Source organism: Salmo salar, chromosome ssa21 (genome assembly GCF_905237065.1).
Source record: "Salmo salar chromosome ssa21, Ssal_v3.1, whole genome shotgun sequence".
NCBI lineage: Eukaryota > Metazoa > Chordata > Actinopteri > Salmoniformes > Salmonidae > Salmo > Salmo salar.
This window is the reverse complement of record NC_059462.1, coordinates 12415811-12487899: the sequence shown is the minus strand read 5'-3', so window position 1 is coordinate 12487899 and position 72089 is coordinate 12415811. Positions and strand designations below refer to the sequence as shown.

Genomic DNA, 72089 nt, shown 5'->3' with positions numbered 1-72089 from the left:
GTGTCTGTCAGCATAGTGTCCAGAGCATGGAGGCGCTACCAGGAGACAGGCCAGTACATCAGGAGATGTGGAGGAGGCCGTAGGAGGGCAAAAACCCAGCAGCAGGACCGCTACCTCCGCCTTTGTGCAAGGAGGAGCAGGAGGAGCACTGCCAGAGCCCTGCAAAATGACCTCCAGCAGGCCACAAATGTGCATGTGTCTGCTCAAATGGTCAGAAACAGACTCCATGAGGGTGGTATGAGGGCCCGATGTCCACAGGTGGGGGTTGTGCTTACAGCCCAACACCGTGCAGGACGTTTGGCATTTGCCAGAGAACACCAAGATTGGCAAATTCGCCACTGGTGCCCTGTGCTCTTCACAGATGAAGCAAGTTCACACTGAGCACATGTGACAGACGTGACAGAGTCTGGAGACGCCGTGGAGAACGTTCTGCTGCCTGCAACATCCTCCAGCATGACCGGTTTGGCGGTGGGTCAGTCATGGTGTGGGGTGGCTTTTCTTTGGGGGGCTGCACAGCCCTCCATGTGCTCGCCAGAGGTAGCCTGACTACCGAGATGAGATCCTCAGACCCCTTGTGAGACCATATGCTGGTGCGGTTGGCCCTGGGTTCCTCCTAATGCAAGACAATGCTAGACCTCATGTGGCTGGAGTGTGTCAGCAGTTCCTGCAAGAGGAAGGCATTGATGCTATGGACTGGCCCGCCCGTTCCGCAGACCTGAATCCAATTGAGCACATCTGGGACATCATGTCTCGCTCCATCCACCAACGTCACGTTGCACCACAGACTGTCCAGGAGTTGGCGGATGCTTTAGTCCAGGTCTGGGAGGAGATCCCTCAGGAGACCATCCGCCACCTCATCAGGAGCATGCCCAGGTGTTGTAGGGAGGTCATACAGGCACGTGGAGGCCACACACACTACTGAGCCTCATTTTGACTTGTTTTAAGGACATTACATCAATGTCGGATCAGCCTGTAGTGTGGTTTTACACTTTAATTTTGAGTGTGACTCCAAATCCAGACCTCCATGGGTTGATAAATTGGATTTCCATTGATTATTTTTGTGTGATTTTGTTGTCAGCACATTCAACTATGTAAAGAAACAAGTATTTAATAAGATTATTTCTTTCATTCAGATCTAGGATGTGTTGTTTAAGTGTTACCTTTATTTTTTTGAGCAGTATATTAAGCAAAACAGATGGCACCATTTTTATTTTTTTATTTACAGATAGCCAGGGGCACACTCCAACACTCCAACACTGCCAGATCAGAGGCAGTAGGGATGACCAGGGATGTTCTCTTGATACAGTGGAAAGTATTCAGACCCCTTGCCTTTTTCCACATTTTGTTACGTTTCAGCCTTATTCTAAAATTGATTACATTATTTTTCCCCTCATCGATCTACACACGGGGCAGCAGGTAGCCTAGTGGTTAGAGCGTTGGGCCAGTAACCGAAAGGTTGCTGGATCAAATCCCCGAGCTGACAAGGTAAAAATCTGTCGTTCTGCCCATGAACAAGGCACTGTTCCCCGGTAGGCCATCATTGTAAATAAGAATTTGTTAACTGACTTAACTGACTTAGTTAAATAAAGGTTAGATTTTAAAAAATGAACACACAATACTCCATGATGACAAAGCAAAAACAGGTTTTCAGATTTTTTTGCAAATGTATAACCCCCCCAAATCACATTTACATAAGTATTCAGAACCTTTACTCAGTACTTTATTGAAGCAACTTTTGGAAGCGTTTCTCCCATTCTTCTCTGCAGATCCTCTCAAGCTCTGTCAGGTTGGATAGGGAGCGTCGCTGCACAGCTATTTTCAGGTCTCTCCAGAGATGTTCGATCAAGTTCAAGTCTGGGCTCTGGCTGGACCACTCAATGACATTCAGATACCTGTCCCGAAGCCACTTCTGCGTTGTCTTGGCGGTGTGTTAAGGATCATTGTCCTGTTTGAAGGTGAACCTTCGCCTCAGTCTGAGGTCCTGAGCGCTCTGGAACAGGTTTTCATCAAGGATCTCTCCGTACTTTGCTCCCAGTCCCTGCCACTGAAAAACATCCCCACAGCATGATGCTGCCACCACCATGCTTCACCATAGGGATGGTGCCAGGTAACACTTGGCACAGGCCAAAGAGTTGAATCTTGATTTCATCAGACCAAAGAATCTTGTTTCTCATGATCTGAGAGTTCTTTAGGTGCCTTTTGGCAAACCTCAAGCGGGCTGTCATGTGCCTTTTACTGAGGAGTGACTTCCGTCAGGTGGTGGGGTGCTGCAGAGATGGTTGTCCTTCTGGAACGTTCTCCTATCTCCACAGAGGAACTCTGGAGCTCTTTCACTTGACCATCTGTTTCTTGGTCACCTCCCTGACCAAGGCCCTTCTCCCCCGATTGCTCAGTTTGGTCGGGTGGCCAGCTCTAAGAAGAGTCTTGGTGTTTCCAAACTTCTTCCATTTAAGAATGATGGTGGCCACTGTGTTCTTGGCGACCTTCAATGCTGCAGAAATGTTTTGGTACCCTTCCCTTAATCTGTGCCTCGACACAATCCTATCTCGGAGCTCTGCGAACAATTCCTTTGACCTCACGGCTTGGTTTTTGCTCTGACATTGGCTGCTGTATTTGACATTCAGCAAAAAAAAGCTTGTGTCCCTCCTGGAATAGTCTGTAGGTATAAGAAATGCAAAAAAAATGTCCAGTGTAGGTTCCGTCCCTCTCTTCGCCCCAACCCGGGCTCGAACCAGGGACCCTTGCACACATCAACAACTGACACCCACGAAGCATCGTTACCCATCGCGCCACGAAAGCCTTTCCCCTTGCAACGCAAGGGGAAAGCCTACTTCAAGTCTCAGAGCGAGTGACGTCACTGATTGAAACGCTATTAGCGCGCACCACCGCTAACTAACTAGCCATTTCACATCGGTTACGCCAGCAAGCTATTCAAGTCTAGCTTTTCCTGCATGGCACTACAAGAGCTAAGGAGCATTTTTTAAAGAGAGGCCAGTAGAGCACAGGTACTTGCGTATTGCACAAGAGACAAAGGCTATAAGTTAAAAGTTTACTATGCATATGTCACGACTTCAGCCGAAGTCGGCTCCTTTCCTTGTTCGGGCGACGTTCGGCCATCGACGTCACCGGCTTTCTAGCCATTGCCGCTCCATTTTTCATATGTCCATTGGTCTTGTCTTGTTTCATACACACCTAGTTTTCATTTCCCCAATCAATCTACTTGTATTTAACCCTCTGTTTCCCATCATGTATCTGTGTGTCATTGTTTCATGTTATTGTGGTGTTTTGTTACGCGCCTTACTTTTGTTATGTTCCGTGTTTTGAGCGCGTTTGATTTATGTAGTGCTCTCGTTTTGGAACGAAAATAAAAGTGCGCCTGTTATCATTACTCTGCTCTCCTGCACCTGACTCCGCCTCGAGTACACCCCTTGACAGCATAACCCATCATTAATTAGATACATATCAGGCTAATACTCCCTTTAATTTATTTCCTGAAAATGGTAGGCTAGGACATCTATATATATATATATATATATAGCAATATATCAATCTAGAACAGGATTATCTATTTTGGATGCAATTTTAATGGAGTTGACGGAGAGAGAGTGCTCAAGCATGCACTGATTTAAAGCAACGATATTCGAGTGATGGGCTGTTTTAAAACTCTGCAGCTACAATTAAAAATAAAACATCTTTAAAATTAAAAATAAAGGTGATGCCAGGGGTTTTCAAACTGACCACCGAAAGCCATGTGGAGATGGGTAAATTAGACATTAATTATATTACTGTAGCATAGGCTATGCTGCAGCAAATGTAGGCCTACATGTCACAAGAATAAAAAATTCCACGACGAGATAAGTCTACATGCATTGTGAACTGCGCTGGCTGTCCCCACCCTGAGCGTTGATTCATCATACAGAGGCCGTAGAGAAACTAATTTCATTTCACGCCATGGTGTTCATATAAATAATTTACAGGTTTCTCGCAGTTATTTATCTCAAGAAAAGGGAGTGGTTTTGGGCGGTAAATCTAACCACGTTCCCGCCATTCAACCCTAATTGACACCGCCTCTAGCGTTGCAGTGGTCATAGACCCTGCAGACCCACAGAGAGTTGAGGTGGGTGATGGGTCATGGTTATGACTACTTTATAAATATTACTTTTTCTCTCTTGAACTAATACTCCCTCTTGAAATATTTGGGACACTATGAAGTCTATATCATGTTAATAAACAACACATATGGTGAGGTAGGAATACTACAGGCTATACAGTGGATTTCAGTAAATAAGTCACCATCCACAAGGTTATTTGGGCGATTGATGCAACCCAGAGCAATACACTTGTAGATGTAAATTTATGGATGAGCCTCTGAAAGGGCTTTTACTGACTGTCATAATGCCTCATTATCTCATATGTGGCACTTCCTCGGCCGGAATAAGACACTCTTTGATTGGATGTAGCCAGCTCTGGTGCCAATCTGGCCTCTGTCCCATATGCATACAATGATTGCTTAGTCTGGATTAGGCCAGGGGTTTTCAAACTTTTCTTGCCCAGAGACCCCCGCACAGGCAAACCAGTGACCCAGGACCACCATCATGTCAGCAAGAAAAAAAAAAAGAGTCACGTCTTGTCTTATCATTCGGTGAATGATACTGGCAAGTAGAAGTAATGAACGTTTTAAAATGAATACATTTGGTAGACAGTTTCATTATTTATACCTCCCCACTGTTCATTGGAAGAAGAAGTGTAAACTCTAACATAGTGTATTAGCTAGAAAAGAATCTTGGCGGCGTAGAGAATGTTCTTGTTGTAAAGCACATTTTCAGCAATTCTGCACACATTTCCATTGAACTGAGCTTTTTTGTTGTTGTTGCACTTTATAAGGTCATTTCTGGTCATTTAACACTGTTTGGCATGGCGCAAAGAGATAATTTGGCAGTTTTAAAGCTAATTTCCTGCAATTATACTAAACAAAAACATAAACGCAACATGTCAAGTGTTGGTCCCATGTTTCATGAGCTGAAATAAAAGATCCCAGAAATGTTTCATATGCACAAAAATTGTATTTCTCTCAAATTTTGTTCACACTTTTTTTTTTTACATCCCTGTTAGTGAGCATTTCTCCTTTGCCAAGATAATCCATCCACCTGACAGGTGTGGCATATCAAGAAGCTGACTAAAAAGCATGATCACTGCATTATCACAGGTGCACCTTGTTCTGGGGACAATAAAAGGCCACACTAAAATGTGCAGTTTTGTCACACAACACAGATGTCTCAACTTTTGAGGGAGTGTGCAATTGGCATGCTGACTACATGAATGTCCACCAGAGCTGTTGCCAGATAATTGAATGTTAATTTCTCTACCATAAGCCGCCTCCAATGTAGTTTTAGAGAATTTGGCAGTACATCCAACCGGCCTCACAACCGCAGACCATGTGTAACCACGCCACCCCAGGACCTCCAGATCCGGCTTCTTGAGCTGTGGGATCGTCTGAGACCAGCCACCCGGACAGCTGATGAAACTAACTGGCTAAATAAAGTTGGCTTGCTGGCTAGCTACTTCAAATCAAATCAATGTTTATTTGTCACGTGCGCCGAATACAACAGGTGTAGTAGACCTTACAGTGAAATGCTTACTTACAGGCTCTAACCAATAGTGCAAAAAAGGTATTAGGTGAACAATAGGTAAGTAAAGAAAAAAAACAACAGTAAAAAGACAGGCTATATACAGTAGAGAGGCCATAAAGGTAGCGAGGCTACATACAGACACCAGTTAGTCAGGCTAATTGAGGTAGTATGTACATGTAGATATGGTTAAAGTGACTATGCATATATGATGAACAGAGAGTAGCAGTAGCGTAAAAGAGGGGTTGGCGGGTGGTGGGTGGCAGGACACAACGCATATAGCCCGGTTAGCCAATGTGCGGAAGCACTGGCCATCTACTCCGATTTCAGAGCACTCTCCTCAGTTTGCCAGAGTGCAGAATAACTGATGAATTTACGAACGCTCAACACCCATTGAATATGGCCTGTGTCAGTAAATGTCTGCAAAAGAAAGTAATTAAATTGTTGCCAGCAGCACAGTGATAGTTAACAACGCTCTGGATAACATAAAAACAGCCTAACCAACTCTGCTCGGATGAGTGAAATGGTAAGTGAGGTGTTCTCTCATTTGTGTCTGGAAGTAGCTAGCAAGCTAGCCAACGTTAGTCAGTTTTCTTGGGTGCTTGACTGCCGTTGTGAGTTCAGAACTCTCTGATCAACCCTACTCCCCGGCCAGAGCGTCCAGTGTGGCTCAGAACGTTTGGAGATCGAAACGTTCTGAATTTACCAATGGACAATCTGACAATGCTCTGAATTTACAAACGCTCAGAGCGCACTCTTAGCGCACTCTGGCACTCCAGATTGAATTTACAAACACACCCTTAATATATGGTTCTGGTGTAGCCTATTTAGTGATTTAAAGTGCTGGGTTTAGCCACAGGCATGATATGGATGATAACTGATGCTTCTCTAACCCTTTAGGCAGTCCTTGAGGAAGAAAGGGGGATTTTAGAAGCAATCCTCTGCACACAAAAGCACTGGTGAGAACAGAGAGCTTTAAATGCAAATTACCATGGATCTATTCAAATATTAAATGCAATGTGTTATTAAGTTCACATGTTCTGTTTAGGTTAATTTCCACACATTTATAATGTGATATAAAGTACCTTTTTTTATTTACATTATTCCGTTTTAACCCTAGGGACCACAGTGGGGGTGACAAAAGACTTAAAAAACTCCACAGCTCATGTCGTGTTTATGGGAATGCGACAGATAACATTCCTGGCCTCACACAGTAATACTTGGCTACAGCTGCTTAGTAAATCATGATTCTATCTTTGACTGCTTTTTGTTGTACCACATATGTTGTAGTGAAAATTCTAGTTATGGCAAACGTTTTATATGGAAATTGCATGTAATGTGCCCAATTCTGTGATTCAGAGCAAAAGGTAGTTGGAACGTGTCATTGATGATATTGAGCCAGAGGGCAAACATGCATTTGACTTGCTAAACAGAATGTCAACAGCAGTTTCCATAGCACTGTCTTTTAATTGGCCATCTATAGATATGTGGAGAATAATTTCTTCTTCTCCGATGACAAAATCCAATTATTCACTGTGGTATCACAGCTTCTCAGTGTCATTGGCTTGTACTTACCGTTTGAATCAGTAAATATGAATCCATTTATTCAGATTTAGGCCACATGAGTTACTGTATATCAGTGGTGTAAAGTACTTAAGTAAAAACACTTGAAACTACAGCTTAAGTAGTTTTTTAGGGTATCTGTACTTTACTATTTATATTTTTGACAACCTTTACTTTTATTTCACTACATTCCTAAAAAACATAATGTCCTTTTGACTCCATATATACTGCTAAAAAAAATAAAGGGAACACTTAAACAACACATCCTAGATCTGAATGAAATAAATAATCTTATTAAATACTTTTTTCTTTACATAGTTGAATGTGCTGACAACAAAATCACACAAAAATAATCAATGGAAATCCAATTTATCAACCCATGGAGGTCTGGATTTGGAGTCACACTCAAAATTAAAGTGGAAAACCACACTACAGGCTGATCCAACTTTGATGTAATGTCCTTAAAAGAAGTCAAAATGAGGCTCAGTAGTGTGTGTGGCCTCCACGTGCCTGTATGACCTCCCTACAATGCCTGGGCATGCTCCTGATGAGGTGGCGGATGGTCTCCTGAGGGATCTCCTCCCAGACCTGGACTAAAGCATCCGCCAACTCCTGGACAATCTGTGGTGCAACGTGGCGTTGGTGGATGGAGCGAGACATGATGTCCCAGATGTGCTCAATTGGATTCAGGTCTGGGGAACTGGCGGGCCAGTCCATAGCATCAATGCCTTCCTCTTGCAGGAACTGCTGACACACTCCAGCCACATGAGGTCTAGCATTGTCTTGCATTAGGAGGGACCCAGGGCCAACCGCACCAGCATATGGTCTCACAAGGGGTCTGAGGATCTCATCTCGGTACCTAATGGCAGTCAGGCTACCTCAGGCTACCTCTCCCCAAAGAAATGCCACCCCACACCATGACTGACCCACCGCCAAACCGGTCATGCTGGAGGATGTTGCAGGCAGCAGAACGTTCTCCACGGCGTCTCCAGACTCTGTCACGTCTGTCACATGCTCAGTGTGAACCTGCTTTCATCTGTGAAGAGCACAGGGCACCAGTGGTGAATTTGCCAATCTTGGTGTTCTCTGGCAAATGCCAAACGTCCTGCACGGTGTTGGGCTGTAAGCACAACCCCCACCTGTGGACGTTGGGCCCTCATACCACCCTCATGGAGTCTATTTCTGATCGTTTGAGCAGACACATGCACATTTGTGGCCTGCTGGAGGTCATTTTGCAGGGCTCTAGCAGTGCTCCTCCTGCTCCTCCTTGCACAAAGGCGGAGGTAGCGGTCCTGCTGCTGGGTTGTTGCCCTCCTACGGCCTCCTCCACGTCTCCTGATGTACTGGCCTGTCTCCTGGTAGCGCCTCCATGCTCTGGACACTACTCTGACAGACACAGCAAACCTTCTTGCCACAGCTCGCATTGATGTGCCATCCTGGATGAGCTGCACTACCTGAGCCACTTGTGTGGGTTGTAGACTCCGTCTCATGCTACCACTAGAGTGAAAGCACCGCCAGCATTCAAAAGTGACCAAAACATCAGCCAGGAAATAAGCATAGGAACTGAGAAGTGGTCTATGGTCCCCACCTGCAGAACCACTCCTTTATTGGGGGTGTCTTGCTAATTGCCTATAATTTCCACCTGTTGTCTATTCCATTTGCACAACAGCATGTGAAATGTATTGTCAATCAGTGTTGCTTCCTAAGTGGACAGTTTGATTTCACAGAAGTGTGATTGACTTGGAGTTACATTGTGTTGTTTATTAAGTGTTCCCTTTATTTTTTGGAGCAGTGTATATTCCCTGACACCCAAAAGTACTCGTTACATTTCGACAATAGTCTAATTCACACTCTTACAGTGCATTCGGATAGTATTTAGACCCCTTGACTTTTTCCACATTTTGTTACGTTACAGCCTTATTTTAAAATGTATTAAATACATTTTTCCCCTCATCAATCTACACACTCATAACGACAAAAGTGAAATTGAGCTCAGGTGCATCCTGTTTCCATTGATCATCCTTGATGTTTCTACAACTTGATTGCAGTCCACCTGCGGTAAATTCAATTGATTGGACATGATTTGGAAAGGCACACATGTCTATATAATGTTCCACAGTTGACAGTGCATGTTAGAGCAAAAATTAAGCCATGAGGTCAAAGGAATTGGGTGCTGTAGAATTTTCAATTGAATTTTCCATAGGGGGACTCCAATGAAGTTGTAGAAACATCTCAAGGATGATCAATGGAAACAGGGTGCACCTGAGCTCAATTTCAAGAGATCAACCGGCGATCTTCCGGCGCTTCCAGCACAGAGATGGCCGCCTCGCTTCGAGTTCCTAGGAAACTATGCAGTATTTAGTTTTTTTATGTATTATTTCTTACATTGTTACCCCAGGAAATCTTAAGTTTTATTACATACAGCCGGGAGGAACTATTGGATATAAGAGCAACGTCAACTTACCAACATTATGACCAGGAATACGACTTTCCCGAAGCGGATCCTCTGTTTTACCCACCAGCCAGGACAATGGATCGGATCCCAGCCGGCAACCCAAAACAACGGCGCCACAGAAGGGGCAGATGGAGCGGTCTTCTGGTCAGGCTCTGTAGACGGGCACATAGCGCACCGCTCCCGAGTATACTACTCGCCAATGTCCAGTCTCTTGACAACAAGGTAGACGAAATCTGAGCAAGGGTTGCCTTCCAGAGAGACATCAGAGATTGTAACATTCTCTGTTTCATGGGAACATGGCTCACTCGGAATACGTTATCAGAGTCGGTACAGCCACCTGGTTTCTTCACGCATCGCGCCGACAGAAACAAACATCTCTCTGGTAAGAAGAAGGGCGGGGGTGTATGCCTTATAATTAACGAGACGTGGTGTGATCATAACAATATACAGGAACTGAAGTCCTTTTGTTCACCTGACCTAGAATTCCTTACAATCAAATGCCGACCACATTATCTACCAAGAGAATTCTCTTTGATTATAATCACAGTTGTGTATATCTCCCCCCCCAAGCAGACACATCAACGGCCCTGAAATAACTTCATTGGACTCTATGTAAACTGGAAATCACATATCCTGAGGCTGCATTTATTGTAGCTGGGGATTTTAACATGGCTAATCTGAAAACAAGGCTCCCTAAATTTTATCAGCATATCAAATGCGCGACCCGGGCTAGCAAAACCCTGGATCATTGTTATTCTAACTTCCGAGACGCATACAAAGCCCTCCACCACCCTCCTTTCGGAAAATCTGACCACGACTCAATTTTATTGCTCCCAGCCTATAGACAGAAACTAAAACAGGAAACGCCCAAGCTCAGGTCTGTTCAACGCTGGTCCGATCAATCGGATTCCACACTTCAAGATTGCTTCGATCACGTGGACTGGGATATGTTCTGCATAGCATCGGACAATAATATTGATGAATACGCTGATTCGGTGAGCGAGTTTATTAGCAAGTGCATCAGTGATTTTGTACCCACAGCGATATTAAAACCTTCCCCAACCAGAAACCGTGGATTGATGGCAGCATTCGTGCAAAACTGAAAACGCGAACCACTGCTTTTAATCAGGGCAAGGCGACCGGAAACATGACCGAATACAAACAGTGTAGCTATTCCCTCCGCAAGGCAATCAAACAAGCTAAGCGTCAGTATAGAGACAAAGTAGAGTCGCAATTCAACGGCTCAGACACGAGAGGTATGTGGCAGGGTCTACAGTCAATCATGGACTACAAAAAGAAAACCAGCCCCGTTGCGGACTACGATGTCTTGCTCCCAGACAAACTAAACAACTTCTTTGCTCACTTTGAGGACAATACAGTGCCACCGTCACGGCCCGCTATCAAAACCTGCGGGCTCTCCTTCACTGCAGCCAACTTGAGAAAAACATTTAAACGTGTTAACCCTCGCAAGGCTGCCGGCCCAGACAGCATCCCTAGCCGCGTCCTCAGAGCATGCGGAGACCAGCTGGCTGGTGTGTTTACGGACATATTCAATCAATCCTTATCCCAGTCTGCTGTTCCCACATGATTCAAGAGGGCCACCATTGTTCCTGTTCCCATGAAAGCTAAGGTAACTAAGCTAAATGACTATCGCCCGTAGCACTCACTTCCGTCATCATGAAGTGCTTTGAGAGACTAGTCAAGAACCATATCACCTCCACCCTACCTGACACCCTAGACCCACTCCAATTTGCTTACCGCCCCAATAGGTCCACAGACGACGCAATCGCAATCACACTGCACACTGCCCTAACCCATCTGGACAAGAGGAATACCTATGTAAGAATGCTGTTCATCGACTACAGCTCAGCATTTAACACCATAGTACCCTCCAAACTCGTCATTAAGCTCGAGACCCTGGGTCTCGACCCCGCCCTGTGCAACTGGGTCCTGGACTTCCTGACGGGCCGCCCCCAAGTGGTGAGGGTAGGAAACAACATCTCCACCCCGCTGATCCTCAACACTGGGGTCCCACAAGGGTGCGTTCTCAGCCCTCTCCTGTACTCCCTGTTCACCCATGACTGCGTGGCCTTGCACGCCTCCAACACCAAGTTTGCATACGACACTACAGTGGTAGGCTTGATTACCAACAACGGCGAGACGGCCTACAGGGAGGAGGTGTGGGCCCTCGGAGTGTGGTGTCAGGAAAATAACCTCACACTCAATGTCAACAAAACAAAGGAGATGATCGTGGACTTCAGGAAACAGCAGAGGCAGCAGCCCCCTATCCACATCGACGGGACAGTAGTGAAGGAGGAAAGTTTTAAGTTCCTCGGCGTACACATCACAGACAAACTGAAATGGTCCACCCACACAAACAGCGTGGTGAAGAAATCCGTCTTGTCACCAAAAACACTCACAAACTTTTACAGATGCACAATCAAGAGCATCCTGTCGAGTTGTATCACCGCCTGGTACGGCAACTGCTCCGCCCACAACCGCAAGGCTCTCCAGAGGGTAGTGAGGTCTGCACAACGCATCACCGGGGGCAAACTACCTGCCCTCCAGGACACCTACACCACCCGATGTCACAGGAAGGCCAAAAAGATCATCAAGGACAACAACCACCCGAGCCACTGCCTGTTCACCCCGCTATCATCCAGAAGGCGAGGTCAGAAAAACAGCTTTTATCTCAAGGCCATCAGACTGTTAAACAGCCATCACTAACATTGAGTGGCTGTGCCAACATACTGACTCAAATCTCTAGCCACTTTAATAATTAAAAATTGGATGTAATAAATGTATCACTAGCCACTTTAAACAATGTCACTTTATATAATGTTTACATACCCTACATTACTCATCTCATATGTATATTCTGTACTCTGTCATATATTTTTATGTACATATTCTTATTCATTCCTTTACACTTGTATAAGGTAGTTGTGAAATTGTTAGATACTTGTTAGATATTACTGCATGGTCGGAACTAGCAGCACAAGCATTTTGCTACACTCGCATTAACATCTGCTTACCATGTGTATGTGACAAATAAAATGTGATTTGATTTGAAGTGTTTTAGAAAAGGGTCTGAGTACCTATGTAAATAAGGTATTTGTTTTTTATTTATAATAATTTTGCCACAATTTCTAAAAAAAAGAGTTTTTCACTTTGTCATTATGGGGTATTGTGTATAGATTGATGAGAATTTTTATTTAATCTATTTTAGAATGAGGCTGTAACGTAACAAAATGGGGAAAAAAGGTAGGGGTCTGAATACTTTCAGAATGCACTGTATGGCAGTTATTTATTCAGACCCATAACCATTCAATCAATCTGCGTGAAGAGAAGTGAATTCTAGACTTATATTATTCAAGTAAGTCATTAGAATGATGAAGATAAGGACAACAAAACGTGTTTCATTTAACTGTTTAAAGCTGCAAGGAATGATTCAACAATAGAGAAAGTAGAGGTATGCCAATAACATTAGGGGAAATATTATGAAAGGTATATACTGTATATGTATCACCCTACTAATTATACATAATTTCAAAATTAAAATCAAATTCGCTAGTCTAAACTTGTAACTTTGTAGGCCGTATGTGCTGCACCAGAATCACATGTTCTCTTCTGCTTTATCATGGTTTGAGTGATGTGCGTAATTCCAGTCCATATAATACAGTATAATACAATACTTTACAGTAATACAGTTCACACTCAAAAAGGTTAGCCTACTGGAGCTGGTTTCATTTATTTACCCAAGAGAGCATATAGCTAGCTACATATATGGGTTTTTATGTTTTTATGTTGTGCATAATGTGCGGTAGTCTATACCATATATGTATTGGATAACAGCACAATCATTTGGGCTTTTTGGGGCATGAGCTCATTAAATGTCGTTTATAAAGGGCTCATAAAATGTATTTTATATATGGCTCAGGTAGCATCAGGTTTGAATTTTCATGCTGATCAAAGCTCTAATCAAATCCAGACATATTTATATGATGTATAATGCTTTTGAATGACACAGTTTTGGCGGGAAATACCGGGTTACACTCGAGAAAAGTGATTTATTCTTGGGATGGAACATTTGTAAAATACCGGGCAAAAAAATCAACCCTAGTGTCACTGACAAGGTAACTGTAGTTATCAGACAGCACTGAAATGGGTATTATTTTAATATTTGTAGACAGTGGCGATTTTAGCATGTAAATCTTGGTGGGACAAACTCCCCAGCAAAGCCACTCCACAAAACAACACTAAACAATGCATTAATTGCACTATAACGGTGACAAACGGTGCCCACAAACTGTTAGGGCCTACATAAAGCGGTCCCAACAGCAGAACTTTCTTTTCAGCGGAGTCTTGTGTGGCAGCAAAACAGTTCATTCAGCCTCATTTACTGCCTTTTAAAAAAACTGCGGATATGGCTGACTTGCTTAAACAAATGTGGTTTCTACTGACAATTGAGATGTACAAACTATTCCATAAGGAGACGACAAGCGGATTAGATGCAATCCGTAATTTCGATGAGACATTCATGAGCGAGCGACGACGGACGTAGTCAATATAACTATTTATTCAGCACTTTTGAAATGTACAGTGACCAAATTTAGAACATGGGCCATTCTTACACTATTCTCCTTGTACAGCAAGTCAGAACCGTAGAATAAATAAAGGGGGCATATAAGCAGACAATGAAATTTCTTACAATATTCAATGACATTTCTCAAAAACAGGCTATAGGCTACATGTGCACCACCATGTCAGAACAGTAGGCTAAGTTATAAGGGGGAAAGAGAACAAATTATTTGGGTGAGGCACATGGGCTACTAACAGCTTACTACGCAACATACACCTAGTATTACTTTCTTAGCTAGAGTATACTTAGCTCCCTGGCATATTACATAATTTATGCAGCAGCATACAATACATTTTTGGACTCACCTTGTTGTGCTGTGCTCACTTGAACAGGAAGGTAGCATGGCGGTCCTTCTTGTGGCCAAATTTTGTCATCAAACTTTGTCATCAAAGTATGGCATTCTCTGGATTTATGGTGCTTTTAAGACAACTGGGAACACGGGGGAAAAAATCTAAGTTGAATCATGACGGCAGTGATCTTCAAGTCGGAGGTCTATGAAGAGGCTAGAGTTCCCTAGTTGGAATTCCGAGTTGGATGACCGTTCAAAACGTATTTACCAGTCAGAGTTCCCAGTTGTCTTGAACTAACTGAAGTCTGAGATTTCCCAGTTCTGAGTTTCCAGTTGTTTTGAACAGGGCAGAAGTCATGCTGGTTTGACAATGTATTCTATATTTTCTGGCCCATGGTTTTGCATGTGAATGTTTATCCTTTTAAGCTTGGACAGGAGAATCTTAAACCCAGACTTGGACCACACACCCATTCCACTGAATAGCAGGCTAGTGATTACTTTGTAACGCTTGCAGTTAGCCACTGATTGCTTCCAAATCACTCATTGTTGAATTTGCGATTTCCAACTTATTGTGTAATGGTTGTCTTATGGCCAATGAGCACTGATACGTTTTATCTATAATTTCTCTTCATATGACAAGTATTGAAAAGGATTTGACCGGTCAATTGTCGACTTGATTCATGATGACTGCTTGTCTAGCTGGCTAGCTAAGATTTTGAAAGTATGATGTTGACATGATCATTCCAATCAAAACTACGGTAGATATAGTGTGATTTGACGTCATTTTATCTGTGACCAATGACCTTGAGCCTTCTTGGATGGGCACTTCTAATGTAACTCTATGGCAGCACCCAAGGGGCTTGAATTTTCGAGTTCTTCCCGTAGATTCTGCGTTGACGTAGTGTCCCCATGAGTGACAGAACACTGAGCCAATCACAGCGCAACTAGAGAACATTACCAACCCCTATGCTCTGTATTTTCCGCTGGCTGCCCCACCACCACAGAATGCACTGAGCTAGGCTGAAACACCTGCGTTTTGGAGCGGCCTTACACAAAATCAAAAAAGAGACCATGTTTGTATGCAGCTTTATTAACTCAAAGATTTTTTTTGTACATTGTTTGCAAACTCATATGTGACACGTATTAATGCCAAAATAACATGCAAAACAAAAAAATATATCTGCCCCACCTGCCCTGAATGACTGGTCGCCACTGCCTCTAGACAAAAATGTGACGTGTAAGTAATATACTAATCTTTACAGTAGCTAACATTAATTGACTTAACATGAATAACCTGTTGTTAAAATCACATTTAGGTTTTACTTCCATGGGCTGTGCTCTGGAATGTCCTGTGGGGAACCGATCGCTAGGCTTTCTCATCTGCTTCTTGTAGTACATATAAACAAGTTCGGTTCTTGTGTACAATGTATACCTAAAATTGAATAGCTTGTCTTAGTAAGTTGTTTTCATACATTATTTGCTGGCAAAAATACAATAACAGATGTAGCTACCCAGCTAACAACAAATGTTCCCACAACATTAGAGAACGTTCCTGTCACGCCCTGATCTGTTTCAACTGTCCTTGTGCTTGTCTCCATCCCCCTCCAGGTGTCGCCCATCTTCCCCATTATCCCTTGGGTACTTATACCTGTGTTTTCTATTTGTCTGTTGCCAGTTTGTCTTGTTTGTTCAAGTCAACCAGCATTTTCTATCAGCTCCTGCTTTTTCCCAGTATCTCTTTTTCTCATCCTCCTGGTTTTGACCCTTGCTTGTCCTGACTCTGAGCCTGCCTGCCGCCCTGTGCCCCTGCTCTGGATTACCGACCTCTGCCTGACCTGACCCTGGGCCTGCCTGCCATCCTGTACCTTGGCCCCACTACTCTGGATTATCGACTCCTGCCTGCCTTGACCTGTCATTTGCCTTCCCCTGTTGTTGCAATAAACATTGTTACTTGAACACAGTCTGCACTTGGGTCTTACCTGAGACCTGATAGTTCCCTTAAGAGTCTCCTTATGTCAGTATCTAACATTTTCATAGGAATGTTCCAGTGATGTACAAGGAATGTTTCTAAGAGACCATTCCCTTAATGTCAAACAGACCTTACCCGGGTGCTGGGTCTCCGCTAGGGATGTCCTGGACCCAGGCCTCATATTAATGTTCTAGACACATTTCATGGGAACGTTGCAAGAACATTCTATTTCTTTGGGACTGTCTGGAAAGGACCTGATGACTGACACACAGGAATGTTCTTGCAACGTTCCCATGAAACGTATTTAGAACATTATTATCTTATATTCTGAGAACATGGCAATCATGTTCTGTGTATGTTTGGTGGGATGTTGATGGAATATTCTCCTAACCCTCAAACTGGACACAGCTCAGGAATGTTCTTGCAACATTCCCATGAAACGGGTCTACAACATTAATGTTAATGTTCTGAGAACATTTTTTTATTTTATTTTATTTCACCTTTATTTAACCAGGTAGGCTAGTTGAGAACAAGTTCTCATTTACAACTGCAACCTGTCCAAGATAAAGCAAAGCAGTGCGACACAAACAACAACACAGAGATACACATGGAATAAACAAACATGCAGTCAATAATACAATAGAAAATGTCTATATACAGTGTATGCAAATGAGGTAGGATAAGGGAGGTAAGGCAATAAATAGGCCACAGTGGCTAAATAATTACAATATAGCAATTAAACACTGGAGTGATAGATGTGCAGAAGATGAGTGTGCAAGTAGAGATACAGGGCTACAAAGGAGCAAAAAAAATAAAAAAAAATAACAGTATGGGGGATGAGGTCGTTGGATGGGCTATTTACAGATGGGTTATGTACAGGTGCAGTGATCTGTGAGCTGCTCTGACAGCTGGTGCTTAAAGTTAGTGAGGGAGATATGAGTCTCCAGCTTCAGTGATTTTTGCAATTCGTTCCAGTCATTGGCAGCAGAGAACTGGAAGAAAAGGCGGCCAAAGGAGGAATTGGCTTTTGGGGTGACCAGTGAAATATACCTGCTGGTGCGCGTGCTACGGATGGGTGCTGCTATGGTGACCAGTGAGCTGAGATAAGGCTGGGCTTTACCTAGCAAAGACTTATAGATGACATGGAGCCAATGAGTTTGGCGACGAATATGAAGCGAGGGCCAGGCGACGAGAGCATACAGGTCGCAGTGGTGGGTAGTATATGGGGCTTTGGTGACAAAACGGATGGCACTGTGATAGACTGCATCCAATTTGCTGAGTAGAGTGTTGGCTATTTTGTAAATGATATCACCAAAGTCAAGGATCGGTAGGATAGTCAGTTTTACGAGGGTATGTTAGGCAGCATGAGTGAAGGATCCTTTGTTGCGAAAAAGGAAACCGATTCTAGATTTAATGTTGGATTGGAGATGCTTAATGTGAGTCTGGAAGGAGAGTTCTGTCTAACCAGACACCTAGGTATTTGTAGTTGTCCACATATTTTAAGTCAGAGCCGTCCAGAGTAGTGATGCTGGATGGGCGGGCAGGTGTGGGCAGCGATCGGTTGAAGAGCATGCATTTAGTTTTACTTGCATTTAAGAGCAGTTGGAGGCCACATAAGGAGAGTTGTATGGCATTGAAGCTCGTCTGGAGGTTAGTTTTCACAGTGTCCAAAGAAGGGCCAGAAGTATACAGAATGGTGTCGTCTGCGTAGAGGTGGATCAGAGAATCACCAGTAGCAAGAGCGACTTCATTGATGTATACAGAGAAAAGAGTTGGCCTGAGAATTGAACCCTGTGGCACCCCCATAGAGACTGCCAGAGGTCCGGACAACAGGCCCTCCGATCTTTCACACTGAACTCTGTCTGAGAAGTAGTTGGTGAACCAGGCGAGGCAGTCATTTGAGAAACCAAGGCTGTTGAGTCTGCCGATAAGAATGTGGTGATTGACAGAGTCAAAAGCCTTGGCCAGGTCGATGAATACAGCTGCACAGTGTTGTCATATATCAATGGCGGTTATGATATCGTTTTGAACCTTGAGCGTGGCTGAGTTGCACCCATGACCAGCTTGGAAACCAGATTGCATAGCGGAGAAGGTACGGTGGGATTCGAAATGGTTGGTGATCTGTTTGTTAACTTGTCTTTCAAAGACCTTAGAAAGGCAGGGTAGGATAGATATAGGTCTGTAGCAGTTTGGGTCTAGAGTGTCTCAGACGATATGAAAGAGGTTGAACAGGCTAGTAATAGGGGTTGCAACAATTTCGGTGGATCATTTAAGAAATTAGAGGGTCCAGAATGTCTAGCCCGGCTGATTTGTAGGGGTCCAGATTTTGCAGCTCTTTCAGAACATCAGCAATCTGGATTTGGGTGTAAGAGAAATGGGGGAGGCTTGGGCAAGTTACTGTGGGGGGGTGCAGGGCTGTTGACCGGGGTAGGGATAGCCAGGTGGAAAGCAAGGCCAGTCGTAGAGAAATGCTTATTGAAATGATCAATTATCATGGATTTATCGGTGGTGACAGTGTTTCCTAGCCTCAGTGCAGTGGGCGGCTGGGAGGAGGTGCTCTCATTCTCCATGGACTTTACAGTGTCCCAGAACTTTTTGGAGTTTGTGCTATAGGATGGACATTTCTGTTTGAAAAAGCTAGCCTTTGCTTTCCTAACTGCCTGTGTATATTGGTTCCGGACTTCCCTGAAAAGTTGCAGGGTATGTTAGGCAGCATGAGTGAAGGATCCTTTTGTTGCGAAAAAGGAAGCCGTACGCCACAGGATTTTTTTGTGCTGGTCAAGGGCTGTCGGGTCTGGAGTGAACCAAGGGCTATATCTGTTCCTGGTTCTACATTTTTTGAATGGGGCAGGCTTATTTAAGATGGTGAGGAAAGCACTTTTAAAGAATAACCAGGCATCCTCTACTGTCGGAATGAGGTCAATATCCTTCCAGGATACCCGGGCCAGGTTGATTAGAAAGGCCTGCTCGCTGAAGTGATTTAGGGGGAGTTTGACAGTGATGAGGGGTGGTCGTTTGACCGCAGACCCATTACGGACGCAGGCAATGAGGCAATGATCGCTGAGATCCTGGTTGAAGACAGCAGAGGTGTATTTGGAGGGCATGTTGGTTAGGATGATATCTATGAGGGTGCCCATGTTTACGGATTTGGGGTTGTACCTGGTAGGTTCATTGATCATTTGTGTGAGATTGAGGGCATCAAGCTTAGATTTTAGGATGGCCGGGTGTGTCCCAGTTTAGGTCACCTAACAGCACGAGCTCTGAAGATAGATGGGGGCAATCAATTCACTTATGGTGTCCAGGGCACAGCTGGGGTCAGAAGGTGGTATATAGCAAGTGGCAACAGTGAGAGGCTTGTTCCTGGAAAGGTGGATTTTTAAAAGTAGAAGCTCAAATTGTTTGGGCACAAACCTGGATAGTAAGACAGAACTCTGCAGGCTATCTCTGCAGTAGATTGCAACTCTGCCCCCTTTGGCAGTTCTATCTTGTCGGAAAAAGTTATAGTTAGGGATGGAACTTTCAGAGTTTTTGGTGGTCTTCCTAAGCCAGTATTCAGACACGGCTAGGACATCTGGGTTGGCAGAGTGTGCTAAAGCAGTGAATAAAACAAACTTAGGGAGGAGGCTTCTAATGTTAACATGCATGAAACCAAGGCTTTTATGGTTACAGAAGTCAACAAATGAGAGCGCCTGGGGAATGAGAGTGGAGGTAGGCACTGCAGGGCCTGGGTTAACCTCTACATCACCAGAGGAACAGAGGAGGAGTAGGATAAGGGTACAGCTAAAGGGTATAAGAACTGGTCGTCTAGTATGTTCGGAACAGAGAGTAAAAGGAGCAGATTTCTGGGCACGGTAGAACAGATTCAAGGCATAATGTACAGACAAAGGTATGGTAGGATGTGAATACAGTGGAGGTAAACCTATGCATTGAGTGATGATGAGAGAGATATTGTCTCTATAAACATCATTTAAACCAGGTGAGGTCCCCGCATGTGTGGGAGGTGGAACTAAAGGGTCCATCAGCGGACCGGGGCTAGCAGAAGGGCCTTAGAGGGACATCGCAATGGAAGAAATCAGATGTAGCCCCTTCGTGCAGTTATGTCTGCAGATCAGTCGTGATGGATCAGCAGGGCTCCGTGTAGTAAAAGGGTCTAGGCCAATTAGCAAAATAGGTATAGTTGCCCCAAAAAATTGGCTGATGGACTTCTTCAGCTTACAGTCCGGTGTGCTCTAGAAAGCTAGCCGGCCACAGCTAGCAAGCTAGCAGATGGGCATTCAGGGGACGTCGCAACGGGGGAGCCAGTTGAAAAAACCCCTCGGGCGGATTATGTCGGTAGTGAAGGATCGGCGGGGCTCCGTATCGACAATAAAACAGGTCCAGGCCAATTGGCAAAATAGGTATTGTAGCCTATTCAGACCTCTTCAGCCAGCCGGGAGATGGGCCTAGCATAGGCTAGCTCCTGGCTAATTGGTGCTTGCTGCGGGACAGAGACGTTAGCCAGGAGAAGCCAATCGGAGAGTAGCTAGCTAGCTGCGATGATCCAGATGAAGAGGTTCAGAGCTTGCGGTAGGAATCCGGGGATATGGAGAATAAGAAGTCCGATACGCTCTGGGTTGAATCGCGTTGTACAGACTGGCAGGAGCTAAAAGTTAGCTGATGACCGCTAGCAGTGGCTAGCTGACTACTAACTAGTAGCTAGTTAGCTGGCTAGCTTCTGTTGGGGGTTCCGGTTCAGAAGTAAAGAAAATAGCAAATCCATACCACATTGGGTGAGGCGGGTTGCAGGAGAGTATGTTGAAGTTGGGTTTAAGAAAAATATCAAAAATATATCAGAAGAAAAAATATATAAAAAGATATATACACGGGACACAACAAGACGAAGAGAAAAGACTCCTGAACGCTACGCCATCTTGGATTATAGCAATCATGTTCTGTATATGTTTGGTGGGACATTGATGGAAGAAAAAAAATGGTATGTGGATGAAGGTCATGCTTAGGCAAATAAAGTATAAAGGGAAATAAATGCATTTAGCTATTTCATTAAATGTTTTTAGAAAAGGGGCGTTTTTTTGTACCGGTGTAACAGCCCCCCCCCCTTCATGTGGATGAAGGTCATGCTTAGGTGAATAAACTATAAAGGGAAATAAGTGTTATTCACTTATTTAATCAAATGTTGTTTTTAGAAAAGTGACGTTTTTTTTTAAGTACCGAGGTAACATCCCCCACCCCTCATGAGATAACTGGCCCCCGGTAGAAGATTACGCCATAGGGTTTCACACAAGTGTGTTAAAACCCTTTCAATCTGTTTTATTTACAAATTCTTTAGTAAGTAATACCTAAAAGCTACGTCTAGTTGTTTATAACCGATGCAATAAACTAAACAAGTCCATCCTTTCAACATGCAACATGACAGGATCCTGTTGGCGAGGTACATTTACTGGTGTCTCTTATCCAACTACCATGGTTTCTTCAACTTTACTCCCTTCTTCCCTCTTCTCAGGCCCTCAGGACAGCCCGCTAGACAGCCCTTACTCTTGCCACCTCTGTGTCCTTCAACCTAACAGGGCACTTCAGGAATGTGTGTGCATGTTCGCCAACACAATTGCAGCATTTCACCTCAACTGGCATACGATACTCCTTCCATCTACATACACTTGACACATGCCCAAATATTTTAGATTTATCACACTACATCGGATGGGCATGAAGACTCATACAAGGACTCATTACATAACCCAAATATATGTGCGAATGGAGAGACTCTTCTTCAAAGAACAAAAGAATGGATGGAGTGGGCTTCCGGGTCAGTTGGCATGTATCAACCACTGTATCTACGTCTTCAGTTACATCCTTTGCACCCAATTCTAGTGCCACTCCAGAGATAGCCCTATTGATAGGCACCCTGCTTCGCAGATCCACACATGACACATTCCAATCTGATATTTTTCAGGTGCAAAGCACACTCCTGCTCCTTGGACAAATAAAACAAAATACGTCCACTTCTTAACCTCACTGACACAAGCGTATCCAACGCATCTGCAATTTTTGTTTGCTGCTGTAATCCATTCCTTCTCACGCTCATCTCCGCCATCAGTTTCAAACAAAACATCCGCATCCGTCATCTTCTCTGCTACCCTGTCCCCTCCTCCTAGTCATGCTGTGTTGTCCATGCCAACCACGAACCATAGCCAAGTCTGAATTCACATTTATACACATTTATATTAATTAAATATTGATTACACATACAGTTTAGAGCTGTCAAGTGAGAGCCAACAAGCAAAGAAACGGAAAACTAGCTAACCCACCCAAGGGTCCGGCAATGTGGTGATAGGTAATTAGCCCAGATCCATTTCGGTCACTATACCCCTATGGCTCCACTTCTACAGTGAAGTGATATCTACTGGTAGGGTATGAAATGTAACTAATATTGTAGGCTATCAAACCATGAAACATTGTTGACACATTCTTACAGATTAAGGGGAAATGTAACTATTTTGTAGTGACTAATTCAAAGGTTTCTAGTTGAAAGCTGGGTTATTCAGATGGATAATATATTGAACTACACTACCGGTCAAAAGTTTTACTACCCATTCAAGGGTTTTTCCTTATTTTTGATATTTTCTAGAATAATAGTGAAGACATCAAAACTATGAAATATAACATATGGAATCATGTAGTAACCAAAAACGTGTTAAACAAATCAAAATATATGTTATATTTGAGGTTGTTCAAATAGCCACCCTTTGCCTATATGACAGCTTTGCACACTCTTGGCATTCTCTCAACCAGCTTCATGAGGTAATCACCTGGAATGCATTTTAATTAACTGGTGTGCCTTGCTAAGAGTTCATTTTGTTGAATTTCTTTCTTTCTGAACGCGTTTGAGCCAATCAGTTGTGTTGTGACGGGGGGGGTTGGTTGTACAGAAGATAGCCCTATTTGATAAAAGACCAAATCCATATTATGGCAAGAACATATCAAATAAGCAAAAAGAAACGACAGTCCATCATTACTTTAAGACATGAAGGTCAGTCAATACGGAAAATTTCAAGAACTTTGGATAAGTTCATTAGAGTTACCAGCCTCAGGTTACCTGCACCCCAACCACCACCATCCGATGGACCATACCCAGCTCAGTCCTCAGCTCAATACCCAGGACAAGCAGGGTACCGTCTGGGCTACCCTCCATCCTGGAGGCCCTATTCCATTCCTCTAGGAATGCCAACCTCCAACCCAGGTTCTGGAGCTATGTAGTACAAAGAAATACTGTTGATATGTGAAGTTTGCCAAAATAGTTTTACTTGGTCATTACTGACTTCATGTCTTAACTCACTTATTTCTAATGCAGTGGAATATGAGGAATTTGCGTATCGAGATGCATTCATCTGAAAAGTATGAGAACTTATACCTTTTACACATTAAACTCATTTCTACTTATACTTGCTGTTATCATTATCTTATATCTTTATCAGGTATATATTTTGTCACTGTATCAATTGTGGCTGTGTTAACATTTGTGTAAGTGTCAACAATGTATTGTATTATTTCTGTCTTACCATTTCATATTAATGTGAGCTGTTTTCTGTTTGTGTTTTCATTTTTTTTTGTATTTGTGTAATGGTAACATTTTAACATTTCATCTATCTTACAGTGAGGAAGTACGTGTTTTTGTAATTAAAAACCCAGTTGTGTATTGGACATCATTGTAAGTACTTCATATTTCATTTAGCGTCCTTCCTACCTTCATTACTCATTAATTATTACTGAATTATATAATATCGTAACACATTTTTACATGACAAACTTTATGAGGTTGAAATATTTTTTACCTATCATAGTAATAGATGGTTTTTCTTACAGCACATTTTTTTTGTCAGCTACTGTATTCTTGTCTGCTGCAAAAGGCCAAGATAATATTATCCATGCCCTTTTCATACTGTATATACAACAGTACAGTGTTAAACATCGGAGATTGATATTTGATCTTAATAATCTGTGTTTAGGAGTCGCTTTTCTTTGAACTTCGTGCTGCTGGCTATTTTTGTCAGTAATGATTGCACAAAATAATCTCTATCATGTTTTAACCGATGATAATACATCATGGAAATATATGTACAGTATAGATATTTTAAGACTTATTGTTTTATATTTCATATTTTAGAAAGTGGCCATGTCCTACATGACAGAAACAATATCAAGGTTTGTAATAGGGTTTTAATATATATATATATATTACATAATGCTACTACAAATACTCATGTAAGGTGCAGTGTAATTTTTGTTTTGTCACTCAATCTACTTTGAATTTCTTGCAGTTACTATGACACAAAAGGAGTGTTTCTGACCGATGGAATAACAACAATTGTGTGTATAATTGTCACTATCTTCTGCATTCAAACTAAGGTGCATGTAATAACCTTGCCTCTTGAGAACCTACAGCGTAGCTTGTGAGAGTGTCTTTGTTGTCAGTGTCAAATGCCTCCTTTGTCTAGGATTACAACGGGCGACTGTCTTTAAAATATTCATGACATTTTGGGTAAGATCTTGCGCAATTCCTCCTTATGAAACCAATGATCTAAATAGCATAAATGTATGCTTATTGTACTGTTACACATTCCATGTGTAACAGTACATTCAATGATGTGAATAACATGTAGCTATGTCTATGCTCACGTCAGGTGGATTTTCCTTGTGGGGGACTTTTCGGTAATCTTGCCATCGTAGTCTTAGTTACAGGGATAATCATCGCCATAGTACTATCCTTCACGTATGTAAGTGCCTCGGTGTTGTCAAATGTTGAACTACTGAAAAATAAAGCTGAAATAATAATATGCATGGATCTTTTCACATCAAATGCACTTCAATAGGAAGGCGTATCTCTATTTGTAAGTACACTATATATACAAAAGTAGGTGGACACCCCATAAAATTTGTGGATTCGGCTATTTCAGCCACACCCGTTGCTGACAGGTGTATAAAATCGAACACACAGCCATGCAATCTCCGTAGACAAACATTGACAGTAGAATGGCCTTACCGAAGAGCTCAGTGATTTTCAATGTGGCACCGTCATAGGATGCCACCATTCCAACAAGTTCATCAAATTTCTGCCCTGCTAGAGCAGCCCCGGTCAACTGTAAGGGCTGTTATTGTGAAGTGGAAACGTCTAGGAGCAACAACGGCTCAGCCGTGAAGTGGTAGGCCACACAAGCTCACAGAAAAGGACTTCCAAGTGCTGAAGCACGTAAACATCATCTGTCCTCGGTTGCAACACTCACTACCAAGTTCCAAACTGCCTCTGGAAGCAACGTCAGCACAAGAACTGTTTGTCGGGAGCTCCATGAAATGGGTTTCCATGGCCGAGCAGCCACACACAAGCCTAAGATCACCCTGTGCAATGCTAAGCGTCGGATGGAGTGGTGTAAAGCTCACCGCCATTGGACTATGGAACAGTGGAAACGCATTCCCTGGAGTGATGAATCACGCTACACCATCTGGCAGTCCGACTAACGAATCTGGGTTTGGTGGATGCCAGGAGAACGCTACCTGCCCGAATGCATGGTGCCAACTGTAAAATTTGGTGGAGAAGGAATAATGGTCTGGGACTGTTTTTCATGGTTCGGGCTAGGCCTCTTAGTTCCAGTGATGGGAAATCTTAATGCTACAGCATACAATGACATTCTAGACCATTCTGTGCTTCCAACTTTGTGGCAACAGTTTGGGGAAGGCCCTTTCCTGTTTTAGCATGACAATGCCCCTGTGCACAAATTGAAGTCCATACAGAAATGGTTTGTTGAGATCTGTGTGGAAAAACTTGACTGGCCTGCACAGAGCCCTGACCCCAACCCCATCGAACATCTTTGGTATGAATTGGAACGCCGACTGCGAGCCAGGCCTATCACCCAACATCAGTTCCCAACCTTGTAGCTTAATGGAATAAAGTCCCCGCAGCAATGTCCCAACATCTAGTGGAAAGCCTTCCCAGAAGAGTGGAGGCTGTTAAGCAGCAAAAGGGGGACAAACTCCATATTAATGCCCATGATTTTGTAATGAGATGTTTTATTTTTATTTAACTAGGCAAGCATCTGCTACAAGACCATGGTGCTTGCCTACGGAGCTGTGAGGGGAACGGCACCTCCGTACCTTCAGGCTCTGATCAGGCCCTACACCCAAACAAGGGCACTGCGTTCATCCACCTCTGGCCTGCTGGCCCCCTACCTCTGCGGAAGCACAGTTCCCGCTCAGCCCAGTCAAAACTGTTCGCTGCTCTGGCACCCCAATGGTGGAACAAGCTCCCTCACGACGCCAGGACAGCGGAGTCAATCACCACCTTCCGTAGACACCCGAAACCCCACCTCTTTAAGGAATACCTGGGATAGGATATAGTAATTCCTCTAAACCCCCCCCCCCCCAAAAAAAAAGATATAGATGTACTATTGTAAAGTGGTTGTTCCACTGGATATCATAAGGTGAATGCACCAATTTGTAAGTCGCTCTGGATACGAGCATCTGCTAAATGACGTAAATGTAATAAATTATTTTTTACAATGACGGCCCACACAGGCCAAACCTGGACGATGCTGGGCCAATTGTGCGCCGCCCTGTGGGACTCCCAATCACGGCTGGTTGTGATACAGCCTGGATTCAAACCAGGGTGTCTGTAGTGATGCCTCTAGCACTGAGATGCAGTGCCTTAGAACACTGCACCTCTCGGGAGCCCATGTTTGACAAGCAGGACTCCACATACTTCCCGTGTGGCTCAGGTGGCAGGGCATGGTGTTTGCAACGCCAGGGTTGTGGGTTCGATTCCCACGGGGGACCAGTACGGGGGAAAAAATGTATGAAATGTATGCATTCACTACTGTAAGTCGCTCTAGATAAGAGCATCTGCTAAATGACTAAAATGTAAAAAAATGTGTATGTAATAAATGTAGGCCTATACATACAGTACAGAAGGTCCTGTGTTTTCTTCCACTCGCAGGTCCCACGGCTTCACGTGCTATATGCTGCAATTGGAGCTGTCGTTTACACACTGGTTGAGTTCATTGAAAACCCTCAGTATTTCAGAGGGAATTGGAGAAATTGAGATTTCTCTTGAACCAACCTGTATGGAATTAACCATTTTTATTTTGACATTTTTAGCACCGAGCGACTCATAGGAAAACGTGAGCTTTCATTCATGCCAGAGGAGTGTTTTTGGAGCACTTTCACTTTATGTTGACATCATCCAGATCTTAATTTTCCTCTTGCAACTAGTTGGCGCTTCCACAGAACAAAGGCAGGAGGATGACATTTGACCTGGTGTGAATCATCCTTCTATTGTATTTATTCACCCAATCTGTCGCTGCTCCTAAACAAAAAAAATATTCCCAGAATGGATGTTATGAATACATGACTTGACCTATGTATTTCTTTCAAAAACTTTGTCCTTATGTTGCCTTTTTTCCTGACAGTACACATTTAAAACATAATTAAATGTTAAAATAGCTCAATAAACAGTGTGCTTGCATGCATCCATTGATACTATATTACAAATGACAAGTATATTCTAACATTGCTTCTCTTAGAAATTGTATGTGATACACTGTAGAAAGGGATGAATTTTCCTTGAGATATACATTTCTGATTATCAGAACCCCTCCTTAATCGAGACAAGTATATATCAGAAGGTTCCTGTAGTTCTGCAGTTCGGTCTGTGAAAAAGCAATTATTCCATGGGGACTTAATTACAACCCAATCACCAACCTAACTGATTTAGGAAGGAATAGAGGGGGGATGTAATGAAAAAAGCATGTTCTCATATACAGCTTATCAGTGTAGGGACTTTTCCAATTATGAGCCTACTGATGAGTTCTTGCCTTGAGTTGATTTCAGACACTATTCCTTTCAGGTGCCATTTCACCATGGTGCTTTTCCTGACAAAAAGCTCTTTATCATGTCCACCAATTATAAAAAAGTATAATGAACCCTGAAATATGTTTCAAACATGACATCAGCCGTCCCCACAGGTAATTAAAAGACTTCTACATTGTTTCTCAAGTAACCAGGCTTGTAGTGGTAAAAACGCCGGAATGAATCAGCGGAGAAAAGGAAGCTCCTTAGCACATTGTCTATAGCAAAGAATGTGTTGAATACGATAGGGGTTGTTTCTTCCATAAAAGAACACAAAGAAAGTGAAATGTGCTTTTGAAGTTCTTAATACTTTTTACTTAAAAAAAAAAAACTATTACAACTTAAATGTCAGCAGACCATGATTATTTATTAGTCATACCTCTGTAGTGTGACAAAGACTGGTATCAAAGTTGATCAACCCCACAGAAAAGGGTTAAGACATATAACACATGTTAAGTAATCCATAGGTGAGCCTAAGCCAACACATCCCTTAATCATATTCCACTTCTGTATTGTGTATTAAGACTCTTTCTCCCTTATATTATCAATCTATTTCTTCATGTGTCATTTTCTATTACTGAATACGGTTGACCGTAGTACCCTGGCTTGATTCTCTATTTGTTCATCGCAGTAGCACTTCAGTGTCGTGGCACTAATTTCTCAACTCTGTCTGGTGTATTGGAGATGAATATAGATTCCCATGTCCTGCATCTGTCTCCAGTGGTGATGGCCGTTCAGGGGGTCAAGCGTTTGGGGTCACGGGGGAACATGGAGACCTGGCGGACATTGTGAAGACCCAGGTAGAGCATGCAGACTCTTTCCAGCCCTGAGGGAGAGAACTCACCGTCACCGTACACTTACAATGTTTTTCATAATGACTATATTTACAATGAGTACATTTAGCATATATTTACATCGGATTTCATATTGAGAGGGTATGGGTTTAGAATAAGTATTTAATGTCTTACCAATGCCACCACCTCCGTGTGGGGGAGCTCCGTAACGGAAAGAGTCGATGTAGGACTTGATCTTCTCCAGATCTGCATCAACAATTTACATATCAGCACCAGCCACCAGTGTAACATAGTAAAAATATGCTTATTCTCTAGCAATCGCTTGAGAGGAGGGAAGGAAGCTTGATTTATTGAGTGACCAATATTGCCGCCTTGAATAACAAGGCAGAGTTGTCTAATTACCAATGTTGTGGTGAATGGCCCTCTCAGTGAGCAGCTGGGCATCGTGGATCCTCTGAGCGCCAGAGAGGATCTCCTCTCCTCTCATGAACATGTCGTAGGAGTTGGAGTATTTCTGAGGAGGAAACATCAGTCGTATAACAAGTTCAATGAATGCCACAATGGTGTCATGAGCATGTGTTGTGTGTGTGTGTGTGTGTGTTTAGTGACGCGCATACTTTGTCATTGGGGTCAGGCATGGTGTAGAAGGGCCTCACTGCCAGGGGGTACTTGTCCAGCACATAGAAGTCAGTGTCATACTAACAGAAAGGAAACAGAGATGAGTTAGTCCGCTTTACAGCCAGAAATGACCTGCAGGTGTACCTACAGGTAACTGCCAAAAATAAAGGAAACACCAACTTTAATGTCTTAATAGTGCATAGGGAAACCACGAGCCAGAACAGCTTCAATGCACCTTGGCATAGATTCTACAAGTATCTGAAACTCTATTGAAGGGATGTAACGCCATTCTTCCAAAATAAATTCCATAATTTGGTGTTTTGCTGGTGGTGGAAAATGCTGTCTCAGGCACTGCTCCAGAATCTCCCATAAGTGTTCAATTGGGTTGAGATCTGGTGACAGCCATGGCATATGGTTTACATCAGTTTCATGCTCATCAAACCATTCAGTGACCACTCGTGCCCTGTGATTTGTTATCCTATGGGGGCACAGCCATGGTAGCCAAAATAATGGCCTACCCTGCATTTTTACACATGATTAACTCAGAAACCACACCTGTGTGGAAGCACCTGCTTTCAATATACTTTGTATCCCTTGTTTACTCAAGTGTTTCCAATATTTGGGCAGTTACCTGTAGACACAGAGAGTAATATAACTACATTTGTTGTCACCCCAAGAAGTCAATGCAAATGATAACATACCTTTTCTTTCACCAGACGACCAAGCAACTTCTCATTTGGAGTGCTGTGAAAATTGTTAAACATTTGACTTTAGATCAATTAAAAGATAAACAAGAAAAACATCAGTTCCCGACTTACAAACAAAACTGTCTTTATTTGAACTTTACTTTAAGGTGTTATCAACAACAGGTGTAAACGTAACACTGCTGCAAACTCTTGACCTGCCACAGACCTGAGGTCCTCCTCGTCTCCCATGTCCACCCCGGCCTCCCGGAGCATGGCCACGCCCTCCGTGTACTCCAGCCTCAGAGTGGGCTCCAGGAACTTGAAGGGCTCACTGGAGTACTGCTTCCCCACCGTCTGGATCTCAGTCTGGAACCTGGACAACACACACACACAGATAAACAAACAAGCGAGCGCACATACACATCGCCGAGTCATTCAACGGACACCTGCTTCCTCAGCACTGATGCCGTGCCCTTTCAGCGGTGTACTTTCTATAGGGCGTCATCCATGTGTTCAGTTACAGCCCTGTAATAGGCCTTCTAAAGATTCAACCGTACTCATTCACTTTGCTTGCAAATATGGGTTAGAAGTGCATCACATCTTACTTGTCTCTGAGCCCTTTGAAGATCTGCACCATGGTGTCGGTGATGGACTCGATCACTTCATGGTAGTGGTAGTTGAACGCCAACTCAATATCCAGACCTACAAACTCTGTCAGATGACGATGGGTGTTGGAGTCTTCTGCTCTGAACACTGGAATGGAGAACATCTTCAGTTAGTATCAGCACCATTGTATTTCACTAAGAGGATTAGATCCATCACCCCAGAGGTAAACTAGACATCGGTGGCAACGTCTCAAATGGCACCCTATTCCCTTTATAGTGCACTATTTCGACCAGGGCATATTGGCCAGACATTTGAGACCGCAGTGGGGGAGAAGTCATTACTCCCCTGGTTATGTGTGGATCTGGCCAGGTGATGGCCCTGTTGAGCTACCTCACAGAGAAGAGACGGGACATTATGTAACCAAGCACAAGCCTGTGAGATAAATATTTCCTATAGCTCAACATGTGTGCAATCACAACACCATCTACATATGTATGAAATCATCTGTGTATATGTGGTAATCCGCCCAGGTTTATCCGTATTGCGTATGTCACTTCTCCTGAATACTGTTTGTTTGTTGACTACATAACTAGCTACTGATGTATTCAACACAACAGTTTCATTAATTCCCATTATTGGATAGTGTTCATTGGGGAGTGAAAAGGGGTTAGGTGAAGGGCTTAGAGATGTTGTCTTTTCAATATATATCTTCTTATATTTGACACTTTATTCAGATGGCTTGAAACAAAAGGGGAGACAGTCAAGCAGGAACACAGAAGTAAGGGAGGACGCGAGGATTGAACCCTTGTCTCCGGTGGGGAGTAAAGTATATGAGCTTGGCGGGAAGCATTACAGCTAGACCACAGGTTCTGTCCTAGATATTGCCTTACCTGGTCCCACACAGAACACCTTGTCAAAGTCAGCACAGATACACATCTGCTTGTAGAGCTGGGGAGACTGGGCCAGGTAGGCGCTGGTTTTGAAGTAGGACACAGTGAAGACGTTCGCACCACCCTCACTGGCAGCTAGAGAGGAGAAAGATACATTTTAGTCAAACTATCCCAGAAGAGAAGCAACACATGACCCAAAATAATATTTTTTAACTAACCTATGTGATAATTCCATTTCCTAACAATGTAAGCATTTCTCACTGTTAATCTACATCTGCTGTTTACGAAGCATGTGACAAATACAATTTGATTAGATTTTGATTCCAATTATTAACCATTAAAGAGATTCTACAGTGCTTTTAGCTAGTAGTTGTAAAAGTAGCGGTCATGGCCAAAAGTGGTCCCCGGAAATTGCGCATTAGTTCACAGCAGATATGTGCCCCACTTCATTGCTCTCTCACTCTCTAAAATGTTGTATATTTTTTTGTTTTTTAAACTCATTTACCGACTTCGATTCAATTATTTGAATTCCATTATGGGTTTTGTCTTTCTGTGAGCTCAATGTGCAGTTTCTGTAGAGATAAATCAGATCAAGCCTAAACTGTGCGATGTAGTAGTGAGTTGTAGTTTCCAACAGGCCAATATTCTACATAGTTTAGTGCAGAAAATGTGGTAACGACAATGACCACAATCCATTGCGCGTTTGCCTACACGTACGGTCTGTAATGAGCTATAATAAGAACAGTGTGGGAAGACACGGAGAAAACTTGCGATCGAGAGGGATAGAAAGCAGTTGCTTCGTGAGAAATCGCTACCTGAAAATACCTGATCTGAGTGATTGATAGTTGGTATTCAGCAGTCATAAAAGTATGCCTTGTTTACTTTTAAGAACTTCTGAAATTGTGATTTTTGTCAGACAGCATAGGTAGCAGCTCTATAGAGATGAGATGACTTGGAATTAAATAATAAAGTCATCAAATAAAATAAATGTGAATAAATGATGGTTAATAAGTGATAAGCAGTAATGGGCACTACCCTTAATTTTGGATTTTTTTAAACTTGTATTTAATGTAAAAAAGAAGAAGATTGAAAGCGAAATCCGTGGTTATTTTTGTCGAATCTAACTGTAACCGAACGAACCTCAAAAAGCACTAACATTGACACATCCAGCCCAAAGCTGGAGGTTTAAAAAAATAAAAATACTTAGTAGGCGCCACATTTCTGGAGCATGTCTCTAACTTACGTATGAGCCATATTTGACATTCACATCATAGTAGATCCTGTGATAGATGTTGTCCTTTACAGAAGAGTGGTCACAGAGTACATTTTGTACAGTGTACGTGTTATGGGTGTTGGCAGAGGAAAATATGTTTTTTTTGAGTAGTACACACTGTTGATACACAGCTGCTTGCACCTAAAAGGCGGCAATTTTAAATGTGTCAACGCCAGGCTGGGCTTATTTCATTGGCTCCTACAGTTGAGGAAGTGAAAGGAACACTTGTTACACCACAGCTCAGTACACTACACGAGGTAGTACATGTTGTGCTGTGGTGGAATGTACAGCAGTAAACAAGACTGTTATGTCTTACATTACTTTAAAGCTTATTTCTATAGCTAGAAAATATGACACATGCTCACTCGTTATGTGCTCACACTTGTGAAGTGCAGTTTAGCTCATCAATAAGAGCACGAATGACCAGACAAAATCGAGCCTGCACTGCTCCATAAGATAACTGGTAGACAGAATCCTACTGTGAATTATCTCAAGGGTATGTGAACTAGAGACCCTATCAGCAATAGAGGAATAAATGGCCTTTTGAGCTTGAATTTCTACATTGCTCACACTCTACTCCCCACCCTCCATTACCCAAACCCATCTGAACATGAAAGAGCATGTATCCTTGAGACAGTTTGCACTTTGCAACCAAAATAGTGGAAAAGTACCTCATCTTCCTACTACCTGTACTTAATACAAGTCAAGTAATAATCTAAAGGCCAATATTGTTCGACTTTATACTTTTAATTGACAAATCATGTCCAGTCTGAGACACAAGGGCACGTTGGTGGTACCTGATATGATTTTGGGGGTCTGGATCTCCACAAAGCCCTTGTTGGTCAGGGTGTCTCTAAAGAGCTGGCAAACTCCAGACTGCAGGCGGAAGATGGCATGGCTGGTTGTTGTCTACCAGAGGAGAAACAAGCAGAAACAACAAGAGTCAACAGAGGTATTACACAATGGCAAAGATGACTCAATAACACTGCTTTGTGTCACATCTTGCCTCATACAGTCTCGACACCTTTAATTTCATTAAAGGGAGTGGAAATAGTAAGGCTTGGCCTATTTCCAAATGGAACACTCAATTTTACCTTTTTATTGGACTTTTTGCCGTTGATTCAAGTTAGAGTAGGGTGCATTTCACACTAATGTAAGCCTTTAGAAAATAAACATGAGATATAAAGCTTTGTTCTCTTTTTAAAACCTAACATTGGCAAACAAGTTCATCTGAAATTCTCTATTCACATACAAATATATAGTCACATATAAAACCAGCTTTGAGCAATCTGGTTGTCTATACGGAGGTCAACTTAGTTGCATAGAAAATAACCCAATCATCAAAACAACTCGTGATGAGGCACGTCAATGAGCTGGGTATTACACAGGACATCTGGGAAAGAGCAGAGGAACGAACAGTTAAAACCCCCCCAACACTATGACCGTTGGGCTACAAACAGCATTGTGTATAGGTGTGTTCTTTCTTAGTTCTCAGTTGACTCATTTCTTAATATGACTTGTGTTATTAGTAAGCATTTATTCAACCAGTTCTATCTGGTTTCATGCATCTACATAAAGCCAGGGTCGGGCACTTTGATAAATACAAAAAGCTCAACCTCCTGATTAAAAAAAGGCTCACATTTCTATCTTCTAGACTTTCCCAAAGTCCTGAATGGGAGTTTTCTGTGTGACTATCCCATTGTCAGACAATGAATCTGCAGACAAAGACTCTGGTCCAGTCAGACTTTAGTTCAGGGCCCTGTTAGAAATGGTCAACTGATATATTAGTCCATGAAACTGACCCCCCCCCACAGAGCTCGTGGATTATATGTATAGTTGACAGAGGTCGGAAAATAACTACTGCTCTGATGAATAAAAACACTTCTGATGAACCCTAGAAAAAGACACTAGATAAATACCCAGCGAGCCAACCAACTGTTATGATAGCCTGAGTAGGAACTGACATATCAAAAGTATTTACATAACTCAAGGATTTCCTGTGTAAAACACCTCTCTACTGTGAGCAGATGGGCGGGCTGTGGTGTCCTCATAGATCACTTCTCTTTCGACATCCTCACACCAGGGTGGAGGGTATAAAAGAGAGTGAGAGCAAAATAGCTCAGTGCGTCACTCTGGTTGACATTCAAGCTCTCCAAACAAAGTGTCTAACGGGCCATGGCTTGTGGTTTTGGTCACAAGCCACCACCACTACTCAGATTGTGACTTACTGCTATTGTCAATCATTAGAGTGCAGCAATTTATTTTCAGCAAAATGTCTAGCTAGTATATCTATTTCTCAAAGGGAGTTAAAAATAAAAATCTGTGAACTAATCCTTCCATTTTCACAACAACTTGGAAAACCTGGTGTGTTAAGGAGCCGTTTTATTACTTTTGACCCTTGATTGTTGAGCCGGGTTTGGGGTCTGGTGTAAAAACCTGTTTATGGGTTTACTGTTCATTTAAGTGTGGTTGTGATAACAGGCCCAAGTCCATGCTCTCAAAGAGACATTGTGTAGAAACAGGTGTTGTGACAAAGGCGAGCGCTAGAGCTGTTTTCCTGCTGCTGCCACATTCAGTGTGGGCACCTCAGAACAGAGCACAACAATGAGACCTCTAGCAACACTTTCCTTTCCTCTCTGAATCCCTGCAGTTCTATACTGCACTCTACAAGCAGGCTAACTCGGTGCCTGCCTGCGAAAAGGGACATATGCCATGATTCTGTCACAAATGGCATCTCATCATTACAATATTTTTTTATACAAATATGTCTTCAAACTCAATAAACTCATTTATTTTTTTGTGTAATTCATTTGTCATCGAAGAAGGTAACACTGGCTTAAGAGTGATAGTGTAGAACTTACTCTGAGATCAATGACTCGGTTGTCCAGTCTGGTGTCCTGGTTGACTGTCGCTCTTCCATCCTGAGTAGACACACAACCATAATTTCACCACATTACAAAACATTGAAGTATTTAACACATCTGAAGAACATCGGAACAAGCTATTCAATTAGACAAGTGTGAAAACTGTACCTACAGTATGATATTCAAAACGCATAAAATGTTGTATATGTGTCCTGCAGTATATGTACACTGAGTGTACAAAACATTAGGAACACCTTCCTAATATTGAATTGGGCACCCTGGATTCACCTGTTCAGTCTATGTCATAGAAAGAGAAAGTGTTCTTAATGTTTTGTACACTCAGTGTATATCTATGTGTGTTTGTTTATAAGCAAAGCAGGTCTATAAGGTTTAAAAATAGAACAGGATAGCACACAATAAAAATAAATATTATAATAAAATGTAGTACAGCCGTAAATATACAAATAGTATGTAAACATTATTAAAGTGACCGGTGTTCAAAGACTATGTTCATGGAGCAGCAGTCTCTAAGGTGCAGGATAGAGTACCCGGATAGAGTACCCGGTGGTAGCCGGCTATTGACAGTGACTAAGGAGCAGAGTAGGGTACTGGGCAGAGGCCGTCATGTGGTGGCTGTTTAAAAGTCTGATGGCCTGGGGATGGAAGCTGTTTATCAGTCTCTCGGTCCCAGCTTTAAAGCACCTGTACTGTTGCCGCCTTCTAGATGGTAGTGGGGTAAACAGGCCATGGCTCGGGTGGCTGAGGTCCTTGATAATCTTCTTAACCTTCCTGTGACACCGGGTGCAGAAGTTGTTTTGTAGGGCAGGCAGTGTGCCTTATGATGGTGCGTTGGGCAGACCGCACCACCCTCTGGAGAGCCCTGCGGTTGCGGACGGTGCAATTGTTGTACCAGGCAGTGATACAGCCCGACAGGATGCTCTCAATGGTGCCTCTGTAGGAGTTGGTGAGGGTTTTAGGGAACAAGTCGAATTTGTTCACCCTCCTGAGGTTGAAGAGACGGTGTTTCGCCTTCACCACACTGTTGTGTGAAGGGACCATTTCTGGTCCACAGTGATGTGAACAACGAGGAACTTGAAGCTTGTGACCCTCTCTACTGTGTCCGAGTCGATGTGGATGGGGCATGCTCTCTCTGCTGTCTCCTGTAGTCCACGATCAGCTCCTTCGTTTTGTTGACGTTAAGGGAGAGATTATTTTCCTGGCACCACTCCACCAAGGCACTCACCTCCTCCCTGTAGGCTGTCTCATCGTTGTTGGTAATCACCCCTACCACTGTTGTGTAGTCAGCAAGCTTGATGATTGAGCTGGAGACGTGTGTGGCCACGCAGTCATGGGTGAACAAGGAGTACAGGAGGGGGCTGAGCACACACCCTTGTGGGGCTCCCGTGTTGAGGATCAGCGTGGTTGTGGTGTTTGTTACCGTACGTCACGGTATTTGGCTGGCAGCCACATGCATGGCCATCATATTTCTAATGTTTATCATAGAAAGAATGTAGCTAGCTACATTTCTAATGTTTTGCTTAAAGTTAATCTTTCATTTTACCAGAAAAAAGTAGGTTGGCTACACTGACAAAAGTATCAGAGAAAAGTAGCTACACATCAGCCAGAGTGCTGTCTGCTGATCAATTGCCCATTTGTGAATTCTCATCCGAGTGGAGAAGTGCAACTGAAGCCCAAAATGAGTCTGATGCCGAGCAGAAATTACAGGAAGCATTTTAGATCTGCGTTTTATATTTTGTTTTTCTTATGTAAAAAAAACACAGAATTCTGCATTAACACGACCTCTAAGTTGAAGAAAGTTGAAACAAGTGTCTGAATAAATAAGGTGACGGCATTATATAGTGTTCACTTTCTGCCGTGTTTGAGAAGTCCAAGCCCATTGGACGAGTTATCTGTACAGCTGCCACTGCTTGATTTCCTTGAGTTTTTTTCTCCTCTCTTTTCTCGGCCTGTCTGCTCCTCCCCCCTCTTCTCCGAGCAGAGCCGGCAGGCCCGTTGCCCTAGCGACTCCAGACTCCACACAGACAAAGCGTGTACACAGTACTGTTTTTACTTCAGACAAGCACGTGTCAAATCTTTGTTCATTAGCACAATGTCTCTCGTTCACATTCACTTGTATATGTCCAAACTCACCAAAAATGACATTCGCTATATGTGTAACTTTATAAGCTGGATTGCCTGTCTTAACATTTTGTTTATTTTAGTTTGCGCTCGTTAGCATATTAAGCTAGCAGCCGCCATGGAAATTCGCTATTACTTGTGCTAATTTGTTAGCAGTCTGGAAATAGACACCCAATGGGCTGTTGATGCGTTTTTGGCACCCCCTTATGTACTAAGCCGGTAATACCGTAAATCCTGGGATGTGAGGAGGACGGTATGACGATATGAAAATCTGGATACCGCCCAACCCTACTAAACACCTTCACCCGTTTCAAGGAAAACAACACAAAGCCGCCGACGTGGGCCCCTGCCGCTCTCGAGGACTGTGTGCACCCAATCTACGTGGCCCATGTGAATAAGACATTTAACCCTTGCAAGGCTGCCAGCCCAGACGGCATCCCATGCCGCGTCTTCAGAGCATGCGCAGACCAGCTGGCTGGAGTGTTTACGGATATATTCAATCTCTCACTATCCCAGTCTGTTTTCCCCACTTGCTTCAAGATGTCCGACACCGTCCCTGTACCCAAGAAATGAGAAGGAAACTGAACTAAATTACTTTTGCCCCGTAGCACTCACTTCTGTAATCATGAAGTGCTTTGAGAGGCTATTTAGGGACTTTATTACCTAGATCTTACCAAACACCCTAGATCCACTACAATTTGCAAACCACCCCAACAGATACACAGACAATGCAATCACCATTGAACTGCATTGAATACGACCAATTCCAATCATATAAAAGATTAAAAGAGCACAGAAGCTCCTAAATATTAGAACACGATGCCCAAGGTTGTCAGGCTTCCTGGAACTCACGTGGGGTTAAAACGGCCTGTGAACACGGTTCACACATCCTGCTCAGACAGGGAGACACAGAGCCAGCCCTCCCCAACGGCAGGTGCTGTAACGGACAGACAGGCAGACAGGCCCAGCCCAGTCTCCACCCCAACGGCAGGTGCTGTAACTTAGTGACAGACAGACAACACCTGGGCCGTATCTGCAGCTGGGTTTGGCTAATTGCATAAACACTGACACCCTTCAGCTGTCTCTGAACTGAACCACGCTAGAGAGAGACGACCCTTTAGACAGACACCGACTGAGAACATGGCAGTATAGAACCAACACAACTCCAAAAGAACAGCGACAGGCCTTGAGTGTGGGGACCAAGTCATGTATTTTTCATCCAGTGTCTGTGTTGAACTGGAACAGTATTAGAAGAAAGGATCATCTCTGAATGCAATGAGTGACATTTGATCAGCTACAAAGGGCTGCCTGCGGGAGGCCCAGGAGCCCTGGCCCTCATCCTCACCTCATCCCCCTCTCCTTCCGGCCTCACACAATCCTCCAGCTGCAGGGGCAGACGAGGCTCGGCCTGGCTGATCACAAAAATCTGAGACAGGAAAAAAAAGGTTATTTATTTTTAAGAAGGGAGATGTTGGTTGAAATAGATTTACAGTGAGGGAAAAAAGTATTTGATCCCCTGCTGATTTTGTACATTTGCCCACTGACAAAGAAATGATCAGTCTATAATTTTAATGGTAGGTTTATTTGAACAGTGAGAGACAGAATAACAAAAAAATCCAGAAAAACGCATGACAAAAATGTTATAAAATGATTTGCATTTTAATGAGGGAAATAAGTATTTGACCCCTCTGCAAAACATAACTTAGTACTTGGTGGCAAAACCCTTGTTGGCAATCACAGAGGTCAGACGTTTCTTGTAGTTGGCCACCAGGTTTGCACACATCTCAGGAGGGATTTTGTCCCACTCCTCTTTGCAGATCTTCATTAAGTCATTAAGGTTTCGAGGCTGACGTTTGGCAACTCGAACCTTCAGCTCCTCCACAGGCTGTCTATGGGATTAAGGTCAGGAGACTGGCATGCTGGAATACCCATCCACGACCCATTTTCAATGCCCTGGCTGAGGGAAGGAGGTTCTCACCCAATATTTGACAGTACATGGCCCCGTCCATCGTCCCTTTGAAGCGGTGAAGTGGTCCTATCCCCTTAGCAGAAAAACACCCCCAAAGCATAATGTTTCCACCTCCATGTTTGACGGTGGGGATGGTATTCTTGTGGTCATAGGCAGCATTCCTCCTCCTCCAAACACGGCGAGTTGAGTTGAGTTGATGCCAAAGAGCTCCATTTTGGTCTCATCTGTCCACAACACTTTCACCCGGTTGTCCTCTTAATCATTCAGATGTTCATTGGCAAACTTCAGACGGGCATGTATATGTGCTTTCTTGAGCAGGGGGACCATGCAGGCACTGCAGGATTTCAGTCCTTCATGGTGTAGTGTGTTAACAATTGTTTTCTTGGTGACTATGGTCCCAGCTGCCTTGAGATCATTGACAAGATCCTCCCGTGTAGTTCTGGGCTGATTCCTCACCGTTCTCATGATCATTGCAACTCCACGAGGTGAAATCTTGCATGGAGCCCCAGGCCGAGGGAGATTGACAGTTCTTTTGTGTTTCTTCTATTTGCGAATAATCGCACCAACTGTTGTCACCTTCTCACCAAGCTGCTTGGCGATCGTCTTGTTGCCCATTCCAGCCTTGTGTAGGTCTACAACATTTTTGACATGCGTATTTTCTGGATTTTTTGTTGTTGTTATTCTGTCTCTCACTGTTCAAATAAACCTACCATTAAAATGATAGACTGATCCTTTCTTTGTCAGTGGGCAAACGTACAAAATCAGCAGGGGATCAAATACTTTTTTCCCTCACTGTACAGTTAGAGTACCTCTAAATTCACGGTACTTTCCAAGTTGAACTGCTGAGTGGAAAGGAAAGTACCACAATTCCAAAATCAGAAAGCAAATAAAGTCTCATACAGTTATCTTTTAACCAGTAGTTTCTCTGATTAATAATGAGAGTCAATGGCTGTCCCTTCGTCACAGTAAGTCTGTTGGTCTGTGGTGTGGTCAGGAAGAGCATCAGATAGCCCTACCCTCTCAATGTGCAGCTCCACATCCTGCTGAGAGCAGCTCTCGATCTTCTGCTCCACTTTCCTCACCATCGCCTCCACGTCCACGATGCTCTCCTTGTTGATGCTACAGACGGGGGGATGAGAAGCACAACGCTTTGAAATCTACACAGTTCAACTGAAGTCAAACGAGTAGGAGGCTAGCTGAGAACTGAAAGTTTCCATTCAAAACCCTGATTGAAGTTCAAACAGTCACAGAAGTGTTTCAAGAGCTGAGCAAATTGTGTGTGTGTGGGGCCGGGAGGGGGGTAAACTTGGATATAAACAAAAAAAATTAAACAAATCACAACACTGACACTACTCTTCCTGAGGTAAAATGTCACAGGATCACGTTGTTTGGATGGTTTCAATATGACCATCTTGACAGATATATTTCCTATTTTCTTTTGATTGAATCAGTCTATTGGGACAACGTGTAAAAAAACAAACATGTGACACCGATATGAACTACAGTAAAACGCCAGTGGCCACACAACAATAAGACAGAGGTTAATCAACTATCTGAAAGATATGTTGAGAGAACACCAGAACAGGCCACCGCTGTCCTTTCTCACTGTTCTAGATCCAACAGAGCCTTATAGAAATATGATGAACTGTCAATAGCAATTGTGACATAGCATGGGGCCAGATGGAACAAGCCCAGTGTAATCCTTCACCTCTTCTCATTAAAAAGCAGTAACGAGAGACAGGACAGTGGTGAATGGTGATCCCAGTCAGTCCTCTGCAGCTGCCTCAGTCACAGACATCCACTACGAGGATCAGCTAGACAAATAAAGCCCACATTAATAACCTCCTCCCTCAAACACCCTGCCAGCCTGCCTGGGGACAATAAACACTGCCCATCAACTAATGAGTCATACAAGTAAGGCTTTTGATTGCCCGGACTAGTGTCTTGTCCACGGGCTGTACTTGTACATCAAGCTGCCTTACAATAGAGAAAAAGGAGATCCTATGGACCGCTCTGGCTCACACAAGGCTACTTACTATACTCTTAGCGAACAATGGACTATGTATTATAAAGATATGTGAAACCTTTCAATGCATTGTTTAATGTGCTCTAGTAAGAGAAAGAAAGTAAAATGAGATACATAGAGGAAATTGTTGACGGGGACGCAGAGGATACCCTAACCCTAATTTAACTCTGTATGGGGAAGTTGAAATACTATATGTGACAGGTGTTGCAAGCTCTTCTCTATATGTCACCACTAACCTTAATCAACCTTGGTGAATATGAAAGGACTCCTGTAATGCAAAGCTTACTAAGCCTCCATAGAATTCAAGGAACATAGAACATCAAGAGGCTTGATTTGAACAACTTGTTAGGGCCAATAGTTTTGCAGGTCAAATGATGTTGGGCAGAGTGCAATATGCATTGTGTGGATTGTTAAGATTGGGGGCAGGATGTTTAGACCTCTGCGGATTTAGTGCAGAAGCAGCGGGCCTCAACCCTGACTATACATTTGTCTTGAGTGTGCTTTGATAGAAGCTGGTTTATGACTGATGCTTAGTCATGGATAAATGGGTTATATCCCAAATGGCACCCTATTCCCTATATAGTGCACTACTTTTGATCAGAGCAGTCAAAAGTAGTACGTTATGCAGGGAACAGAGTGCTATTTGGGAAGGAGCCATCCATGGAGTAAGTGGTTGCATGCAATAAGTGCAATACAATCAACTGCCACATCAAACCACATGACATTACACAAGCAAAGGAAAAAGGAACCAAATCATTTCTACCAAACACACGATCTGATAGACAAGATCAAGCCAGAGCATTATTGTCCTTAAAGAAGTAAAAACCAGGGTCGTATTCACTAGGAACCAAGCGGAAGCAAATGGGCCAAAAACAGGGGCCTTGCTGAATTTGTCCAATAAGAAATGCTTGTTTTTGTTCTCGGTTGCAAAGAGTTTTGCTTCGGCCTGCACTAATGAATATGAGTCAGCTCTGAAGCAACCTTCAGATTGTATCCTTACACACAAAAGGTCGAGAGGAAACAGTGGTCAAACCACTCTGACACAACTTACAAGGTTGGTCAGAAGTTTCCATCAATGAGGTGGACCAGTGTGACTTGGGCCTTGGCCTAAATAACTTGTGTGGCCTTTATTTGTGATCAGTTTCCTTCCCTACCAATCTATGCCTGACATAGTCCTAGTTCAGCAGGAAACCAACAAGTGGCTGAGACCTGGTAAGAGCTTTTCTGGGGTCTTGCGAACATGTGACATTAAGTGGAATTCATTTTTATTACCTTTATTTAACTAGGCAAGTCAGTTAAGAACAAATTCTTATTTTCAATGACGGCCTAGGAACAGTGTGTTAACTGCCTTGTTCAGGGGCAGAACGGCAGATATTTACCTTGTCAGCTCGGGTATTCGATCTTGCAACCTTTCGGTTACTAGTCCAATGCTCTAACCACTAGGCTACCTGCTGCCCCAAATACGCATGGAAGGTGCGTCCCAATCGCTACATGTAAACAACTGGAGACACCGCCATTTTTGGAGGCAAAGCAGCGCTATTGTAGCTAGAATAAGAGTGTAGGAGTGAATGTTAAATTGTTAATAATTTTTGCTGGCTAAATGTGGGTCTAACTTTAAACAACTCACTTATTTACCGTTAATTAGCCACCACAAATCTCTTTGCTAGCCAATGCGACACTGTCTCCAAACCGCAAGGTGTCTCCAGTAATGTTAACGTTTTGACGTTTGTCTCCACTTTCCAAGTGTATTGGACTGATTTACTGATCACAAAACAAGTGGCGTTTGACCTATCTCGTCCTCCCGTTAACACTGCATTCACAGTTTGAAACGAGTGTTAAAGAGTCATTCATTACTGTCAGGTGCAGTCAAGTCAACTGAAAGAGATGAGAACATATCTCACATGCTTGGTATGGAAAAGTACAGTATCCTCTTATTGTTATGCTTTTCATAAAAAGCTCCAGTAATGGACTAACTTGACTCTGACCCCAGAATGACTAATGATGCTCAGGCTCTTAACTACGTCTTCAACTTTGATGTACTGTATATATTGTATCTACTCTGTTATCTGGGCAGGAACGGCTCCATCAAACACTTCTGTACTGTATCCCATCTGAAAGTGGACCCTTTTGTCGGGAGCTGAAAAATGAACAATTCTTTCAAAATGTGTGAAAATGAATCGGGAGCCCATTAGGATCCAGCTTTTCCCACCATTGTTTGTCGGGGGCCACCAGGAAATGCAGTCTTGTACTCACTTGGCGGCAAACTTCACCATCTGCTTGCTGGCACGCTCCCCCACGGCGACTAGGGCCTGCACGTTAAACTGCTGCTGACGCAGGACCAAGAAGCACTGCTTCCCTATAATGACCACAACAATACAAAAGACATCAGCTGGGTACCTCTAATTGGGCCTAGCAACTCCTAATGCACGTGTCAAAACAGGAGCCGTGGTTCTATACAATGCCAGGTCACTATCTCAGGTCAACATGGCAGAGGTCATACCTGCTTTAGATACCACTCTCACCCATAAAAAAAACTAAAATTTTCAATGCATTTCCAGGTAACTGTCAGAGAGCAGTGAACGGATGACCCTTTGAAGAAAGGTGTATGGGGGGATGTTGAGAGCCAATTCCCAACCACACACCTTGAGACCAAGGTAAATGAAGTTTGTCAACTATCATGGCAACATCAGAGACCACCCAAATGCTTTGATGTGGTTTCCTCAGTTCATTGACTGGGGGGGGGGGCAGATTACAACAAAAAAATTCACTTCATCCCAGTGTAAATCAGGATGTTATTCTGCTCTCAAGGACATCCTTCACTGTAGAGCTGAATGAATGAACGGAGGGGTTTTCCTGGAAGGAAGCCGCCGCGAGATCACCACAATACGATGGTTTATTGATTAGCATATTGTTAGCACAGATGTGTACGTGCTCGATGTTTCGATTCATTCTGGATGGGATCCGACTAAGGCAAGGCTCACTGAGTTCATTGTATTAAAGCCTCAAACTCAGACAAGTTCGGAAAATGACTATATGTAATCCAAGTTTGCGGTGCCATTCAATTAACTGAGCTTTGGTCTGAGCTTTCAAACTTTTCAAAAAGGAACTTGCATGTGCCTGTGTAATACCCACAGAGGAATTTGTACTGAACAAAAATATAACCATAACATGTAAAGTGTTGATCCCAAGTCTCATGAGCTGAAATAAAAGATCCCAGAAGTGTTCCATATGCACAAAAAGCTTATTTCTCTAAAATGTTGAGCACAAATTTGTTTACATCCCTGTTAGTGAGCTTTTCTCCTTTGCCAAGATCATCCATCCACCTGACAGGTGTGACATATCAAGAAGCTGATTAAACAGCGTGATTATTCATTACACAGGTGCACCTTATGCCGGGGACAATAAAAGGCCACTCTAAAATGTGCAGTTTTGACACACACCACACCACAGATGTCTCAAGTTTTAAAGGGGGGTAATTGGCATGCTGACTGAAGGAATGTCCACTAGAGCTGTTGCCAGAGAATTGAACGTTCATTTCTCTACCATAAGCCACCTCCAACGTCATTTTAGAGAATTTGGCAGTACGTCCAACCGGCCTCACAACAGCAGACCACGAGTAACCACACCAGCCCAGGACCTCCACATCCGGCTTCTTCACCTGCGGTTTGTCTGAGACCAACCATCCAGACAGTTGATGAAACTGTGGGTTTAAACAACTGAAGAATGTCTGCACAAACTGTCAGAAACTGTCTCAGTGAAGCTCTACTGCGTGCTCGTCGTCCTCACCAGGGTCTTGACCTGACAGCAGTTCGGCGTCGTAACCGACTTCAGTGGGAAAATGTTCACCTTCGATGGCCACTGGCATGCTGGAAAAGTGTGCTCAAGGACAGTTGGTGATCTGTTTGGTAAACCCTAAGGTTCAGTTACAGAGCCATTTAGATTAGAAGCAGTGGTATAAAGTACTTAAGTAAAAATACTTTAAAGTACTACTTAAGTCGGTTTTTTTTTGTATCTGTACTTTACTTATATTATTGACAACTTTTACTTCACTACATTCTTAAAGAAAATATAGTACTTTTTACTCCATACATTTTCCCTGACAACCAAAAACACTTGTCACATTTTGAATGCATAGCAGGACAGGAAATGGTCAAATTCACACACTTATCAAGATAACACTTGGTCATCCCTACTGCCTCTGGGCTGGTGGACTCAAACACACAAATGCATTTTTTGTAAATAATGTCTGAGTGTTGGAGTGTGCCCCTGGCTATCCGTACATTTTAAAAACAAGAAAATGATGCCGTCTGCTTTGCTTAATATAAGGAATTTTAAATGATATATACTTTTACTTAAGTATATTTTAGCAATTACATTTACTTTTGATACTTTAGTATATTTAAAACCAAATACTTTTAGACTTTTACTCAAGTAGTATTTTACTGGCTGACTTTTACTTGAGTAGCTTTCTATTAAGGTATCCATACTTTTAATTAAGTATGAGAATTGGGTACTTTTTCCACCACTGATAAGAAACCTGGCTGTGGCCTGAGGAAGTGTTATGAAGCTGGACAAAGATGGAGAATCTCACCTTTAGCTCTGCTGGTGTGAATCCTGGCACGCACCCAGATCAGCTGGTCAGCCTTCTCAGGTGTCAGCTTCTGGACACGCACCAAAACCCTGTCTGGCTCACAGGGCGGAAAAGAGCACCTTTCAATACAACTTAAAAGACCATATTACCCCCCCCCCCCACACACACACACACACACACACACACACACACACTCATATTACGAGGAGAACAAAAGTCAAATATGAAACACTGCATAGAAGTCGCCCCATTCTCTGTGCTTTATGACAAATGGACTCGGCTTTGCCGTGTCACTCTGAGGCATGCTTAACGTTATTATGATCAGCTAGTTGAGACAGAGCGGCCTCATGCGCCCCGACGGCTGTGAGCCGCACATTTGGCTGAACCTGATTCCACCCACATGAAAGGCAGGCTGGCTGTCTCTATCATTCCTCATCCCCGAGGACAGGCATGCAGGTGAGAAGCAAACTTTGTTCTCTGCCATTGGAGCTGAAAGAGCAGGCAGACAGGTGGACGACCCAGTTTCTTTCACGTTTATCTGAGAGCAATGGCAGGCTATTAGTCACCACAATCATCTTTGATATCTAGGCCGTCTCTACTACTGCCACTACTGACGCCATGTCCCTGAGTCACTCAGATGTAATCACATTACTTAACAAGTAGTAGTAAACATGGTTGTTGAAATGGAGATATCCTCTGTATATAATATGTTTGTTTTTAAGAACAAAGAAGAGGAGGATGTTGCTGACTGTACTGACCCAGTTTCTGCTGGGACTGGACCATCTGGGGGACACCGTACCGATCCTTGGCAAAGTCCTGCACAAATAAGAAATAATCTGCTAAGCATTTAAATACAATAGCATTATAGGAAACATCAGAGGTGCATAAAATGTCATATTCCTTTAACATTCCACCATATAGAAAAGGTGTAAATCAATAAGTAATATCTGAAAACTGAAAAAGTGAATTGATCCTCCAGGATATTTACATCTTCATCTGTGCTTTGTGAGTCAGCAGCCTGAAAACAATAGAGGCAAAACAGTTAGTTAATGCAACGGGACATCCTGATAAATCCTGATAAAGGGCCTTGTATTGGAAACAGCTAGTGGACTGATATTATGACAAATATAACTGATAAACAATGGAACCTCCCTCCCTTGCCCGATTTTGCCCTCCGCACGTCACGTCAACAGCTGTGAGGGGCAGCGAGGCAGATAAAACCCACTGACCAGCTTGGCCTGCTTCTCAGCTTTCTTCGCCGCTTTCTCCGCTTCCTTCTGCTGTTTCTTCAGGCCTTTCTTCGACTGGGCCTGGTCCGCCTCCTCCGCGGCTCTGCAACAGGAAGTCCAGAACAACGCAAAACATTTAAGTCAACTTCCTAGGTCTATTTTTCCAGCTTCCTGTAGGAAGTTTTTCACCGGTTAATTCAAGCCATCACCACCTCTGGCTTGCTGTCCCAATGACAGGCTTTTAAGTTTGTCTACATTTAATCCTATTGTTTTCACATGCTTTCAAACACAGCAGTTAGCATGTGAACTCTGCGATGGAGCGGGAGAAAGGCGTTTACACTGTCACACAGTGAGATTAGACGGATAAACACAAAGCAGGTATGAGCTGGGGAGTAGAACAATGCTTTTACTATTCCTCTCTAATCCCCTCAAAGGAGAAAAGTCCTCAAAATGAATAGTAAATACGGATAACCTTGTTATGATAGCATTCATCTGGATAACTAGTGGTGCCTTTATTTGCAAACAATGTGTAATGCTGACAATTCAATAACTCAAGGGGAGCTGGACAGAATACAGTCAGTCTACTGTGAAGACAAACAAGGATGTGGACATTAATTGCTAACGACATAGCCTGGAGAGCAACATGGCTCATCAACCTAACAATGGACACATCTATTAGGGAACTAATAGGTTGCTTCAAATTCTAGGTCAATGGGATTAATAAGGACTACAAGGGTGTCAAGCCTGCAGTTGAAGTTGGAAGTTGACATACACCTTAGCCAAATAAATTTAAACTAAGTTTTCCACAATTCCTGACATTTAATCCTAGTAAAAATGCTCTGTCTTAGGTCAGTTAGGATCACCACTTTATTTTAAGAATGTGAAATGACAGAATAATAGCAGAGAGAATGATTTATTTCAGCTTTTATTTCTTTCATCACATTCTCAGTGGGTCAGAAGTTGACATACTAATTGAGTGTATTTGGTAGCATTGCCTTTAAATTGTTTAACTTGGGTCAAATGTTTCAGGTAGCCTTCCACAAGCTTCCCACAATAAGTTAGGTGAACTTTTGGCCCATTCCTCCTGACAGAGCTGGTGGAACCGAGTCAGATTTGTAGGCCTCCTTGCTCGCACACGCTTTTTCAGTTGTGCTCACACATTTTCTATAGGATTGAGGCCAGGGCTTTGTGATGGCCACTCCAATACCTTGACTTTGTTGTCCTTAAGCCATTTTGCCACAACTTTGGAAGTATGCTATGGGTCATTGTCCATTTGGAAGAACCATTTGCAACCAAGCTTTAACTTCCTTACTGATGTCTTGAGATGTTTCTTTAATATATCCACATAATTTTCCTCCCTCATGATGCCATCTATTTTGTGAAGTGCACCAGTCCCTCCTGCAGCAAAGCACCCCCACAACATGATGCTGCCACCCCCGTGCTTCACGGTTGGGATGGTGTTCTTTGGCTCGCAAGCCTCCCCCTTTTCCTCCAAACATAAAGATGGTCATTATGGCCAAACAGTTCTATTTTTGTTTCATCAGACCAGAGGACATTTCTCCAAAATGTATGATCTTTGTCCCCATGTGCAGTTGCAAACCGTAGTCTGTCTTTTTTATGGCAGTTTTGGAGCAGTGGCTTCTTCCTTGCTGAGCGGCCTTTCAGGTTATGTTGATATAGGACTTGTTTTACTGTGGCTATAGATACTTTTGTACCGGTTTCCTCCAGCATCTTCACAAGGTCCTTTGCTGTTGTTCTGGGATTGATTTGCACTTTTCGCACCAAAGTACGTTCATCTCTAGGAGACAGAACACAATAATAATATTACTAACCAGTTAGGTGTCGCAAGACAGGAGGTGTTCTTCTAATACACAACCTGTGATAGTCAAGGTTTCATTGTACTCAGACAGTAAATGATCTACAGGAAATAACCCTGATCAAGGGAGAACGGTGAAATAAATAGCAATATAAACAACATTCATACCAGCATTAGATGACGTTGTGCACATGATTTTAAAAGAACGACCTGAAGCACCTACCGGTGTTTTTACACCATTTCCCGGTCCACTTGTTTTCTTTCGCAAAGGAAATCTTAATAGCTTTTTCACTTTAAAATATACACTACCGGTCAAAGGTTTTAGAACACCTACTCATTCAAGGGTTTTTCTTTATTTTGACAATTCTCTACATTGTAGAATAATAGTGAAGACATCAAAACTATGAAATAACACATACGGAATCATGTTGTAACCAAAAAAAGTGTTCAATAAATCAAAATATATTTTATATTTGAGATTCTTCAAATAGCCACCCTTTGCCACCCTTTGCCTTTTTGCACAATCTCGGCATTCTCTCAACCAACTTCATGAGGTAGTCACCTGGAATGAATTTCAATTAACAGGTGTGCCTTCTTAAAAGTTATTGAGGTCACTTGATAAATTCACATCAAGATGTAGATGAAGGGGAGGAGACAAGTTAAAGAAGTATTTTTAACCTGTTTGGGATAGGGGGCAGTATTTTCACGGCCGGATAAAAAACGTACCCGATTTAATCTGGTTATTACTCCTGCCCAGAAACTAGAATATGCATATAATTAGTAGATTTGGATAGAAAACACCCTAAAGTTTCTAAAACTGTTTGAATGGTGTCTGTGAGTATAACAGAACTCATATGGCAGGCCAAAACCTGAGAAGATTCTATATGGGAAGTGCCCCGTCTGACCATTTCTTGTCCTTCTATAGGCTCTTTATCGAAAATACAGGATCTCTGCTGTAACGTGACATTTTCTAAGGCTTTCATTGGCTCTAGGAAGGCGCCAGAACGTGGAATGATAGCTCTGCAGTCTCTGGGCGATAAACAGCAGGGGTTATGGAGAGTGGTCCTTCTGAGGACAGTGGCACTGGCACACGCGTGCATGTGACGACTCCATGTTTTTCTTTCAGTGTTTGAACGGATACAACGTCTCCCGGTTGGAATATTATCGCTATTTTACGAGAAAAATCGCATAAAAATTGATTTTAAACAGCGTTTGACATGATGTTGACATTCCATTACCGAAGTACGGTAATGGAATACTTTGAAGTTTTTGTCACGAAACGCGCCGGCGCGTCACCCTTCGGATAGTGACTTGAATGCACGAACAAAACGGAGCTATTTGGATATAACTATGGATTATTTGGAACAAAAACAACATTGGTTGTTGAAGTAGAAGTCCTGGGAGTGCATTCTGACGAAGAACAGCAAAGGTAATCCAATTTTTCTTATAGTAAATCTGAGTTTGGTGAGTGCCAAACTTGGTGGGTGTCAAAATAGCTAGCCGTGATGGCCGGGCTATCTACTCAGAATATTGCAAAATGTGCTTTCACCAAAAAGCTATTTTAAAATCGGACACCGCGATTGCATAAAGGAGTTCTGTATCTATAATTCTTAAAATAATTGTTATGTTTTTTGTCAACGTTTATCGTGAGTAATTTAGTAAATTCACCGGAAATTGTCGGTGGGTATGCTAGTTCTGAACAAAACATGCTAATGTAAAAAGCTGTTTTTTGATATAAATATGAACTTGATTGAACAAAACATGCATGTATTGTATAACATAATGTCCTAGGAGTGTCATCTGCTGAAGATCATCAAAGGTTAGTGCTGCATTTAGCTGTGGTTTTGGTTTTTGTGACATATATGCTAGCTTGAAAATGAGTGTGTGATTATTTCTGGCTGGGTACTCTCCTGACATAATCTGTTTTGCTTTTGCTGTAAAGCCTTTTTGAAATCGGACAATGTGGTTAGTTAAAGGAGAGTCTTATCTTTCAAATGGTGTAAAATAGTAATATGTTTGAGAAATTGAAATTATAGCATTAAAGGTTTTTCATATTTCGCGCCAGGTGCTACCATTGGATATTGGTAGCGCCTGGCGCTACCATAAGAGGTTAAGCCTTGAGAGATGGATTGTGTGTGTGTGCCATTCAGAGGGTGAATGGGGAAGACAAAAGATTTAAGTGCTTTTGAACAGGGTATGGTAGTACGTGCCAGGCGCACCGGTTTGTGTCAAGAATGTCAGCACTGTTAGGTTTTTCAAGTGCAACAGTTTCCTGTGTGTATCAAGAATGGTCCACCACCCAAAGGACATCTAGTCAACTTGACACAACTGTGGGCTGCAGTGGAGTCAACATGGGCCAGCATTAGGGTTGCAAAGGGTCGGAAACTTTCTGGTAAATTTCCCAAAAATGTCTTTCATGGGAAGTTAAGCACGGGAATTTGGGGAATTTTGCTTAAATTCATCAAAGGTTAACAGTGAACCTTTTTTGTGGGATACACAAGGCAATCCTAGGTCTTGTAGCATATTTTGGTTAAACTATCCCCAATTCAATGGAATTGCAACCATCTGCATGCACATGTGAAGCGCATTATTCCATCACATGTACAGCTGATTCTCAAGCTCTTGCACACTGATGAGATTCTATTGAGCCCACACTATTACAAGTTTTGATTACAATACTGGGTGGGGTGAATATATTTTATGACATACATTCTTTTTTGTTTACCTGTAAATAGTAGCCTACAGCAAAGTGTGTTTAAATTAACTTGTTAACAATTTCTGCTAGTTAGTTTTTGCTACCATGTGGGTTTTAGCTTGCTTGAGCCTGCTCACTGAGGAGTGATAATTCACCTGTTTCCATACATATTTCATTTTAAAACATGTGTCTTACAAAGGAGTTGTTTAATCTAACTGCTTAACTATTTATCTATACATGGAATTGTTTTTACAGGAAAATGCTACGGGCACTATCTGATGTGTGGAGACATTTCACTGCAGCTAATGTAGAAGGAAAAGCTGTGTACATTTGCAAATACTGTGCCAAATCATATGTGAAGAATACAACAAAGATGCAGAATCATCTGGCCAAGTGCATAAAGTTCCCTCAGCGCTCACAACAAGCAACCTCTGACAAAAGTCCTCTACTTCTAGTCGAAGTGAAAATGATGAATCAGACACCTTATCGAAACAGCTCATGGTCCTCCTGGAATCAGAAGTATTTTTGACTCAATGGAGGAACGTAGTCAGAGAAATGCAGATGAATATCTTGCTCGAGCTGTGTATGTAACTTGTTCACCTCTGATGCTCACAGGCAATGTGTATTGGAAGAGATTTCTGAATGTTCTTCGCCCAGCATAGACCCTTCCAACCAGACATGCTTTATCTACTCATTTGCTGGATGCAGAGTTCAAGTGAAGGTCAAACAAATCATAAAGAAACAGACTGTATTGCAATCATCTCTGATGGGTGGTCGAATGTTCGTGGGCAAGGAATAATTAACTACATAATCTCCACCCCTCAACCAGTATTCTACAAGAGCACAGACACAAGGGACAACAGACACACTGGTCTCTACATTGCAGATGAGCTGAAGGCAGTCATCAATGACCTTGGACCACAGAAGTAATTTGCACTGGTGATAGACAATGCTGCGAACATGAAGGCTGCTTGGTCTAAAGTTGAGGAGTCCAACCCTCACATCACACCCATTGGCTGTGCTGCTCATGCATTGAATCTGCTCAAGAACATCATGGCACTGAAAACAATGGATACACTCTACAAGAGAGCCAAGGAAATGGTTAGGTATGTGAAGGGTCATCAAGTTATAGCAGCAATCTACTTCACCAAGCAAAGTGATAAGAATAAGAGCACCACATTGAAACTGCCCAGTAACACCCATTGGGGTGGTGATGTCATCATGTTTGACAGTCTCCTGGAGGGGAAGGAGTCTCTCCAAGAAATGGCCATATCACAGTCTGCCGATATCGACAGCCCCATCAAGAGGATCCTCCTGGATTATGTATTTTGGGAGAGTGGTAAGCAGCCTGAAACTCCTGAAACCTATAGCAGTAGCCATTGCACGGATTGAGGGAGACAATGACATTCTCTCTGATGTTCAGACTCTGCTTGCAGATGTAAGAGAAGAAATCCGTACTGCCCTGCCTACTTCACTGTTGCTCCAAGCAGATGAAACTGCAGTTCGGAAATACATCAAAAAGCGTGAAGACTTCTACCTGAAGCCCATACCGCAGCGTACATGTTGGACCCCAAGTATGCTGGCAAGAGCATCCTGTCTGGTGCAGAGATCAACAAGGCTTATGGAGTCATCACTACCGTGTCTCGCCACCTTGGCCTGGACGAGGGCAAGGTTCTTGGCAGTCTGGCGAAGTACACTTCCAAGCAAGGGCTTTGGGATGGAGATGCAATATGGCAGTCGTGCCAACATATCTCATCAGCCACCTGATGGAAGGATGTTTGTGGATCTGAGGCTCTTTCCCCTGTTGCCTACATCATCCTCCAAATCCTACCAACATTAGCCGGCTAAGAGCGCAACTGGTCCTTATTTGGGAACACACACACCAAAGCACTTAACAGGCTGACCAATACAAGGGTTGAAAAATTCGTGGCCATCCGGGCAAATTTGAGGCTTTTTGAGCCTGACAACGAGCCATCCTCAACAAGGTTGGAAAGTGATAGTGAAGATGAGGCCTCAGAGTCATGTTCAAGAGGTGGACATTGAGGAGGTCCAGGGAGAAGACATGGAAGTCTGAGAGGAAGACAACGAAAGCTTTACTTTCTAGACTATCATTTTACAGATGTATGTTGAAAACGTTTTTTGGGAGATGCGATGGATCATTCAATATTCCCTTTCTTTTGTTGTTCAGTGAAATCATCCCATGTGAAGATTCAACTCATTTAATTCAAGTTCAATTTGTAACTAAATTATATATATTTTTAAATTATACTGGAAGGATTTAATCATTTGCAATTATGTCTACTTATGATAAGGTAAAAGGTTTATGTTTCTGTCTCCATTTGACATGGTAAATATATCCAATGCAAAAAACATCTACATTTAAATGGTATTAATAATAATTTGCATACATTTTCATTAATTCCCATGGAAAGTTTCCAACTCTGAATATTCCCCAAAATGTGCAACCCTAGCCAGCAGCCCTGTGCAACACTTTTGACACCTAGTAAAGTCCATGCCCCGACAAATTGAGGCTGTTCTGGGGGCAAAAGGGGGGTTGCAGATCAATATTAGGAAGGGGTTCCTAATCAAAATCAAATCAAATGTTATTGGTCACATACACATATTTAGCAGATGTTATTGTAGGTGTAGCGAATTGCTTGTACAAAAAATGTTCTGGGCTAATAATGTAAGAAATAACGCACAAAAAAAAGAAAATACAGCAAAGTTGCTTAGGAGCTAGAAGCAGAGCTGCCATATCTGTCGGCACCATCTTGTTCTTGTTTGGTATACTCAGTGTATGTCTGCTGCAGAGAGACAAGAGAGAGCATGACAAAATATAAGTCAGGGGATAAAAAAAAGTGCTGAAAACATGTTGGCTCACAATTAAAAAGATGGAGAACAAGCTATAGGATGAAAAATACCAGAGATTTGTCGCAGGTACAGCCAACTAGCGCTAGCTAACGCTACCTACAGTAGCAAAAAAAAAAGATGTAATTGTAGCGATTTTTCACCCCCATCAGAGTACATTACATTATACTGTACTCTACTCATGTGGGCTCTACTGTAATGAACTATACTCAACTTTTCTTTACTGCGCTCTACTCCAACTGTGGTTTGTAACTACTATGATTTCCCATTGTGGCCAATTCAAATGTAGTCATTTTGTTACAGATTATTCGGTCACTAACGATTTCGTAACAGGGTGATGAGTTTTAATCATTTGAAGGGGCAGTGCAGTTTTGAAAAATTATATTTCCACACTATGGGATCAAAATAATACTGATATTGTGAAAATTATGATAATGCCCTTTTTGTGTAAGGGCTGTTTGAAAAAAAAATGCCTGGAATTTCAGGCTGTTCAGATGGGATGGAACTTTGGCCACATGACGTCACAATGTGATCTGATTATAATAGACCAATGACTGTTTCTACGGGTAAGGGACTGGGCTCTAGACCACCCTATCAACCAATCAGGGCTGTGTATGTAAATATCTTTACATTTGTTCCATAACCCACACAATCAGACAGAGCATTTCAATGGACAAAGGAGCCTCAGGGAAATAAATGACTAAAAATATAGATTTTGGAATTATTTTTCATTAAATAAACACACTGATTTATTCGATATACAGTGAGGATTTAAAAATACACTGCTTGGGGGCTTTAATAATTCATCAACAAAGTTTATAGTGATACAATTGAACTAATTGGAAGGTCTACCTGTACTTGTTACTTCTGTGAACTTTCATAATCCTCCCTCCTAATGGGGGAGAGAAAGTGTCTTCTCATTCTGTTGGTAACAGAATGACAAGTCACTAGGCAATAATTCCTAAACTTACGAAGGGAAATAACTTCTGCAAAAATAAATATATGTTGATATTAGTTGGCAGGGGGCTTTTACTTCAACATTATTGTGTTTTGATGTACTTTCTAATACCTTAAGACTTTTTCTAGTAGATGTTTTTTTCAGACTCCTTTTCCATCTGTGTGACCAGATAAAGGCTTGCTTTATTAATAATTTTTAGGATTGAAAAATGGTTGAAAAACATAACTATGCCTTCATTTCCCAAGAATATAGACTCTTAGCTTTCATTTAATACCAAAATGGATATGCTCCTATAAACTTCACATTGGTGCTCATGAGGTCTTTTACATGGAAATGACCATTTGGCAATCTTTCACCCAAACTCAAAATTCCTGACATTGAATTATGTGGCAAATCCTTATATTCTGTAATACGATCATAGCAACCCCTGGGAACCATACGAGTATGTCAATAGACAATATAGCCAGGATGAGTGAGGGGAATTAAGCACATTTACACCCATCTACATATCCAGTGGCATTAACACACAATGAGAGGAGGAAATTGGTGGTAGGACCCCGACCAGGCTGCAATACAGTTAATGGTGTCTAGCTTCACAGATGACATATTCCTCCAAATGGAAGACTCAGGGAGTCAGTCTAAATATCTTAACAGGTGCCATCATGCACAGATGAATATAGTACTGTTCATTAACAGAAAACAAATAATTTAATTAGGCACAATACTCATTCTTAACTTTCATCATGAATAGGCCTAGGCTACTGTACACATAGGCCTAGGCTAACTTTCACTCATTATTACAGTGTTTCCACTTTTTTGGGACTGCTGCTGCCCCCCATGACACCTTCCCTCTGCTGTCAAATCACTTCTGGACTAGCCTACACCTGCTGTGAGCATGGTCTTCATTACATTAACACTGCCAATTGTAGTTGTTTAATGCACAGTAGATGCAAATATATACAGTACCAGTCAAAAGTATGAACACACCTACTCATTCAAGGGTTTTTCTTTATTTTTACTATTTTCGAATCATGCAGTAACCAAAAAAAGTGTTAAACAAATCAAATTATATTTGAGATTCTTTAAAGTAGCCACCCTTTGCATTGATGACAGCTTTGCACACTAAGACAGCGCTACAGGGAGTCAGGACGGAGAGCTGATTGTCCTCACAGTGACAGCCCAAGTGTAACAACACCTGCAAAGGATTGGTACATCCGAACATCACACCTACGGAACAGGTACAGGATGGCAACAACAACTGCCCGAGTTACACTAGGAACGCACAATCCCTCCATCAGTGCTCAGACTGTCCACAATAGGCTGAGAGGCTGGACTGAGGGCTCGTATGCCTGTCGCGGTTTTGTCTCACCAGGGGTGATGGTCGGATTCACGTTTATTGTCGAAGGAATGACCATTACACCAGGGCCTGTACTCTGGAGTGGGATCGATTTGGAGGTGGAGGGTCCGTCATGGTCTGGGACGGTGTGTCACAGCATCATCGGACTGAGCTTGTTGTCATTGCAGGCAATCTCAACTCTGCGCGTTACAGGGAAGACATCCTCCTCCCTCATGTGGTAACCTTCCTGCAGGCTCATCCTGACATGATCCTCCAGCATGACAATGCCACCAGCCATATTGCTCGTTCTGTGTGTGATTTCCTGCAAGACAGGAATGTCAGTGTTCTTCCACGGCCAGCGAAGAGCCCGGAACTCAACCCCATTGAGCACGTCTGGGACCTGTTGGATCGGAGGGTGAGGGCTAGGGCCATTGCCCCCAGAAATGTCCAGGAACTTGCAGGTGCCTTGGTGGAAGAGTGGAGTAACATCTCACAGCAAGAACTGGCAAATCTGATGTAGTCCATGAGGAGAAGATGCACAGCAGTACTTAATGCAGCTGGTGGCCACACCAGATACTGACTGTTACTTTTGATTTTGAACCCCCCTTTGTTCAGGGACACATTATTCAATTTCTGTTAGTCACATGTCTGTGGAACTTGTTGAGCTTATGTCTCAGTTGTTGAATCTTATGATCATACAAATATTTACATGTTAAGTTTGCTGAAAATAAACGCAGAGAGGACGTTTCTTTTTTTTGCTTAATTTATACTGTATTCTATCCTATTCTACTGTATCTTAGTCTATGCCGCTCTGACATTGCTCGTCCAAATATTTATATATTCTTAATTCCATTCCTTTACTTTAGATTTGTGTGTATTATTGTGAAATTGTTAGATATTACTTGTTAGATATTATGACACTGTTGAAGCTAGAAACACAAGCATTTCGCTACACCAGCAATAACATCTGCTAAACACGTCTATGTGACAAATTTGATTTGGTGCATGATGGCACGGTCAGAAGACATTAGCATGCATGCATGCATGCATGGTTAGCTTGCTAATGCTAGCTAGCTCCTACTAACAAGTTAGTTCACTGTCGTTAGTTGCTAACGTTAGCTAGCTGTCAAACTTTAACTGTAGCTGCTATTCTTGACTTTTTCTATGTAAAAATGGCCAGTTATATGTTTTCAATTGCCTAGCTAGCAAACTAACGTCAGTGTATTTATTGGTACAAAACGGATAAATTCAATTGCTTTAGAAATCACCTGCATTAGCAAGCCAGATGCTAACATTAGCAATTAACGTTAAAACATTGAGAAATGAGAACGCTGATCATTTTCTCTTACCCTTGGACAGCGTCTTTAGTCATGACACTTGTCGTTATTTTGGGAAGTTAAGGTGGCTAGATATCAAACGTTTCTTGACTAGTATTCCCTGACAGTCACCACATCATCTGTTCATAGAGCATGGTTTGGTGGTAGTAGAAGGACCTGATGCACAGGGAAAGAGTTTCACTCAATCCGGGTAGAAACTGTGGCAAAGAACAATAGTTCCGCAAGAGCTGTGGAAATCTCTCTTTTTTTTATGATATTGAAAGATCGATAATATGGATGTTTACACTTTTTATTTAAGCAATAAGGCACAGGAGGCAGTGCTATATCATAAATACAGTCCCAGGTAAATGGAATTGTTGCGCCAGAGCAGTCAACCCATTTACCTGTGAGGGCCAGTCAACCAATTGACCTGTGACTGTATTCATGATACAGCACTGCCTCGCATGCCTTATTGCTTTTATAAAACTGTTACCAACATATTTAAATAACAATGATTTACATATTTGAATTAACGTTATACCATGGCATTGTTGAATAGTTGTTTCTGATTGGCTTGAAGGTCATTCTGGAGCGTGCATTATTTCCATATAACACACAGTATATTTGTATGGTAGAATTCAATGGCTATAGGTCATATGAAAATGCCAATATACCACGCCTAAGGGCTGTTCTTATGCACAACGCCATGGTATATTGACAATATACCATAAACACCCATCATGCTATTATAAACTGGTTAACAACATAATTATATTAATACAAATAAATGTTTTGTCATACTTGTGGTATATTTAAGCAATAAGGCCAGAGGGTGTGTGGTACATGGCAAATATACCACGGCTAAGGGCTGTTCTTAAGCACGACTCAACGCAGAGTTCCTGGATACAGCCCTTAGCCGTGGTATATTGGTCATATACCACAAACCCCCGAGGGGCCTTATTGATATTATAAACTGGTTACCAATGTAATTAGAGCAGTAAAAATAAATGTTTTGTCATACCCATGGTATATACGGTCTGAAATTCCACGGCTTTTAGCATTCAGGGCTCGAACCACCCAGTTTACAATTATATATTTCCCTATAACACACAGTGTATTTCAAATCAAATCAAATTTTATTTGTCACATACACATGGTTAGCAGATGTTAATGCGAGTGTAGCGAAATGCTTGTGCTTCTAGTTCCGACAGTGCAGTAATATCTAACTGTTTTTCAGTCTCTCGATCCCAGTTTTGATGCACCTGTACTGACCTCGCCTTCTGGATGGTAGCGGTGTGAACAGGCAGTGGCTTGGGTGGTTGATGTCCTTGATGATCTTTTTGGCCTTCCTGTGACATCGGGTGCTGTAGGTGTCATGGAGGGCAGGTAATTTGCCCCCGGTGATGCCTTGTGCAGACCGCACCACCCTCTGGAGAGCCTTGCGTATGAGGGCGGTGCAGTTGCCTACCAGGCTGTGATACAGCCCGACAGGATGCTCTCGATTCTGCATCTATAAAAGTTTGTCAGGGTTTTGGGTGACAAGCCACATTTCTTCAGCCTCCTTCACCACACTGTCTGTGTGAGTGGACCATGTCAGTTTGTCTGTGATGTCCACTGCTGTCCCTTCAATGTGGATAGGGGGGTGATCCCTCTGCTGTTTCCTGAAGTCCATGATCATCTCCTTTGTTTTGTTGACGTTGAGTGAGAGGTTGTTTTCCTGACACCACACTCCCTGTAGGCTGTCTCGTCATTGTTGGTAATCAAACCCACTGTTGTGTAATCTGCAAACTTGATGATTGAGTTGGAGACGTGCATGGACACGCAGTCGTGGGTGAACAGGGAGTACAGGAGGGGGCTGAGCACGCGCACTTGTGGGGCTCCAGTGTTGATGGTCAGCGAAGTGGAGATTTGGTTCCTACCTTCACCACCTGGGGGCGGCCCTTTAGAAAGTTCAGGACCCAATTGCACAGGGCGGGGTTGAGACCCAGGGCCTCCAGCTTGATGATGAGCTTGGAGGGTACTATGGTGTTGAATGCTGAGCTGTAGTCAATAAACAGCATTCTTTCATAGGTATTCCTTTTGTCCAGATGGCATAGGGCAGTGTGCAGTGTGATGGCGATTGCGTCGTCTGTGGACCTGTTGGGGCGGTATGCAAACTGAAGTGGGTCTAGGGTGGCCGGTAAGGTGGCGGTGATATGATCCTTGACTAGTCTCTCAAAGCACTTCATGATGACAGAAGTGAGTGCTACGGGGTGGTAGTCATTTAGTTCAGTTATCTTGGATACAGGAACAATGGTAGCCATCTTGAAGCATGTGGAGACAACAGACTGGGATAGAGAGCGATTGAATATGTCCGTAAACACACCAGCCAGCTGGTCTGCGCATACTTTGAGGATGCGGCTTGGGATGCCGTCTGGGCCAGCAGCCTTGCGAAGGTTAACACGTTTAAATGTTTTACTCACGTCAGCCACGGAGAAGGAGGGGGGGCACAGTCCTTGTTAGCGGGCCGCGACGGTGGCACTGTATTATCCTCAAAGCGGGCAAAGAAGGTGTTTAGTTTGTCTGGAAGCATGACGTCGGTGTCTGTGGCATGGTTGCACGGTAGAATTCAATTTCTATAGTTTTACATGTTTTGTTTATGTTGCAAATCATGGAACAGACCTTCCATGTCATTCATTATTTTTCCATAGAATACATAGCCCCTCGTTGATTATCCATTCCATGTTCTATGTTTTTATTTGATTCAAATTTTTTAGCTTTATTTTACTAGGCAAGTCAGTTTGGAGAAAATTCTTATTTACGATGACAGCCTACCCAGGCGAAACCCAGAGGACGCTGGGCCAATTGTGCGTTGCCCTATGGGACTCCCAATCACGGCCGGATGTGATCAAATTAAATCAAATCAAATTGTATTTGTCACATGCGGCAAATACAACAGGTGTAGACCTTACAGTGAAATGCTTACTTACAAGCCCTTAACTAGCAATGCAGTTTTAAGAAAATACCACAAAAAAAAGTACGAGACAAGAATAACAAATAATTGAATAGAAGCAGTAAATAACAATAGTGGGGCTATATACAGGGGGTACCGGTACAGAGTCAATGTGCGGGGCACTGGTGTCGAGGTAACTGAGGTAATATGTACATGTAGGTTTAGTTAATAAAGTGACTATGCATAGATAATAACAGAGAGTAGCAGTAGCGTAGAAGTGTGTGTGTGTGTGAGGGGGGTGCAATGCAAATAGTCTGGGTAGCCATTTCATTACCTGTTCAGGAGTCTTATGGCTTAGGGGTAGAAGCTGTTTAGAAGCCTCTAGGACCTAGACTTCGCGCTCCGGTACCGCTTGCCGTTTGGTAGCAGAGAGAACATTCTATTACTATGGTGGATGGAGTCTTTGACAATTTTTACGGCCTTCCTCTGACACCGCCTGGTATGGAGGTCCTGGATGGCAGAAAGCTTGGCCCCAGTGATGTACTGGGCCATATGCACTACCCTCTGTAGTGCCTTGCGGTCAGAGGCCGAGCAGTTGCCATACCAGGCAGTGATGCAAACAATCAGGATGCTCTCGATGGTGCAGCTGTAAAACCTTTTGAGGATCTGAGGACCCATGCCAAGTATTTTCAGTCTCCTGATGGGGAATAGGCTTTGTCATGCCATCTTCACGACTGTCTTGGTGTGCTTGTCACGACTTCAGCTGAAGTCGGTTCCTCTCCTTGTTCGGGCGGCGCTTGGCGGTCGGCGTCGCCGGTCTACTAGCCATCGCCGATCCACTTTTCCTTTTCCATTTGTTTTGTCTTTGTTTCTACACACCTGTTTTTCATTCCCCTTATTATTGGTCAGGTATTTACCCTGTTTCCCCCATGGTGTTGTGCGGGATTGTTTTATGTCATGTTCGGTAATGTTGGTGACTGGTTATTTCGACGGGTGCTGTTTTTTGCCCGTGCGTAAAAGTTGATGTTTGTGTTTGGGCAAGTGTAGTGTTTTATCTTGCACCATTCATTATTCTGAGTAAAGTTACGTTGCTCCCAATTCTCTGCGCTCCTGCGCCTGACTGCATACACCAGCTACACCCACCATTATGCCAGTGCTTGGACCATGTTAGTTTGTTAGTGATGTGGACGCCAAGGAGCTTGAAGCTCTCAACCTGCTCCGATAGTGCCCCGTCGATAAAAATCGGGGCATGCTCGGTCCTCCTTTTCCTGTAGTCCACAATCATCTCCTTTGTCTTGATCACGTTGAGGGAGAGGTTGTTGTCCTTGCACCACACGGTCAGGTCTCTGACCTCCTCCCTATAGGCTGTCTCATCGTTGTCGGTGATCAGGCCTACCACTGTTGTGTCATCAGCAAAATGATGATGGTGTTGGAGTCGTGATTGTGTTAAAGTCGTGCCTGGCCGTGCAATCATGAGTGAACAGGGAGTACAGGATGGGACTGAGCACGCACCCCTGAGGGGCCCCCGTGTTGAGGATCAGCGAGGCGGATGTGTTGTTACCTACCCTTACCATCTGGGGGCGGCCCGTCAGGAAGTCCAGGATCCAGTTGCAGAGGGAGGTGTTTAGTCCCAGGGTCCTTAGCTTAGTGATGAGCTTTGAGGACACTATGGTGTTGAACACTGAGCTGTAGTCAATTAATAGCATTCTTACATAGAGTTGAAGTCGGAAGTTTACATAAACCTTAGCCAAATATATTTAAACTCAGTTGTCTACAATTCCTGACATTTAATCCCAGTAAAAATTCCCTGCTTTAGGTCAGTTAGGATAACCACTTTATTTTAAGAATGTGAAATGTCAGAATAATAGTAGAGAATCATTTATTTCAGACTTTATTTCTTTCATCACATTTTGGCCCATTCCTCCTGACAGAGCTGGTGTAACCGAGTCAGGTTTGTAGGCCTCCTTGCTTGCACATGCTTTTTCAGTTCTACCCACAAATTTTCTATAGGATTGAGGTCAGGGCTTTGTGATGGCCACTCTAATACCGTGACTTTGTTGTCCTTAAGCCATTTTGCCACAACTTTGGAAGTATGCTTGGGGTCATTGTCCATTTGGAAGACCCATTTGCAACCAAGCTTTAACTTCCTGACTGATGTCTTGAGATGTTGCTTCAATATATCGACATAATTTTCTACCCTCATGATGCCATCTATTTTGTGAAGTGCACCAGGCCCTCCTGCGGCAAAGCACCCCCATAGCATGATGCTGCCCTTTACGCACCAAAGTACATTCATCTCTAGGAGACAGAACGTGTCTTCTTCCTGAGCGTTATGACAGCTGCGTGGTCCCATGGCGTTTATACTTGCATACTATTGTTTGTACAAATGAACGTGGTACCATCAGGCGTTTGTAAATTGCTCCCAAGAATGAACCAGACTTGTGGAGGTCTACAACTTTTTTTCTGAGGTCTTGGCTGATTTCTTTTGATTTTCCCATGATGTCAAGCAAAGAGGCACTGAGTTTGAAGGTAGGCCTTAAAATACATCCACAGGTACACCTCCAATTGACTCAAATAATGTCAATTAGCCTATCAGAAGCTTCTAAAGCCATAACATTATTTTCTGGAATTTTCCAAGTTGTTAAAAGGCACAGTCAACTTCTTACCCACTGGAATTGTGATACAGTGAATTAAAAGTGAAATAATCTGTCTGTAAACAATTGTTGGAAAAATGACTTGTGTTATGCACAAAGTAGATGTCCTAACCGACTTGCCAAAACTATAGTTTGTTAACAAGAAATTTGTGGAGTAGTTGAAAAACCGAGTTTTAATGACCTCCGACTATGCTGTATTCTATTCGACTGTATTTTAGTCAATGTTACTCCGCCATTGCTCGTCCTAATATTTATATTTTTCTTAATTCTTTTACTTTTAGATTTGTGTGTATTGTTGTAAATTGTTAGATACTGCACTGTTGGAGCTAGGAACACAAACATCTGTTAAATATGTGTATGTGACCAAAACAATTTGATTTGAGCATGTGATCTACACTATATATACAAAAGTATGTGGACACCCCTTCAAATTTTTGGATTCGGCTATTTCAGCCACACCCGTTGCTAACTGGTGTATAAAATCGAGCACATGGCCATGCAATCTCCATAGACAAACATTAACAGTCGAATTTATGCCCTGCCAGATCTGCCCCGGTCAACTGGAAACTTCTAGGAGCAGCAACAACAGCTCAGTGTAAGGGCTGTCTGAAGAGAGAGTGGACCAAAACGCAGCGGAGTTAGTGTTCATCATATTTAATTATAAAATGGAACACTATACAAATACAAAATAAGATACTAACAGCCAACAGTCCTGTCAGGTGAAACACTGAACAGAAACAATTACCCTCAAAACCCCAACGGAAAAACATGCACTTATGTGTGACTCCCAATCAACCACAACGAACTTCAGCTGTGCCTGATTGGGAGCCACACACGGCCCAAAACAAAGAAATACAAAAACATAGAAAAATAACATAGAACGCCCACCCAATGTAACACCCTGGCCTAACCAAAATAAAGAACAAAAACCCCTCTCTATGGCCAGGGCGTTACACTCAGCCACTAAGTAGTAGGCCACACAAGCTCACAGAACGAGACCACCAAGTTTTTTTTTCACCTTTATCTAACCAGTTAGGCCAGTTGAGAACAAGTTCTCATTTAGAACTGCGACCTGGCCAAGATAAAGCAAAGCAGTGCGAAGCGTGTAGTGTTAGTGCGTAAAAATAGTCTGTCATCGGTTGCAACACACTACCAAGTTCCAAACTGCCTCTGGAAGCAATGTTAGCACAAGAACTGTTCGTAGGGAACTTCATGAAATGGGTTTCCATGGCCGATCAGCCACACACAAGCCTAACATCACCATGCGCAATTGTCATGTAGGATATATTTCATCTCCAATGTTTTTTGAAAACAAATACATTTGCACAATGAGCACTTGTTGTCTCTCAAATACATCACTACAGTTATTAGTTAGCTAGCTAGCAAATTTTAGCCATATTAGCATTGACATGAAATCAGTCAAAACACCTCGAAACAAGACATGGTATCAAAAACAAGATGAAACTATCTGAAACGACTCACTTAAGATTCCCTACATTGCATTTTTTGGCATTGTTGGTAGCTACCTGGCCAACCAGAATCACAACAACATATGGACTTCTGCCCCATTCAAGGTGCTGTCACGCCCTGACCTGAGAGAGAGGGTTTGTTTCTCTATGTGGTTAGATCAGGGTGTGGGGTGGGCATTCTATGATGTCTATTTCTTTGTTTTGAGCCGAGTATGGTTCCTAATCAGAGGCAGCTGTCTATTGTTGTCTCTGATTAGGAATCATACTTAGGCAGCCTTTCCCCCCCACCTGTAGTTGTGGGATCTTTATTTTGTACTGCTTGTTAAGCCTACAAGATGTTACAGTCGTATTCATTGTTTGTTCCTTTTGTTTGTAGTGTTCTGAGGTAAATAAATACTACGATGAACACTTACCACGCTGCGCTTTGGTCCACTCCTTTTGACGATCGTCACAGGTGCGCATTGTACAATAGATGTACACATCTATTGTACCAGTCATATTAAATCAGGTACAGCTCAAGTGTTTGAAATAAATGAGTGTCAAGTAGTTTGTGTTTGACCCAGGTCCAATAGAAAAAGATGTATACAGCACTGTTTTTCCCCAGTGTGTGACCCCGCTGACCTTTTCTTTTACATTAATGAGTATTTTGAGTATTTTCACAGACTGTTGGCCACAGGAGCTCCTGATGCAGGAAACAGTCTTCCTGCTGGTCACTTCCCAACTAAAACAATGTAACCGTTAATAATAGGTTAACACCCCAGAGGTACCTTGTCTGTTTGTTTTACCAAAGCCCCCAACTCACAACACTATGTCACACTTCCATAAGGTTAATATGAAGGTGGTCTTGCTATTCCCCAATAATGTCATCCGACAAGTTTCACCATAGCTAAAGATAGAATCTTGCAATGGAATTGATTTTTATACAGTATGTCCGTCGATTGGAACCTATCAACAGTTGAATGCATATTGATAATGAACCCAGGTTAGACACAATGTCCTGTGCATGTCAACAGCTTCAGCCTTTAACCCCTCAAAAGGGCAAAACATCCAAATGTTGACTCAAAATGTTTTGTCAAACGCTTACCTTAAAACAAAAAATATTTAAATTTCAAATCATTGATTTGTGTTGTAATCAAGGTACATCTAAATTATTCCGTCTAAATTAGAGGATAGTGATGATCGTGATGGTCATATTAAAACTGAATTGTTCTTCTGACAAAATAAGCAAATCATTTCTGTATCATTTCAATACAATATATTTCCGATTACATATCAAAGGAATTGATATTCCATCACCAAAATCTTTAGATGGTGTATAAACAGAAGTGCTTGATCAGTGACAAGCTTTGTAGGATGGTATGAAGTTGGGGTATCCTCTAAACTAGTCCGGAAGCCTCCCATCTGTCATATAGAGCAGAGGTTCCTAAACTTTTTAACTCTTGGCCCCTTTCCAGCATTGGGAAACACTGTTCATGACACAAACTGTTCACACCCCTCTTGTTGGTGGAGAGAATTTTGCAGGTTTAAAGCTTATTTCCTGCAATTCTCTGCATTTTGCCATGTCTAATGTGAATTGATGTGATATTTAAGTGGCAAAAAAAATACAATATCTATGGGCTAAAAATCCTAAATATAAAAACATTAGCTGACATGGGCTAGTTGATCTGGACATTTCTGACAAGTTCTAAATATCTCTCTAAGGTATGCAATGGCTAACATAACAAGATGAACTACCCAATTTTGAAATTGCACTTTGTGCATTCCACTATTACAATTTTCAAGAGTAAGTTTAAAGCCAGACTGAGTTCCTTTAAAAAAAATATGTATATTTTTTTTGTTGTGGGGGGGGCGCCCTCCCTGTCCACCCCTCGCCCCACAGTTTGGGAACCACTGATATAGAGGTATCCAGGTGAAGGTTAAGAACCAGAAGTGGTGAGCCCATCTGAACTCAATGGAGTGTGAATGGCACAGTTCTCCTTCAGCTCATTCAGGCAGCTGAGCTCTTATGCTAAATTGGTCCAACACATTCCAACACATTAACAAATGAAAAAGCCCTTCTTATTTCATCCTGTTTTATTGTGAGCAGACTATAAGAACCTAGACAAAAAAATAAGCATAAACTTCTGGGACAGATGGGGGTACTTGATACCTTTTTTAATGTAAAGATATGGTAATGCATCCTAGTTGGACTCTGGTGAAATGACTGTGAACACCACAATGCAGTGAAGCCATACAGCTATTTCATTTGCCATGGCATCCTTTGTTGTGGCTGCCATGGCAGTCTCCAACTTGATCATCAGCCTTTCATCATTTCAAATGAATACATTCACCATTCACCAATGGTTTAAGAACGATTAACGTGTCTGTCTTCTTATTCGTTTCAAATTCTATGGGCCTACATGAAGTCCATGAAAAATTATCAGTGTGTTCCCTATTGTATTATTATCACAACTTTTTTTCTTTAGCCTTTAGATGAAATCCATTATTAATCTCAATCTTTGTTCGTCAACATCAACAAAGGACCAATCTGGGATTGGTTGGTGGACATCGTTCAGCATCTAATCATAAACTCAGTTTAAAAATGACATTGAGTTGAAACACACTGAGCCATTACGCGCTCAGTACATTATTGGGGGAGGGGTGCAGTCGGTCTTTTAAAAACATTTTAGGCTAACTAAACTAAACACTCATTATTCTCTTACTCCAGCAGAAGCCATATGGGTGCTCATTCTGACTCAACCTCAGAGCTTTTGTACTGCCGCGGCTGATTAAGATGTAAAAGTTCACAGATGTCCTTGCAATTACAAGGCTCTCTGGTCAGTCCTCCTCAGTCAGATAAGGTGGAGGCATTTGTGTTGGAGACCTGACACACCTCCCCCCTCTACTCAGACCTCTCCTTGCCCCCCAGGGAACATCAGTCACCCACTTGCAAGAACATTTTTGGGGAATAAATTAACACCACACAGCCATTACATGTCCTTTCTCAAATTTTTATTTTAGAACACTTGAACAAAAATGCAATGACTTTGAAATGATACAAACACTTAATAACAAAATAATAATAAAAACCGTTCAGCATGAGCGACAGCAATAAATAATAACTTCTTATCGCACAACTTAAGTGCGAACACAAAGGCAAACAACTATGTACAGATCTTTAAAAGAAAACAGATAGTATCCCGTAGCAGGTATGAAGAAGAATTGCATGTCCCAGCATATTGCTAGAACAATGCATCCTTTATAATGATCTGCAAGGAAATGTAGCAGGAGTAAAATATACATTTGACAAGTCAATGGCCACCAGGCTCTGCCTGTAGATTTAAATCGTCTATGTACATACAACCATTTGATTTACGGAGAACGAATACTCAAGTGGCAACTACAAATAGACAAATCTTTAAAAACTGTACAAAATGTAGTTAGTCCCTGAAATTATAGCTTAGTTTTAACCTGAAGGTTAAAAGTCATAGGTTGGTGACTGTTAACTGGACAGGGCACTTGAAGACTCAGATTCAGTTGACACAGATGAAATGGGTCCTCTCTTTTTTGTCAGTATCTTATGACTTGATCTACTGCTGAAAGTCAGTGCATTCCGGGCAGATTTCTTAAACTTAACACCCAGGAAAGCATAAAGGATAGGGTTGAGACAGCAGTGAAAGTATGCCAGAGCCTCTGTGATTGAGATCCAAGTCTGCAGACTCTGCTCCAGGGCACAGCTATGGGAGATCACATTGAGCAACATCAGGGTGTCCACGAAGATCCCCACACAGTACGGCAGCCAGCAGCTGAAGAAGCACAGGACGAGGATGACAGTGGTCTTGAGAGCCTTTCTCTTCAACACCTGACCCTTGGACCCCTGGGACAGCTTGGCGATGATGATGCAGTAGCAGGTGAGGATGACCAACCCGGGAAGGACAAAGCCTACTAGAATGTGCTGGAAACGGAACCCCGCCATCCAGTAGAAGCTAGTTTCCTGGGGGTAGATGCGTTGACAGATGGTTCTGGAGACTCTATTCTGAGCTGTGGCAAACACTGTGTCAGGCACAGTGAGAATCACTGCAGGTAGCCATACAGCTACATAGATCACTCTGTCTGCAAGAAACGTCCTGGTGGTTTGACTATTGGTGGCATGCACCACTGCCAGGTACCTGTCCACACTGATAAAGGCCAGAATGAGGACGCTGCTATACAGGTTGATGGTGTAGATCATATGCACAGCGGTACAGAGGAAACCGCCAAAGTACCAACTGCTGGCCGCATCCACCGCCCAGAAAGGCAAAGTGAGGACAAATAGGAGGTCAGCCACCGAGAGATGCAGCCTGTATTTATCAGTCGTTTTGACCTTTTTCTGGTAGCCCATCACTATCAATACCAGTCCATTCCCGACGATTCCTAACAGGAATATTATTCCGTAAACTGTCGGTAAGAAGATCCTTTGAAAATCATCACCACTGACTCTGTTGCACGGCTCCTCATAGCCCAAGTCATAATCCCCTGATTCTTCCGAGCTGTTGTCGTTGTAAAAAATGATGGTCTGCAAAAATAGGGGGAGAAAGTGTAAGTTTATAATAGTTTATAATACGTCTATTAAATGTAATAATTAGCTGTTTGTGAAAATATAATGTATGCCTATTATAGGGCTACATCTGCTCTATTTGAGAAACTTCCATAATTCACTTGGAGAAAATGAAATACACACAAAAATAGAAGTCAATTATTGACGATATAATCTGAGAAACATTGTCTAATTGATTCTACAGAAAAACGATCTATAGCCCTATCCCTATATTACATCTATAGAGTATTCGCTACGTTTTTGAATGACTGAAATGGTAAACTCACCTCGTAATAAGTAGACATCGTGACTGAAAGAGAGCACTGTTTCTCCGCGGGTGCAGTGTATGAGCAACTTTGGTGACCTGAAGCTTCGAATGCGCCTAAATAGCCTACTCCCCTTGCAATAACCCCTTGCGCTCCTCCCAAAGGCGGAGCCCTTGGTCGCGTGTGACACCATGCCGTTTTTAGGGTTATCACAAAAGTGGCCGACGCCCCCTAAATGTGTAGACTATGAGAAATCTAAGTAGCCCGTATTTTACATTGGACCGATTCTACGCATGATTTTGAATGACGCCTAAATTGGGGTTTGGAATCTCCGTGCACGGTGCAGCTATGTATTTTTCTCACAATAAATCAGCGATGCTCCTCTCAACATTGATTTGGAGTGCTGTCAGGCATTTGCTGTGATGTGATTTGTCTGATAACAGTTTTCTCCAAACCCAGCCGCGACTCTTTCCACAGGTTGTCACTTTCTAAGTAGGCTACTGTTGTGTCTACACTTTCCAAGTGCTGATTGACCCAACGGGTTTGAAATATCCCTCTCTCCCTTATGTACTCATTCCCAAGACAGATCATAACCCTGAACTCCATTCTTCTCGCCCTTTTTCAACCAAAGTACTCTCACCATCTCTTATTTCAGTTGAAGTAATCCCCAGCAAGGGTTGGGTGATGACAAGGGGGCAGGTCACTATGATCTTTAGTGGAAAAAAATGGTCACTCTGTAACCAAATAGCTGAGTATAGCATGCAAAGTTATCCTCTTTGAAATCTGATATGACTTATTGATTCAATGACTCCATCCACTTCACCAGTTCAACATATGTGGGTTGTAAAGCAAGTGTTTTTATGCACCATACCAATCCCATCGAACACTATACATAGTGCAGAGTGCAGACCACCAGTTGATGTGGATAGGAGAAGAGGAAGCAGTTTTATTAGGAACCCTTCTAACAATTTTTTTTTCTCACTTTGGCTCAACTCTGTTTTCTGCAGGTCCTGGACTCCTGAGGAGAGGGGCCGGAGAGAGAGAGAGATTGCCCAATGTATGGGAATGGATGTGCTGCTCTTATCAAAGCTAGCCACTGGCA

General features: G+C 42.7%; 2 protein-coding genes and 1 pseudogene across 2 annotated transcripts; 1 reads left to right on the top strand and 2 right to left on the bottom strand.

Annotated features, from left to right (window-relative positions):
- The first annotated feature begins 23662 nt into the window (after nucleotides 1–23662).
- LOC106581716 (protein lifeguard 3-like) lies at nucleotides 23663–28070 on the top strand (annotated as a pseudogene).
- A 713-nt stretch (nucleotides 28071–28783) lies between these two features.
- LOC106581840 (aspartate--tRNA ligase, cytoplasmic) lies at nucleotides 28784–59320 on the bottom strand. Its single transcript, XM_014164247.2, has 18 exons — nucleotides 59145–59320; nucleotides 48123–48225; nucleotides 47882–47911; nucleotides 47652–47709; nucleotides 46894–46986; nucleotides 44556–44658; nucleotides 41293–41395; nucleotides 39653–39733; nucleotides 36166–36225; nucleotides 34102–34213; nucleotides 32032–32166; nucleotides 31141–31288; nucleotides 30762–30908; nucleotides 30551–30593; nucleotides 29849–29929; nucleotides 29634–29745; nucleotides 29406–29477; nucleotides 28784–29263 (listed from the first exon to the last, which is right to left on the bottom strand). The coding sequence occupies exons 1-18, from the start codon at nucleotides 59165–59167 to the stop codon at nucleotides 29172–29174; spliced, it is 1596 nt and encodes a 531-aa protein (XP_014019722.1). The 5' UTR covers nucleotides 59168–59320; the 3' UTR covers nucleotides 28784–29171.
- Nucleotides 59321–69135: 9815 nt separating this feature from the next.
- LOC106581841 (C-X-C chemokine receptor type 4) lies at nucleotides 69136–71231 on the bottom strand. Its single transcript, XM_014164248.2, has 2 exons — nucleotides 71009–71231; nucleotides 69136–70700 (listed from the first exon to the last, which is right to left on the bottom strand). Exons 1-2 carry the CDS (start codon nucleotides 71024–71026, stop codon nucleotides 69648–69650), a joined length of 1071 nt encoding a protein of 356 aa, XP_014019723.1. The 5' UTR covers nucleotides 71027–71231; the 3' UTR covers nucleotides 69136–69647.
- Between the last annotated feature and the right edge of the window lie 858 nt (nucleotides 71232–72089).

Coding starts and splice junctions, on each gene's coding strand:
- LOC106581840 (XM_014164247.2), bottom strand. CDS start 59,167: ATGACTAAAGACGCTGTCCAAGG. Junction 46,987..47,651: donor CCAGTCCCAGCAGAAACTGG/GTCAGTACAGTC, acceptor CCTGTGAGCCAG/ACAGGGTTTTGGTGCGTGTC. Junction 29,746..29,848: donor TGCCTGACCCCAATGACAAA/GTATGCGCGTCA, acceptor TTTCCTCCTCAG/AAATACTCCAACTCCTACGA.